This window comes from Podarcis filfolensis (assembly GCF_964270895.1).
Source record: "Podarcis filfolensis genome assembly, chromosome: 3".
In the NCBI taxonomy this organism is placed as follows: domain Eukaryota; kingdom Metazoa; phylum Chordata; class Lepidosauria; order Squamata; family Lacertidae; genus Podarcis; species Podarcis filfolensis.
In genome coordinates, this window is record NC_139606.1 from 47038759 (window position 1) to 47110847 (window position 72089).

Consider the following 72089-nt stretch of genomic DNA (forward strand, 5'->3'; position numbering starts at 1 on the left):
GGATGAAAAATTAACCTGGATTTTCCAGGAAAGAAACAACAGCTGTGTGCGAGAGCCAGTGATATTCTAGAATCCCTCTTACAGATCTTCCCAACACAGTCCAAGAATGAAAATTTCATTATCTGTTAACTCCCCACCCCAGTTGAAGTGATTGGTGTGGAAAGAAAACATTTAAGGTGAAATCCTACGTAAACTTACTTAGGATTAAGAGCTGTTGACCTTTATTATACTTTCAATAGTTTATGATTGTGTTATTATAATTTTTAAGTATTGTTTTCATCCTGGATCACTAGTTTATAGTGGAAAGGTGGACGTAAATGGATTAATGTTATGGAAGCTACTTCCAAGTAAACATGCACATGATTTGCTGCATGGGTTATTATTCAGCCAGTGTAAAGCACGGTTGTATTGTGTGTCAAACATATGAAATTAATGGGACATAAGCACGATAAATAAAAAAAAATTAAACATATCACTTGGAAATAAGTCTTACTGAGTTCAAGGAGAGCTGCTGCCAGATGGGGTTTCCAGATGGGGGCTTAGTACTGTAAATGGTCCATTCAAATATCACAAAATGGTCATTGGCAACAGTTTTTAATTTTTTTTTAAAAAAAATAACAACTATTGAACTTTTTCAGAAAGGGTGAATCTGGATTGTTAATTTGGGGAGCCAATCAATGCTAGTGCACACCCAGTCAAATCATGGTCATGCACCAGCGCCGAGTCCTTTAATCAAGGTTTAATCAAGGTTCAAATTTCCTCATTAGCAGCCCAGTGAGACAGGAACTAAAGTATGACCAGTGATATAACAACAGACTCAAGACTGTAACAAAAATAAATCTGTCTCTCTTTCTCTCTCTTTTTTGGTGCACAATGCTTCATTTTAGGCATATAGAAGAAAATGATATTATGTAATCTGCAGAAAATAAAGCAACTTAAAGTGATGTAGTAAATAACAAGGACATAAGCTGATCATTGCAATTGCAATGGTTTAATAATGGAATAAACGAATAATTGCATCAGCAAAGACAATAACAGTAAGCAGCTTTGTTAACGTTATTCCCAAATACTAAGATGCTAGAAAACGTAGAGCTAGGAGGCACATTCAAACAGCAGTGATGCAAACTTTTTGTTTCATAAATATATAATTAATGATGCACACATAGATAATACGTATGTTTCAGATGACTTTTTCTTCTCATACAAAATGATTGGTGTTTTATACCTTATTAGCTTATTTGAGACATTAACAGAAAGGCGATAAAGAGAGAACAGAACAAAAAGGGGGTGGGGGAAGCTGCTCAGTACATGGGGCAAATCCTCAAAGATATATATAATAATCTAGCAAAAACTAAGTGCATTTAAGTCGAGTGGTTGATTTCAGTGGGAAAGTTAATAGTAGTAGTAGTAATAATATAATATTTATTTATACCCTGCCCTCCCCAGCCAGGACTGGGCTCAGGGCAGCTAACATCAAAGTATGATACATTAAAAACACAAATCAAATAATCGATTAAAATACAACTTAAAATCAAATTTGCATAAATCCCTTGCATTGAAATTGATGCTTATATGTGCTTAGGTTTTATGCTTTACTGGAAATATGCATGTGTGTATGCATTTTGTTTCCCTTGTAGGGATTCAAGGGATGGAAATGAATTTTCCCATAGAAAAACAGCGCAAGAAGAAATTGTAAAAATGCTTTCCATCCTGCCTTCCCTCCATCCCTGCACCCACCACTAACACACTGTGGTCTTCTTCCAACTGCATTACAATAAAAGGAATCCCCCTCCCAAATAACCACAGAAATGCATATAATGTATAAAGGTATACTCTCAAATAATGCCACATTGTATTCAAACATTTTCGTAATTACCGTTTTAAAAAGTAAATTATTGAGAAGCATTCAAAGCTATGTCTTAGTTCTGAGAATCTTCCCTACACTTTTTACACTTGGCTCCCAGATGGTGTCAGAAATGAATGTATAGTTTGCAGCTTCATAAATTAGTTACACTGAACAATTTCCACCCCTGCAACTTGTGCTGTGAGGAATGCAGTGACAGATAGATTCTGTGCTCTGTTTGCCTATGAGATGATTTCCTTGAAGTCTCATAATGAGTTGTTTTTGGCAGGATTAATGAGTATTATAATGGTAAATGGATGTTTGCAGCTCAGTTGTGTTCCATCACATAGTAACATGAGGTTTCTGGTCCCTTGGAGGCCATAATTGGTGGCATTAATGCAGTTTTTAATTACACTTCTTGAAAAAATGAATTGGAACCAAAACAAAAGCTAAGTGATCATCTCTCTCTGTAGTGCCATGTGGTGTAAACAGAGTTACCATCACTGTCCCTGATATCTGTCTTTTGAATTAGGCTAACTAGAGAAGAAATTAAACCTTTTAAAGGTAACCTGATTTTTGTTTTTTTTAAAGCATTTTAGGATAATTTTCAACAATGTTTATTTTCCTTTTTAGTCACTAAGGAATTTTCTTATATTGAGAAGGCACAATTAAACAGACAACTATGCTTCAAAATGCTTCATGAATAGGTTTCTGCAGAATATTGTTCAGTCTGCATTTATAAGTGAACTGATCTAATATTTACCTGCACTTACCTGACTCATATTTGGATCAGAGCACAATTATCTTTTAAACTCTGTATTTCTCTGAATTTTGCAGTGCAGGTGTTAGCTCAACAATGTGTAGAAAAAAATGGGTATTTTAATGAAAAATGTGAGCAAAAAATCACATTTAAGGGGGAAATGTCTACAGTTTAAATGCCAATTATTATAAAGCTTTTTTAAAAAATAAAAGAAACAGGATGGTAAGGACACAGATGAAACTGACGTAGACAGGCAATAGTATTTGTAGGGTTGCGGGTGGTGCTGTGGTCTAAACCACTGAGCCTCTTGGGCTTGTTGATCAGAAGGTCAGCAGTTCGAACCCCTGTGAGCCAGCTCCTGCCAACCTAGCAGTTGAAAGCAAGCCAGTGCAAGTAGATAAATAGGTACCACTGCGGCGAGAAGGTAAATGACGTTTCTGTGCGCTCTGGCTTCCATCACGGTGTTCCGTTGTTCCAGAAACTGTTTAGTCATGCTGGCCACATGACCCAGATACCTGTCTATGGACAAACGCCAGCTCCCTCAGCCTGAAAGTGAGATGAGCAACCCCATAGGCACCTTTGACTGGACTTAACTGTCCAGGGGTCCTTTACCTTTATTTGTAGAACTTTGATTTTCTACGCATAAAGATAAGGCATTCCTTAGCAAACAACTTAGTTTAAGGGTGGGCTGCACATCCCCCTGAATGTTTCTTTTAATTGCAGAAAGAGCCAGAAAAAATAATCTTTTGCCCTTGACCACCCAAACACACAGGTATACAAATGCAAAATCATATGTAAAAACATAGCCAATCCTATATAAAACATTCAAAGGGTCATTCTTGCCAACTAGCCTTTCAATCAGCAGCACAGCCAAGCCACAGAGTGCCAATGCACCCACATTGAACAGAGCCACAATCAGGATCCCTTGCCCACATCCGCAACTCAGCAGTCACAAGACTTAACAGAGCAAATGTGCTAGCAAGAAGATGCACTGCTCTTGGTGGAAACCTTGCAAGAAAACCTTGCAGTTCAGGTCTCAGCCTTAGATACATCTTATCATTGCAAAGATGCTACTGTTATCACTAATTCCTGCCGTTCTGAATGGTCACTGTGCTTATTTTGCATACATCTGAGCTTTATTTTCTTAAATACAGACTTTCCTTTTTAGTAATTCATTGCCATTTAACCTCATTGTTTACATTCCCTGACCCTGTACTCCTGTGTATTTATAGCTGCCAAGTGAGCATGACATTTTATGCATCAGATGAAACAGACCAGTACTTCCCAAACTTGGGTCTCCAGTTCCCACCATCCCTGACTAGTGGTCCACCTAGCAAATGATGATGGGAGTTGTAGTCCAAAAACAGCTGGAGCCCCAAGTTTGGGAAACACTGAAGTAGACTATGGTCCGATAATGCTTATGCCACGATAAATTTGTTAGTCTTTATGAAGTTTTCTTTTCTAGACAGCATCTTAAAAAGTAGAGACATCACCTTGCCAACAAAGGTCCGTATAGTAAAAGCTATGGTTTTCCCAGTAGTGATGTATGGAAGTGAGAGCTGGACCATAAAGAAGGCTGATCGCCGAAGAATTGATGCTTTTGAATTATGGTGCTGGAGGAGACTCTTGAGAGTCCCATGGACTACAAGAAGACCAAACCTATCCATCCTTAAGGAAATCAGCCCTGAGTGCTCAGTGGAAGGACAGATCCTGAAGCTGAGGCTTCAATACTTTGGCCACCTCATGAGAAGAGAAGACTCCCTGGAAAAGATCCTGATGTTGGGAAAGATTGAGGGCACAACAAGAAGGGGATGACAGAGGACGAGATGGTTGGATAGTGTTCTCGAAGCTACCAGCATGAGTTTGACCAAACTGCGGGAGGCAGTGGAAGACAGGAGTGTCTGGTGTGCTCTGGTCCATGGGGTCACGAAGAGTCGGACACGACTAAACGACTGAACAACAACAACATGAAGTTTTCTTATTTTTGACATGCTGAATGTTCCAGTGCCTGTTGTTATACATTAGCTGTGAGCTTATATTCTATGGGCTTGTCCCTTCATTAAATTGCAAAATACTTAAAAAGATTGCTATAAGTTCTTACCATCTTCCTAATGTAATTTGAATCTGTTGGTTTGGGTCTTGCCTTGTGGAGCAGCAGAAATGGATACAGTACTCCAGGCGGGTTCTGACCAAAGCAAACTAGAGCAGTGCTATGGTGGGCCCGGACAAAGTGAGGCTGTGCGTGGATGAGAGTTGCAATAATCACACAACAATCATTTTGGGATAAAACGGGCCACAACGTATCACAGGTGTAAGTTGGTCATGGTGTAGGCACTTTTCCTTTCCTTGATCTGGACACTATACTTCTGTTGATACAGCTTAGAGTTGCATAAGCTTTTTTTCTTTTCTTTTCTGCTGCATCACACTGTTGACTCATGTTAAGATTGTGGTCTACGATGACCCCTAGATCCTTTACATCCGATATTTGTGCATCTGGTTATTCCTACCTAAATATAGACCTTACATTTTTCGCTATTGAAATGCTTTTTTAGTTTTAGCTTTAGCCCTGTTCTCCAATCTGTCAATGTCATCTTGAATCCTAATTGTACCTTCTGAAGTAACCCTCCCAGTTTGGTGTCATCTGCACATTTGATGAGCATCCCCTCTATTCCTTCATCCTAGCCATTTATAAAGATGTTGAATAAAACCAGACCCAGGACAGAAACCCACAGTACTCCACTTGTCACTTTTTTCTAGGATGGGTTCAGTCAGTCAATAGAACCATGGATTCGGTCAATCAACCAGTTACAAATTCACCTAACAATAACATCTAATCACATTTTACCAGCTTATTCTCAAGAATGTCATGGCAGACTGTTCAAACCCTTAACAAATCAAAAAATGCTACATCCACAGCATTCCCTTGATCTACCAAACTTGTAACTCTATCAAAAAATATTGGTTTCCTCTACCAACTGTGATACTTCAAACTCCAAGTCATCTGTTCATCCACCTTGTCCTTTTCAGCCAAACCTGAAGATGATACCCTTGGTCAGTCTTTACTTATTGTAACTGCTTTCCAATTCTATGTCAAGGTTTATGTTCACCTTCCATCTTCTGATTGCAATTAGGAATGTTGCTATAGCCATCTTCATCCCTTGCTAGCTTACAGAATATTACAAAATAATATCACATACTGAACACTGGTCTCCTCTCTTTTCCAAGTGGTTCAAAATCCAGGTTTAGTCTCCTTCACATGAAAGACCATCATATGATTGTCTTTAGTGATGAACTGCACCTCTTTACCTTTGGTTTGGTTGTTGCTCATCCTGGAATGGTTTTGAACTGTACCAATCAAACATAGGAAGTCTCACTATAAGTCATGTCTCCCACATGTCAGGACTAGTATTCAGAACCACTGTTCTAGAGTGAGTTCTGACAACCCACTTTACAGATTAAACATCCATTTCAGGAGGGAAAATATATAAATCTACTGCTGCATAAAAGTGAAATATTATGGAATGTGAGACCTTAAAATAGTTAAAATAGTTCAGCTATTTAATTTCTAATCAAAGTTCTTCTGGAAAATAAAGTGTAAGGAAGGATCGGGCAGAGGAGGGGGGAGCACAGTAAAGCACATCTCTTTAAAGTATGCTATTAAATAATCATTTCCTTAGCACCTATCACTGCTATCATCTGTATGCATTGTTTAAAAGCAGTGTAATTCTGCTCTAACTGCAGATAACAGTCAGTGTTATGCATTTGAAGGCTGGTTAATTAAGAAGTTACTGAGCACTTACCAAACAGTTTATCTGGTTTCTGATAGGGCTACTTTACATTTGCCCCTAGTCCTGCCATAAAAGAGATAAAATGCTATTTCCAATGATATATTAGACTAGGATTAATTTCTTATCTCTATATTTTGGTTTAAAGCCATTTGTAGTATTATATCTATTGTGTATATATCTACAGAAATCCTGGTTTAGCATGTTAGCGTTCAAATTGCAACCTAAGAATTGGTTCATCTGTATACAAAAACTGTGAAAGAAGAAGCCCAAGGGATATTTTTCTGTTTTAGTAAATATATGAATTGGTCTTCATGAATATACCCATCCTGCCAATCAACAATAAGGTGGAGCGATACATAAGTTTAGTAGTGAAGATGTCCTTTCAAGCGCAGTGCCCTAAAATAGAGCCTCATGGTGAATCCGTTAAGTTTGCTTTTGATTATTTTATCAAATGATCCAAAATTTGCTTTATCCAGACATATGAGTTGAACACTGATGGTAGAGAGAAAATACCAGACTTCGTACAATTGAAATACAGTACCACAAGAGTTTTCAACTGCAATAAATATTATTTTATGTATTTATTAGGGCTGCAAGCTTTAATCGGCTTATTAATTGGTGGGGCCAATTTTAGTTGAGCCTTCAGTTGTTTACTTGATGAAGCCATTTTGGCTCTAATGTGTTCTCATAATAGAGAATGAAAAAGAAAGGCTTTCATTCTGGCAATGAGCAGTAGCTTTGATTTATTAAATTGCAAGTTATCTTGCTCATCCTTCAGTATCTCAAAAGAGCCCCTATAGTGATAATTTTCATAATATGCAGATGCACTCACATGTATTAAATTAATTTAGTCAATTAAAAGGCAGACAGCTACTCAGATAAAAATTATGTGATTTGTTGATGGTCTTGATATTTTTGGATAAATATATAGCTTTCAATCCAGCAGACTGGATGGAAGTGTATGTACTTCCACTGGCCATGACACAGCACCGATATATTTCACAAAATGAATGCAATTAATGTCTATACTTTCTTGTTGTGTAAAGAGCAACCATGAGAAATCCTAAGAAGACTGTGAGGGGGAAAGTTTAACCATTTCTCTCCTTGCATCTCTGAAGCTGCTATTTGCAGTTCAAGGAAGCCACTGTTGGTGCTAAAGGGACTTTCCTTGAAATGTAACTAAAGAGACTATTTTCATCAAGACTGTAGCAGGGAGAGAAAGAACCAATGTGTGGACCATAGTTCTTGCTTTCCATGCAGAAGGTCACAGGTGAAATTGCTGAACTAACAAAAGTATGTAACTTGTCCCTAAGATAAGGTTCCATACGTGAGTACTGGAAAGTGGCCAATGTACAGTGGTGGACTTTGGACTCTCAAATTTCAGCCATATCCTGTGTGACGCTAAAATTCTGAGGCCCCCCCTTGCCTCTCGCACTCAGTTCTACAGCATTGTTGTGGCGCCTCCTGTGCCACACAGTGTCAAGTGCAGATGCAGAGGTTGTGCTACCCTAAAACCGCCTCTGCAATGTAACACCATGTTGTTTAAAACATGTGTTCAGGGGTATCTGAGAAATTTGCAATCCTGTTAGCTTACCATCTGTTCCAGGTAAACTTCTAGAAAACATCATTAAATATTGAATTAGCAAGCATCTAGATAACAAGTCTTGCTGAAGCTGAACCAGCATGGCCTCTGCAGTGTTATGTCCTGTGACACTAGCCTTTTAGAGAACATTAAGAATGCCAGCAGATACCTACAGTATAAAGATGCTCTGGTTGATGCTATTGTTTTGGAACCTCTACACACATGGAGCTTTCTGCAGGTGTACCAGGGACTTACACCTATGGAGTTAAGTGCCATCTGGGTAGCATCTCTCATTCTTTGCTAGTAGAGCAGCACTTATAGCACATCCAATTGTCCTTCAGCCAGTATATTGGACCCTCAAATATACTGGGTATAATCTCAAATCTCAAGCATGATATAAGCATATTGGGAAATTGGTATATACTGTTTTGTATTACGCTTTGTTTAGCGAAAGAATGCTACTACTCCCTGGACCTAGATATTATCTGTCCCCAAGGCTTCCAATTGCTGACATGGACGGGGTAGGCAGAGCATGGTATCAAAATGCTGTAGCAATGGTCGAGGGATCCTTGCTGAACATGTCCCTGGTGCAATGTAGGTAAAGATACAGATTCCCCCTTTTGGGTCAGATTTATCAGCACTGTACTAGGACAAATATAAACCCAGTCTGACAGCACCTGGTGTTTCGTATCACAAGAGGAACCTCAAAATTACATCCCTCTTACAGTCAGCTTCCTCCCCCATTCCCCACACTCATTGCACATTGAGGTGGAAGTCAAAAGAAAGAAAATGGTTCACTTTCCGGAATATTCTGCCCAAAGCAACAACTTCATCTCAGTACATGGCAAGGGTGGTTCTGTAGGCCGATATTATCTATTTTCACATCTGTTTCTTATTTGTTGAGGAGAGTCACAGGTACTTCCATGTGACCTTGGGGAAAGGTTGTAACATTTAACTCTCTAATTTTTCCCTGCGATTATATGATCCACAGTACAGTACTTGGGTTTCTGATGATGCAATCCCGTGGATTTAATAAAAAATAAACAATGGTAGTTCGGAAATGCCTGATTTGCAGCTCAGTGTGTGTTAACCTAGGTATTCAAAAAACAAAGCAAATATTTACCATACCGAAGTAATGCAAAATATATGCTGTGGTAAGTGGCCACAGTCTGAAGAGGTTTGTAAGAAACACAAGGTTTGGATAAAAGCACCACCAAAATCCCAATTCATCCAGAAACAGGTTTAATTTTGATTGTCTTAAAAATGTTGTTTTTCTCTTCTAGTCGTAGATGATAGTTTGCAAGCCCTCATAAATCAGATAGGGAACGGACTACTGAGTGAGGAGAGGCTCACACACATAAATATACCTCATGGGGCCTTTGCTTGCTTACTATAAAATAAAAATAAAAATGAACATCCTAAAGTTAAACAAGTCAGTGAAGTGCAAGAACAAAATATATGCTCCTCTGAATTGTGGATAGACATAATCTGCAGGGGGAAATGTACATTTACTAGGGGGAAATACATGAATGAATGCATTTTTGAAAAGAGGGCAAGGAAAGAGTATTGAAATGGGAATATACAAGGGCATTATTTTCTTTAAGCATAATGTAGCATCAGGATTTTCACAAAAAGCCTTCACTTTAATTACCAATACTCTAGTGTGTCTCTTCAGACACAGCTTTGCTCTCTGCATAATGGAATCAAACATTCTACACATTTTTTTTTCCAGTGGTCTGATTCTATTGTGTATATTCAAGTAAAAAACAACAGTGCATTTTTTAAATAAGCGAGTCTGTGTGGTCTTTCCTCTGTCTCCAGGAAATAAATCTCCCTATAACTTCAGTAGAGCAGAGGGTGGTTGACTACTGCTGCCCATTAGCATCAGGGCTTGCTTATTTTACACAGTGCCATTTTATGCATTTTACTCTTATTTAAAGTGTATGCTACCAGTGGTATTATGTTCAGCCATATACAAGTATCCCAGATATAACATATTTCATTCTATCACTCCGGATTTAGCTGCATGCACCCCTTGAAAATGTCTGCTTAAGTGACAGTAATGATGGCACCAGGTAATATGGAAGGGACATTTTGCTGTGACGATCTCCTTTTATAGTTTTTATGAATATATTGAAATAAAAATAAGACCACCACCATCCCTTCTGTAAATTTTGTTTCTGCTATGTTGTCCTTTTCACTGAACAAACATATTTAGGATGCCACTCAGTGGCTCTGATTGAATATTTGTTTTAAACAAATACCACTATTACCCAACTAGCTGGAAAATCCACGAGTTAGGTTTTGATAGCAGAAGCGTTTCCCCACAATTTATGTGTGCATGCAAATCTATGGTGCTTTGGATATAGGCTAAAGTATTTGCTTTATATGTATTATTTTGTCTGAATACACGAAAGCTGGTTTGATTTGTATGTTTCCCCCTTATAGAATTGTTCCAAGGCTCTGTCAGAGATCACGTAGAGTAATTTTTCCCATCAATCTTTGCTGTGCAGCCATGCACGAATGCAGTAGGAAAAAGGGGGCAGAAATCAAATCACTTAATTGCAGCATTTTTCATCTACATCTTTTGTTTTATGGTGGTAAAGGCCCCGAAGTAGCCTACCATGATTCATGGCTGTCACCGCTGCCGTTAGCAGTTCAATCTTTCATTCCAGGCATTTTGGTAGTGAAAGTACCTACACAATTACTTTGATGAATATGACTTGTTTGTTTTTTCTCCATTTTTAGCAGAGAGGGGGATCTGCTTAATACAGACATTTAAATAAAATACTATTCATGGCTACCCTATCTGTACAGAATCCTGAAAGTTGTGCACCCAGAGATGCTGTTATATGTTATGAATTTAAGTTCGTTGAGCCTAATGTGTCTGAGCTCTTATTCTTGCACTTATACAATAGCAAGATCTGGAAATAACCCTCTTAGAAAGAAAAACAACAACAACAACTCACCTTTCAAATCTCTGAGGCTGTGACGATTTTCTTCTTTCCTTCAATATATTTTTCATTGCTTCTCCCTCCACCCCCTGGAATATTCCCAAACATGATATGAGGAAAACATCAGAGAAGTCTGCATATGTATGTCTGATCAGGAAGTTAGCATGAATGTGTGTGTGTGTGTGTGTGTGTGCAACATTTTCAGAAATTGCTAAAGATAGTTTTATTTTAGGAGAAATGCTAGTAAGTTCAGCCAGAGTTCTGAGACCAAAATGAGTAAGGTTTTTGAAAACCTCTTATTCTGTCTACTGTGTTAGCATGAAATACGTCCTCTTTAAGGAAGGCATGTGATTTCATTTCTTCATTAGTATACTTTGTGGTCAATTGGTAGTATGATATACAGTTTAGCAGTGCATAAAGTGATACGAAGGGGAAAAGTCATGTGCAAAGCAATTTTAAGTATTTTTACTTAGAAGTAAGCCCTGTGAGTTCAATGGGCTTTACTCACCAGTAAGGTTAAAAAAAAGGTAAAGGACCCCTGGATGGTCAAGTCCAGTCAAAGGTGACTATGGGGTGTGGCGCTCATCTTGCTTTCAGGCCAAGGGAGCCGGCTTTTGCTCACTGATAGTGTATTTAGCACTACAGACTAATTTTGCAATCCTGCATACAATTACTATTGAACTCAGTGGGACATACCTCTGAGTAAACATTCATAGGAGTATGCTGTAGGACTGCAGCCCTATCCTCACTTACCTCAGAGTAAATGGGACATTTCTGCATGAACATGCATTTGATTGCTCCGCATGGCAGTAACCCACTCTGTTACATCTGTATTCCAACGGGAATATTTTACCATGGCCTGATGGAAAAGTGAATGCTTTATCTCAGGGGTGGGAACTGGTGGTCCTCCAAATGTTGTTTGATTCCCAATTCCCAGCCAGCCTGGTCAATGGTCATGTGAGATGGTAGCTGTAGTCACACACCATCTGGAAGGCCACAGGTCTTCCACCCCTGCCTTTAAGTGTTCAGCAAAATTCTGTAATCTAAAAATTAGAGATGTGATTCAGCTCACTCTGAGCAAAGGAACAGGAAAAGTATTCATTGAGCCCTATGCTGAGGTACATGCATTAGGGGCTCAATTTCTACCACAAAAGGTATAATGTGTTAGTTGTTTGTGGTAGTCCCTGGCAATTGTTGACATAGCTCAGTCTCAGGTGCAATAAATCTATATACAGCTGAGTCCAGAATACCCATGGGCAGAATGTTGCCTATGAAATTTCCCTACTGGAATAATGGATGGAGGTGACTGAACCAGGTTCCCATTCACCCCCACTTCCAGCTACTCTGGAAGTTCAGGAATGGTTTGGAAGTGGCCCCCTTCTTCTAGCAGTTCCTTATGTGAATTGAATGAGCCTTGCTGTCTATAGAAGGGCAAGTCTGGGCCCAACTCTAGGTCTACATCTGGAGCAAATACAGGTCTTTGGCAGGGGCTCCTAGCTGTTCAATGGAAGGAACCAATCCATGCACAAGTAGTCAAATTACTCTAAAGTAAGGATTGGCAAATCTGTTGATTTTGGTTTCTTTCAGTTTCTCATTTTCCTAATCTTAAACCCAGTTCCTCATGTTACCACATCAGTTTGTGAATTTTTTTGGGGGGGGGGTCCTTGTGAAAATTCATATTTCCTGTGAAATTTTCCTAATATACATGTGGTGTATGGAATTTTGTCTAATATTTACATTTTTGCAAAGTGGCTTACCCCAATGCAATGCATTTTTGTATGCCATTTTTATGAGTATGCATTTTTATGCAGGTTATTTGTCTGAAGAACTACACTGAAAAATTCAGAGAAGTGCACTTTTCAAAAGATGGTCGTGTTTTGGTTTGCATGTTGTTTGAGAAAGGTAGGTTCACTTTAATTGAATCTCTCCTCCATTTCTAGTATCACCTTAGCTTTCCTTAGTTTTCTTTGCTTCTTCCAGCACTACTAAGCCATTAAAATGGAGGGATCCACATGATGCAGGAGTCATCGAGCAACTTGGGCCAGTCTCTCTTATTCAAACTAACCTACATTACAGGATTTTACTGAGGACAAATTGGGGGTGGGGGCTGTATGCCACCTAGAGCGCCTTAGAAGGAAGGTGGGATTTAAATATGATAAAAGAAAAAATGAAGCATTCTCCATAGTGCATGCAAGGAGTTGTGAGTGGGTGACCAATGGCTGACTCAAGTTCCCTTAAGTTAGGTCTGGAAAGTTCACAGCACATAGCCTGGGTGCTCTTCCTCTCCACAATTATATTGTGTATTTTTATGTAAATAAGAGCAATGATATGACATTCCATTTACATAGTAGGTGGTATGTTACTTTAACATTTGAGAAGGGAGATTTGATAATTTTATAGCAAGTTTCTTTCCCACAACTTTACTGCCTGCTTAATGCTAGAGAGTCTGCTTGCTACTGTTTTGCCTTATCATCAGTATGTGATATGGAATAATGATGGAGGTTTTTCCGGTGCTGATGAAAAGCTTTAGCAACAAGGATGGGCGGGGGGAGGGATTGGGAGAGGGAACGGGAAATGGCAGCAAATCTGATTGAATGTGAACATTTCAGGTTTGAAAATATGTGCTACCTACGAAAACGAGCTATCGACTAACTCTGAAAGAAGTGTTATATGGGCTTAATGTTCATCTTCATTCCCACTATAATGAGAAGAATTAGACTGGCCTCCATATGTGGAATATTTATTTTAGCAATACAAGAAAACGTATTTCCCTAATTTTTTTTCTGTATGCACAGGGCCTTAAATTTTACAGATGTGATTAATGCTTTAATTTGCTGTTCTAGCTGGCTACAAGTTTACCATACAATATAAATTACTTACAGAGAAATTTGCTTATATGGAAGCCTAATTCATATGCTCTTTAACCACCATGTGTGGTAACAGTGGAACAACTGAGCACTTGGGCAATTGGTTTGAAAAATAAGAAAACATTTGAGGCATTTTTTCAGCAGTCGAAACTGCAGCATTTCTGCAGCCAACATATGCTGTGTAATTAGTGTTTGTTTTAACAGGGATCAGTGAATGGGATATCAGTCCTAAGCTGTGGAGCAAATCAGAGATAAATGATTTCAATTGGTGGGTGTTTTCTTTATTAATTTATATTGCCAGTATACAGTGCTTGGTTATAGATCTCATTTACATAATGAATTAAGGTCAGTTAAAGGATTTCAGACACAATGGTTACAGGAATTTATACATAACAGCTATCAAATGTAATGGATTACTGTTGGTTTTTTTACAAAGGGTGACTGGGTGTGTCAAACATTACCCCATTTATAAAATCAATGTGTATTCTGTCATTGTTTAAACTGGAGACAGAATTCTGTGTAAGCATGCAAAGATCTGAAATGCTAATATTCTATTTTTAACTCTGTTTTTTCAGTTCTTCTCTGCAATGAGCAATCCAATAGATTGCAGCTGTCCTATTGAAGAATATAGGTGATGGTGGCCCTGATGCAGTTTCCCTAATCTTGAAACACACACAGGAGAACAAACAGGTTTTGCTTGAAACAGAGGTAAGAGAACTGCCATTAAATAATTTCTTTCTTTGTTATCTTCCACTTAAATATATACAAGTGAGATGGGCACCTAGAATGTTCAGAAATAGTGATAACTTCCAGAGGTGTGACTGCAGCCAAAACAATGGTCTTGTGGTGCCTTAAACACGCTTTCATGAAGGAAAGCCCACTTCCTCAGAGAGTAGGGAAGACTCAGTCTATTGTAGGTTCCATTTCTGTGACACTTGTGTGTGGCATTACTTACCCTTGTGAAACCAGTGCTATTCAGGTGAGTAACTGTCATGGGGCTTCCAGAGAATGCCGGGGAGAAGGAGGAACCTTCAGAGGGAGGTGGACAGGAAGTGACGGATGGGGAAGGGGGAGAGAGCCAGGAGGCGGAAATGCTCTTTGATGCAGACCCTCAGCACCGCACAGGAAGTTCTGGCACCGATGGTGAGGCAGTGCCTATTCTGTCTGCCCAGGAGAGGGAGAGTTAAAGAGGAGGGGGGAGAGGCGTCACAGGAAACGTCCCCGCCTTTTCTGTTGGAGGAGAAGCCGGCGAAAGCCACTCCCAGAATCTGAACCGGAGGATTCAGATGCTTGATTGTAATGCGCTGTGTCTACATATGTAAAATAAAGAACTGTAAATATCTCTGAGTGAGCAGAGGTGCTTATTGCAAAGAGCATGCACAAGCCATCACAGTAATGAGGTGTATAAGTGTCTCGCCTTGATGTTTTTTAAGGTGACATTTCATTTTTAAGGAGTGTCTTCTCTCATACAAGTCGTAGGTCTGCTATATTCTGCATCCCATTCTTTGTGGAGGGATACAGAAATGTGCCCATACTTAGAAAGCCTTCCCTTTGAAATGTTTTCTTTGTGCAAGCCCCCAGCCCCAGATAATTTTTCATCACCAGACCATAATCTAGACTTTTCAGAAACTTTTCCTGTGGGCTTATCTATGTGACTTTTAATGGCTCCTTTATTTTTAAGTATGGGCTTTGATCCTTAGGACTAAACAACATGATATGTTAGCTCTGTACTTGTGTCCATAAGGGCAGTCCCCCTACCCACCTTTTACTCAATTTGCCATTTAAATTCAGACAAGTCAATGCAAGCAGCGTTTTTTGTCTTCTCTTCTCCTCTGAAACATCCCCCTCCCAAAGAAAATTATATCTGGAGCATCAGTGATCCTCCTGATTAATGGGGCATGAGGGCAGTTGGGGGAAAGGATAAATAACCAAAAATCAGCACTGGATCCTAAAATAAGTTCATTTATGAAGGTTCATGGAATGAAAGTTTTCCCCTACAGCTGCTCATCCCATATTGTTTGAGGGGCCCACCAGAACCCTAGACAGATTTGCAGGGGATTCCAGATAGTGTTGGGAAATAGGAAACATTCCTTCACATGCTTCCTTAAATTAACGAACCATAAGATCCAAAAGCTGGAATTTTTAGATGCCTTTTTAAATGAGGAACTGTAATAATTTTATTGCAAGTTGTGACTGCATGAGAACTGTGGAAAGTGCAGCAAATAAATGCATAAACAAATAAATGTGGCCCCATCATTATTCTGGTGTGATATTGTGATGTGATACTCATATTATTCATATTTTCTTGTGACTACTAGCTGGTTTCAATTAAAAGAAACATTGTTAACTATTGAAACAGGGGGTGCATGGCATCATATTGCAATCAGTTTCATTTGTGAAAATAGCACCCCCTGTTTTAAATAGGACCACAAGTGCCAACACAAAATAAATATTTCAGCTAGTTAAGTGGCATAGGATGACAGGTCCCTTTCTGAACCCTTCAGCCATGTAACCCTAATGATGTCAGGAGGAATAACTCCTAATGACCAAGCATTGCAGTGGTGTTTGCAATAAAATTCCCTACTCTAATAGGAAAGGATTCTGGCTGACTCAGTTTATTGGCAATATGCTGTGGGCAGGATTATTCCAGAGCTCTTGGTGCCAAGGAAGTCATATAACAGAGAAAGTGAATTTGTTAAATTACTTTCCAAATTTATAAAATTCCCGGGCACTTGTAAACTTAATAGCAGTATACTTTTACAGTATCAGTTTTCTGTGACACAATTTCTTTAAAAAAGGAAAGAAAGAAGCCATGCTGTTGATCTGTGTTTTCTGTCAGCTTAACTTGCAACAACGTTTCTTTCCCTTTTCTCCAAATCACTGTTGTCAATACTGTGGCTTAGATTGGATGTAACAAGAAACCATAGTTCACGCTAAACATCTCCCCACAGTGGAAACCCTTGTGTGCATAGCCTCATCCCTTCCCCAGTTGGAACGTTTGCTAAAACATCTAAATAGGAGTAGAGTCTGGCTTTCATTTGATCAGCATTGTCTTCCTCTTGATTCTATGGAAGTGTTTTGTTTAACACAACAGTAAATAAATTTGTTCAGTTTATTGAAACTGAGTAATAATATTCCTCTTAAAATCTTAAGATGGTATGGCTAATAAAGCATGTTGATAGAAAACCAATTATATGGCATTCCATGTGTGAAGTAGATTAATAGAATGTTTCTTCAACTTTAAAAGTGCAAGAAAGCTATTAAATTTGTGGTGTATGTTATCCATAAAATAATTATTTCCACATGAGAATCTACATTGTCTAATGGTATCTGCTTATAGAGAACAGTATGATAGAGTCTTTAATGAGGTATCACTTTTGTCTTGATTAGTCACATTAACACCATATATTACTTCTGAATAACACACAATTTTTTTTCCTTATAACTTGCAGTCACATTTATTACTTACCACCCCTTTTGTCTTTTTTCCTTCTCTGTCATATTTATTTTCAGGAAGTTCTCTTGTACAGTTTACACCAAAGTATATAGGGACACATCCTAATGGACTGTGGCCCAAAAACTTGCTAAGCATGTACAATAATAAAATACACACCAATTTTCAAAACACAATCCCTTTTCACAAATGGAAAATAGGTGCCCAGGAATCTTCCTTGGATTAAAATGGTTTCCTTTCTTTGTAGTCTTCTCCACATCTTGTCCACTGGGAGCAACATAAGCTCAATTTGTCAGCAGAATTATATCCTATTTCCAGAGGGGGCAATCCTCATCTCCCTCAAGTCAGCAGTAAAATTCTTAATCATTTTCACGAATCTGGAGTTCACCTAGCATGTTTCAGGTTATTTTCAGCTTCCAGATATTACATAATCAGAAACTTCCTTGATTTTTTTAATGGCTCTGTTCAAAGAGTTGCCCAAAATAAGAAAGTCATTGTTCTGAAATAATGTGCAGGGAGAAACTGTAAGTAGTTGCCTCCAATGGTTTATGACAGGCATGGCCAAACTTGGCCCTCCAGCTGTTTTGGGATTACAACTTCCATCATCCCTAGTTAACAGGACCAGTGGTCAGGGATAATGGGAACTGTAGTCCCAAAATATCTGGAGGGCCAAGTTTGGCCATTCGTGGTTTATGAAGAGTGTGGTATCTGTATCCATATCAAGAGATAGATTGATGGGAATATACACCCGTACCCATGCCTAGCTCTTGGATGGTTTGCATGCCTAGCTCTTGGAAATCAGTATCCACATTTGTGCACTTTGGTGAACCAATCTAGGCACAGATGCTATTAGTACATATACATGTGAACATGTCCTCCCTTGTTCTTTGTCATGTACATTTATCATGTCGTTTGCACATATGTGCATCTACATAAGCTTATCTCATTTATTCAAAGAGATCTACTAGCAAAAGTCTGTTTGTATATGCACATGATTTAAGTATCTGCATTTGGTAATGACTGAATTGTCATGATGTAAGACAGTATAGAAACCCTATCCAACGACATTCTTACCCTCCTGCACTCAACCACACAATGTGAATAAAGAGTGAAGCATCTTCTTTGAGAATGTTGAACATGATCTTTGTTTATATATAATGTCATGCAGTTATCAGCACAATCAAAAACGCATTTAATCCTTTTTTCTAATGTGATTAGCAAGGACTGAGAAATCACCTTATCTCACTAAAACACAGGTACCAACTCAGAGTAAATATTTTGGTAAACAATTATTCTGCCCTTGCATATTCAGCAGTGTGCTAAATTATGCATAATCTTGCATAAGTAATAAGTGAAGGTAGCTTAAATTCAGGGTGTTTTTTTTTTACCTGACCTATTTCTTTCAGTGCTGTTAGCTTCTTAAATCATGTATGAGCTTTCCGTAAGGCTTCAATGAGTAGTTCTAGTGGAGAGACTTCAGTAATAAATTTCAGGAGAAGACAAGTTTTTTGACAGGCATAATGCAACACATACAGAGTTTGGAACTCACACTCTGGGAATTTAGAGCAATCCTTGCAAAGCAGCTTTTCCCTGTTATATTAATAGAGAAAATGAAGTATGAAAGTCCTCAGGAATTACTGCTAGGTGTAATTTAAATAATTTACCAGAAGACAGTTCAGCACACGCATTGAACAGGGGCATACAGAGTTTGCCATAAGCAGTTTATAAATAAACTATATTCTGCTGAAGTAAGCCAGGCATAAATTATAACTATTCCTTTTGTGGCTATACCCTCTTCTTCATTGTAATAGTTATTTAAAATATAAAGTCTGGGTTATGACCTTCTACTGAGAATCACAGGCGTGTGCCATGCTTATGAGCTGGCTTATATTTAATAGTGCAGCCCCTATAAGATCAAAGCAGAATTACTAGCGGCAATGGGGGGGGGGGGGAGAGAGAAAGATATTACCTTTCTACAAACAAGACCAAGGAAGTGTTTGGGTTTGTGTGTGCTCATTGTAGTCAGTTGGACAATGCTCAGTGCCAAAGATTGCCACCCAATGCTTGACTTTAAAAAAATAAATAAATAAAAATCATGTATTTTTCGCATGCATGATTTCCTATCATGCCTCCAAGTGGTTCAGTGTTAAAATGACAGGATAGTTTGGAAGTACCAATTTGATGGGGGTGGGGGAACGAAATGCAGATCCCAGGAAATATGCAGAAGTTGCAGGATTTGTTAAAGATGCAGGTGGAAATTGGGCTGTTTCTATCGCACAGAGCGTTGAGTTTATTAAAGGCTGGACAGAAATTCTTGGCAGGAAATATTTTCATAAATGTGCTCTCAGATGTTAGAAATTGGATTCAAAAGTAAAAGGCCAGGTGGTCTAGAGTCCTTAATATTGTCTTGAAAAGCACAATAGAAAATGGGATAAGTATATTTTATTTTGCTGGATTCATTGTAATTATTTAATTTCCCAACTGCTGCTTCTCTGCATTCTCCCTTTATTGCTGTATGTATGATCCATATGTGGAACTCGCCATTATTATTAGTTCCTGGCCTTTTATTCTCCACGCAGAAATCTTCATTCTTAGGTCTGTCGGCAACAAGCATACTCATTACTGCAGAACATTACCTCCCAGCCATCCTATCTGATGCAGTACATCCTACACACAAGAGATATAGCTTATGGGTCTGTAAAAGCCCAGGTGAAGGAAATGATTTTGCTTTCATTCCTCTTTTGCTGAGATGTTCCCCCACCCCACAACTCACCTTTTGTTATATCAAGGCTCTTTAGCATTGGTTTATTTTTCCCATATTTCCCCAATCAAGAAACAACTTGACATATATAGATAAGCCAGAGCAGTAATCCCAATCAGTGTTCCTTTGATAGAACAACCACACATAGGATGTGACAAAGTAATTTAGTTTGGAATTTACAGAACCTTGGATCAGTGGCACAAGGTCTGAAGAGTGTAAGGGAGGACAGATCCTCCTCATTAGCCAAAAATGGAAGATGGCAACAACTCTTACTTGCTTCTCAAAAAGCACAGTCTGTTCCAGGAATATCCCCAGGCTGTTTACCTGATCAGAATAGGGTCACAGGGACCTCATCAACCACAGACAGGTTTCTCTCCTTCAGATGACAGCCATCCCCTAACAGCATCCCTCATTCTTTTCGAGATTAAATTTTTACCTAATTTTGACCACAGTCTCCAGACATGGGCTGAGGAAAGAGACAGCTGCCCCTGGATGCTTTTTAACAGTTATATAAAGCTGAGTGTCATCATGAAACACCTGTCAGATGTTCAAGATGGTCCAAAATAATATTGTGGTCCACAGTATCAAAAGCTGCCAACAGCCCCTGCATAATTAACAAAGAAGTAACGCTCATGTCAGTCTCCAGGCACAGATAATACACCAGGACCTCTACACCTCTCTCTGTGTTGCAACAAGGTGAAAACCAGATTGGAAAGGATGAAGGAAAGATCATTATTCAATTTCTGTTCCACAGTGTATTCCAGCACCTTAGCCTGGAATATACAAAGGCTCAAATTTGGCCAGGTTGTCCTTATTCAGTGTAGTTTTCTCCCGCTCCATAGTGAATAAAATACCATTTCCTTCAAAACATGTAGAAACTTCCCTTTTCACAGTGAGGAACTGATAATTTTGACCAAAAGCCAATCTAGCCAGCCATATTCAGCAGACATGCCACAGAGCATGTTGTGGCTTTTATGATTCCATATCTCCTGACAACGTTTTAAGGGAAAGGAGGTCAAAACAAGTGGTTGATCCCAATGGTGTTGGTCAGGGGGGCCAACCCTAAGATTAGGCAGAGTGGGGCATTGGGGTGTGGTGTGGTAGCGAGGAGCCAGAAGACAAAACTGTGTGTACAACATGGTCTGTCCTGCATCTCCTAAGCTAGCTTGTTGCCCTGAGGCAGTGCAGAACATTATCTCATTGTTGAGGGGGAGGGTGTGTGTGTGCCATCTTGTCCACTCACAGATGGTAAAATAACTTGGGCTTAACGAGATGCTGGTGTAGATTTTTCATGTGTGATTACATTAAAGTTGGACTGAATAGGAGTGACTTATCAGGAAAGGATTTGCCCTTGCTACCTTGAAAAGGTCTCCTAGATGCGTTTCTGCCTATGCAGATGGTAGCAGAGATGAAAGAATGGTTTGCTATCATTACCTACAACTCATAGGCCTGTAAATTTATTTTTATTATTTTTAGAGAAAGTCATACAGGAAAGGTCAGTCCTTAAAAGTGTTCAGGTGACAAGTAGTTTAATAACATATGATGAAAAATAATATAAATAACCTCAATCAAAGCAGTATTGTAGATCCTTAATAATGGCATCACCTGTTGACTTCTTGCCTGTCCCATACCTGCTAATGGTTGAGGAACATGTCAAGAAAAAAAAGGCAAATATCTAATTTGTAGGAGAACATAATGTCATGTTTTTGTTTAAACTAACTTTAAAAACAAAACCCAAAACCAAAGGCAACATAATAATACTATTAAGAAGTATGGTCATGTTTTCTAGCATAGTTGAGGAAGGAAAATGAAGCGTTAGAAGATTAAGTAACGTTAACAAGGAATTTCTCCTTCATATGCCATAAGTACAGGCTGTGGGATGATAAAAAAACAGTTTAGTTCAAACAATTTCATTAACAGCTTACAGTGATAACAGAAAAATAATGTGTGAAATAAAATAAAATCATTGTCATGCTCCTGACCTTCTGTTAGGAATTGAGTACAGTGCCCTGTCAGACATCTTAGCGGCTCAACTTGGTCTCACTTAACAGAACTATGACAAAAGCAAATGTTTTGTCACTTTCAGGCGGTTGCCATGAAAATTTGTAGTGCATAATTAATGATAATCCACTCTTTAATGTGTGCATATAAAAGCACATGAAGTTTCTACTTGGTGTCACAGGAACATTATCATTTTCAACACACACACACACACACACACACACACACACACTGCTAAAATCATTTCAGCTAAAATAATGAGTCAGGGGAAGGGTAATGGAAGGTGTCAGAGGCACAATAAATAAGATTAGAGTGGACAAGGAGAAGTGAAAAGTGTTAACAGCATTGATATGTTCAATTAGAAAAATCAAGGCAAATTATTTATGCACCATACATTTCTTTAGTGTTTTCTATTCAACCTTACCAAACAGGTAAGGACATAAGAGCGGCCTACTGAATCAGGCCAAAGGTCCATCTAGTCCAACGCCCTCTTCTCAGAGTGGCTAACCAGGTGCCTATGGGAAATTTGCAAGCAGGACCTCAGGGCAACAGCATTCTTCCCACCTGCAGATTCCAGCAACTGGTATTCCAAAGAATGCCAGCAGAGGTATTCAAGTAGCAGATTCCCACCTGCTGTTTTCAAGTGAAATGTGGTTATAATGCCCCCCTCAAGATTCAACTAATGCAGCATGATAGTGGAAGACAGTGCAACGGCTCCTGCTAGTGCAACGAGGCTTTCCTCCTTCCTTCCCATACATGCCCTTACGTCTTCTCTAGATCCACTCTGGAGGGTCAAGGGAACCCTCAGAACAGTGTGTGGCAGTGGGGAGGAGATGGGATTGTACTGTCTTGCAGGCAGAAATGCTCACACTTGTGGAATGATCACAATAGCATAATGTTGTATTCCTCCCCTGTTAAAAAAAAGTTCATTAATTAATAGCATTTAAGATTCTGTTTTGAGGGACACAGGTGGCGCTGTGGGTTAAACCACAGAGCCTAGGACTTGCCGATCAGAAGGTCGGCGATTCGAATCCCTGTGACGGGGTGAGCTCCCGTTGCTCGGTCCCAGCTCCTGCCAACCTAGCAGTTCGAAAGCACGTCAAAGTGCAAGTAGATAAATAGGAACCGCTCCGGCGGGAAGATAAATGGCGTTTCTGTGCGCTGCTCTGGTTCGCCAGAAGCGGCTTAGTCATGCTGGCCACATGACCCAGAAGCTGTCTGCGGACAAACGCCGGCTCCCTTGGCCCATAGAGCGAGATGAGCGCCGCAACCCCAGAGTCGGTCACGACTGGACCTAATGGTCAGGGGTCCCTTTACCTTTTACCTTAAGATTCTGTTTGGTGCCTCCCATGTTCCAGGAGCTGTAACAGAACCCAAGTGGGCTGTTTAGCAGGAGGGCTAACACAGGAAGATATGTTATGCCAGGTACAACTGAAGGGTGACATCCAATGTTAGTCATGCCCAGAGTAGGCCTACTGCTCAATATGTCTGATTCAGATATATGGCATCCAGCAATGTACTGAGCAGTTGCTGTACTGCCACCTAGCCAGCCAGCCTTGACATTGCTAATCACCTGTTTGAAAGAGTGAAGAGCTTGCATGATTGATCTTGTTTAGGGCATCTGGATTCAGTTCCCCAACCCCGAAAGAGGTGATTAGTAAACACTACAGGCTTGTTCACGCCGCACACGAAACACACCCAGCTTCTACACATGTACAAGTGGTTGTATAAATAAGTATAGACATTGATGCAACTCAACAATCAACAAGATTGACTGTAACGTGTGAACACTCCTATTGTCAGAGCCTAGTAGTAGGAGAGTGACTATGACATATTGATCTTTTCCGTTAGAGTGTCTCCCAGCAAGGAACATTCTCCAAAGGGGCAGTTTACAAACTTGGAACACAAATCCCAAAATCCAAAGGATCAAACCCCCAAATACTTTCTCCATTAGGCATATATTCAGTCGGGCTCAGCATTATTTTTACAGGGGCGGGGCGGGGCAAAAGGCTTGTGAGTGCTGTATAACAACATTTGGTTGATTAGTGCCCTTAAAGGGCCAAATGCTTTCAGGTTGAAATGTGCCTCTCATGTACACCCACCCACCCCAAATGAATCAGGTTGTTAATCTAACTGAACCCTAAACCAGCTTCTGGACAGTTGTCCACATTCTGAAGTCATTCCAGCTCTTGGATCTTGCACAAGTAATCCTTTCTCTCAACTTTTTTCTGGCATAAGCTTGAATAACTATAAATTGTTTGTTGTAGGTAAGAATTCTTAAAATAGTCACCAGGCTCTATGAATGGAGTAGGAGTCACCAAATGGAAAAATGCCAGGTAGTTTTTTATTGCTTAGGGGTGACCTTTAATGCATTTGATCATGTGTATGAGTCACTGTTTCTGAGAACTGCAAAGAGTTTTTCCCCTTTCCTTCCTTCCTTTTAAATTTTTTTTAACAAATTGCTTGCTTTGCTGGAAAGCATGCAGTGGAAGACATCACTTTTCTCATCTGCTACAGCTTCTTTTTACTGGCCTCAGTGAATTTTTGTCATACAATCTGATGTCATACAGTTTTTCATAAACAGAAATTAAAACAGAAACAGTCTTTGTTGAACAGTCAGAATGGCGTGAAGTATTTCATCCATTGTGACAAAGGTGTGTTGCCTTGTGGTAAGGAAAAACAAAAAACACTTTTCACATCATCGTTTTATTTTGAAGGCCAATTTCTCTGACTTTCTCAGCCAAGCTTCATAAACACCTGTCCACAGCAAGATTGGCACTGCAGCAGAATTCTCTTATGTACTATACTAAAGCTACAGACCCGTTTTCTTGTGTGTTGGTACAATTGTGCATTAGATGTCCCAGGCTATGTGGATTCTGTCATTCAAGCTATTTACATGCCACCATTGCTTTTTAAAATGTCTGGTGATGACACTTCTTATGGTTTTGCATCTAAGATTGTCAGGGAAAAGGAAACCAGAGAGAATTCTTAAGTGGGATGATGATGAGCAGACACGCTGCTGGGCATCTGGTGCAATGGTTTCCCTCTCTATCTGTGTAGGCTGATGGAGAGGCACCAACACACCATCATAACTTCATTCAGTTAACCTAGGGGTTCAGATTGTGTTAAGATTCCTGCTCCATGATTGCAGTCATGGGATTATTGTCTATCACATGACGGCGTATGTTTTCATTCCACAGAGTGGGAGGTGACGGAGACAGGATGTTTGTGTTACTGTGTTCCGTGAAGTGGGACTATTGTCCTAGGTTCTTTCTCTTTGCTGTCTGATGAGAAAGAGGAAGGAGCTAAGGCAAAATGCTCCGAGTGTATTATATGTAAATAAACATAGATTAGCCAAATGCTGAGCTACTGAGTTCTGTTATGCAAGCTACGAAGACTCTGCAGATCCCTAAGTGTGCTGATGTCTGTTGGCATCAGTTGCTGTGATGTTCGGGCAGAAGAAAGCTTTTTGAAGCTTCTGAACGATCGACCAGGGGGGAGAGAACATGCTAGTTGGGCATGTGTCTCTGCCAGGGTCCTACTCGAGAGTAGGGCGGCCCCTGACAGATTGCACACTAAGGGTCAGTCTAGATATACAGCAGAATGAAGTGAAAAAGTTTTCTCAGGGCTGTTCTACTTTAGCCTGTGAGGCAATCCATGACCTGGTCCAAGGGCACTGAAACTTATGTAGGTTCAGTAAGTTGGGTAATAAACGGAAACATCACCTTAGAAATTATGTGTGTTGTGGTTTTACCTCCCTTATATATAACAGCAGACACTTTATTGGTGGATACATTATTAATAAACACAGTAAGTAGGGCCTACAGCACAATGTTCAGGATTCCAGCTACTCCATCCCATTCCCACCCTCCTTGGTTTTCCATCAGGCACACATCCTCCCCAAATAATGATTTATTAAACAACAACAAATATAATAAATAATACTATTATTTATACCCCGCCTATCTGGCTGGGTTTCCCCAGCCACTCTGTGTGCCTTCCAGCAAAATGTAAAAATATAATAATACGTCAAACATTTAAAACTTTCCAATACAGGTGTCTTGTAGTTCTTAATCTCCTTAACATCTGATGGTTGGACGTTCCACAGGGAAGGTGTCACTGCTGAGAAGATCCTCTGCCTGGTTCCCTGTAATCTCACTTCTCACAGTGAGGGAACTGCCAGAAGATGGTGGGAACTCAGTGTTTGGATAAATGATGGGGGTGGAGACACTCCTTCCTAATGCCACTCTCTGCGCTTGGTTCCTTAAGTAGGACCAGAATCATTGGAACCATACTGGACCCTGCTTAGCTTTGCAAAAGTGCTTGGAAGTTTTATTGCTGCACCACTAGATGGGTTGTAACACATAGTGCCCCAAGTTTCCATTCCCAAAAGCCAGACCAGGAAGATGCCATGGCATTTGATACCATAGGTATCAAAATATCTAAAGATATTCTTTGTTATTCAGCACTCATTGCTTGAATATCAGAAATAGAGTGAATGAAAAATATTAAGGGTATATAGTAGCAGTACAATCTTTCAGCAATGGTATGGTGGAAAGATTAAGGAAACCAAGATGAAAGTTTCTGAAATGTTGCAACTCCTTGGATCAAAAGGGGAGAGTTGTATACCACATGGATAAAAAAATAATGGAGTCTATCCAACAGAAAAAGAGGATGAAAGTGGGAATTGGTTAGACGGATTATCATTAGGAGTTTTCCCTTTGACACATGCAACAAGTATGAGAGTGGATGAGCTCACTACTTTAAAGCTTTTGGAGGTTCTCATTTTAAAAGAATGATGAGAAGATGGCTTGCGATCAAACATCCAGAAGATGATATACATACATTAATAGTGAAAACAGATTCCTCTATATGTATGTTGATAGTGAAAATAGATTCACAGAAGAACAAAGACAATTTTGTCTGCCTAGTTCATGTTGAGCTTTATCAGGCAAATTGTGTATCTAATTTGTGAATTTGAGGAACTTTGTCATTACCTGCTTTGGTAATATAAAAATAATAACACAGAAAAGCCACTAAAAGCAATACAGTTTATAAAATAAAGCAGAGCAGGTCCAAAATGCCAGAATTAAAACAAGATTGATATAAAACAGAATATCTAGGCCATCAGATCTACCAGTCTCTGAAAAAAGGCTTCAGACTTTTTGCACCAGGCAAGCCACCTTTGGAAGAGCATTTCAAATCCAGGGCACTCCAACAAAGAAAGACCTACTTTTCATTCTTATTTGCTTCACCTCTGAAGGAGGGCTCCCCCAGAGAAGTTCTTCTGAGGATGATCTTAGTACTTCGGCAGGTTAATATGGGACAAGGTGATTTTTAAGGTATATGATCCCAAGCTATTTTAGGTTTGAAGAGTTAATACCAGCACTAGTATCATGCCCAGGAGCAGACCTGGAGCAGTGCATTTGTTTGAAGACACAGAAGACATGTTCCATTTTCCCAATTCCAGAAAATATATGAGTGGCTGTATTTCAAAATAACTGGAGCACTCTTCAAAGGCACCCTCATGTGGAGAGCATAGCAGTAGTTTTACAAGAACATAGCTAACTATGAATAGACTTTGTCTGTCTAGGACAGTTTGTAGTTGGCCCACCAGCCTCAGTTGGTTAAAGGTGCTTCCTGTTACAGATGTCACTTGGATTTCTATTATCCTGGTGATTGGTGCTGCCACAGCTGATAGCACTGACCATTCATTCAGCAGCTGCTTCCTAGTTTCAGTTCTGAAAAGCGTGTGCACTTGAACTCCTCAGTATAGGTCCTCCCCCATTGCATGCAAGTTCCTTTTATACACACTGACTATACCCAGGAAGGTTATCACTGCACTCCAGCCTGCTTCCATGTGTGGATCTGTACAAATGGCTTTAGTCCAGCACGCATGAATTCATTCTTGAGGTCCACTGAAGTCAGTAGAACTGGTGTACAGATTGGATACTATAGTACTATACATAGTACTATGTGGTAGGGACGTGGGTAGTGCTGTGGTTTAAACCACTGAGCATCTTGGGCTTGCTGATCAGAAGGTTGGTGGTTCAAATCCCTGAGACAGGGTGAGCTCCCGTTGTTCTGTCCCAGCTCTTGCCTAGCAGTTTGAAAGCATGCCAGTGGCGGGAAGGTAAATGGCATTTCTGTGTGCTCTGGCTTCCGTCACAGTGTCCTGTTGCGCCAGAAGCGGTTTAGTCATGCTGGCCACATGACCCAGAAAGCTGTCGGTGGACAAACGCCAGCTCCCTTGGCCTGAAAGTGAGCTGAGCACTGCAACCCAAGAGTCATCTTTGACTGGACTTAACCGTCCAGGGGTCCTTTACCTTTTACCTTTACTATATGGTACTATAGACTGGATAACAATCAATGGGTATAACTCAGCGAGAGTCAATCAGGGTGCTTCCAGGCTATTGCTATTTTCTGGATGGGATTCAATAGTGTATCAGAAAAATTGGGTTGCCTGATTACAGTGGATTTGGAACTCATGTACAGCACTGGAAAGTGTGGGATAACGCTTGACATGGCATCGTATAACCTCCCCACAAGCAAATCAGAGTCAGTGTGTGTTAAACAGATTGTCTGAGAGAAATCTCAGTTTTAAGTCCCAATTATTTCCATGGGATAACTAAACTTCAATCCACTAGCTTGTGCCCAACATCTGTCTATCATCTATCTATCATCTATCTATCTATCTATCTATCTATCTATCTATCTATCATCTATCATCTATCTATCTATCTATCTATCTATCTATCTATCTATCTATCTATCATCATCATCATCATCTATCATCTATCTATCTACCTATCATCTATCTATCTATCATCATCTATATCTATCCATCTGTCTGTCTGTCTGTCTGTCTGTCTATCCAGATCTTACCTTCCATTATCCAGGGGAGATAGCCCATTGTCGTAGGGTGGATTTTGTTTGGTTTTTCCTGATTACCTTCTCTCTTTAAAGCTCCCAGCACTACATCCTACAGTGTTCCAGACGGTCCTCTAAACAGCATGGGGAGTAATGCAAGGGGGTGGAAGGGAATTACCAAAAGTCCTCTCCCCCTTCCCTCTGCCGGTAGGAGCCAAGTCTGAATCTAATGCAACCTGTTTAAATGGAAAGCAATTTGCAAAGTATCTGTGCAGAAAATGAGGCTTTACTTAAAAATTAAATTGTAGAAACAGAACTACTATAAAATCATTCTTAAAGTAGCCATTGCAATTGAGTCACTAATGCAATTTCCTTGAAATTGATGCTATTTTAGTTGCACTTATCACTAAGCGAAAGATGATTCTAATAGCTACATCAAGGATTAAGCTAGAGTCATTTATTATCGTTTAACTAGAATTTTTATTTTGAAACCTATCATGGTTTTTTACAACTTCAGTCATGCTACTTCTACTTCAGCAAATATTGGCCTTATTAAAATAAATTTCTTGGTGGGTATGTATGATCTAAAAACAATGCAATTTTGAAAGCTGTATTATGTTTCTTCAAATATTCAATATGATTATTTACTTTGACTGACAGAATATTTTGTATATGTAAAAGATGAGCATCTTGTATCTACTTATCACATTTTCATTCATTCAAATGATCTCTTCTTTCATTCTTTCCCTCCTTTGTTCTTCGGTGTGGGTTTTTTTTTTGGAAATGATTAATTAGTAGAAAAGATGCATTCCATCTGAATAGTAGAAAAATAGATTCCTAAGCCCTCTTAAGGCATTTGGTGTGGGCTTAAATGGGGCAAGCCTCATCCCCAACATGTGTACTGGATCCACTTCAGATCTTACCTGGCTAGGGATGGTTTCTCTCAGTTGCCCATTTTTCCAATCTAACCTTCAGTTCTCCACATTTCAAAATCCTTTTAAATAAACCCTCAAGAAAATTGCCATTATTTCAGTGTGAATTTCTCCCGATTCATGAAACCTTGCTTTCGGGACCTGGGCTCCAAGTCGTTTAAGTTCCTAGCAAGACTCTTGTCCATGAGTATTATGGACAGGGCTTTTTTTCAGCCATATTTCATGGGAACTCAGTTCTGGCGCCTCTCAGGTGGGTGCCATTGCCATTATAAGAGAACAAGGGAGGCATTTATGCTGAGTTCCAGCACCTCTTTTTCTAGCAAATAGCACTGATTATGGGCTCAGTTTTATTCAGTTGTCTGTGATATCATGGATGACAAGCAATGCACACGCACACACTGCAATGGCTTCATTATTTACACCTCTGTGTTCCTGACAAGTACAGAGCTTTGGCTGTTCTGGCTTTAATGATTTCCTATTACATACACATTCAGGTTCTCCTTTTGACTTTAAGGTTCCACCCTCCAATAATCTATTGTAGTCTTCACCAAACTAGGGTCTTTCAGCTGATGCAAGTTGTAATCCAAAATATCTGGAGGGCAGCAAGTTGCTTAAGGCTGGCCTATTGAGGAGTGCTGTATAATGCAGTGCAGTGTTGATTAGTACCAGATACTTTAAATACAGTTTGTTGTGTGGTTAAGGTAATTTATGTTACAGGCTAATGTTCATAAGTACCAGAACTCCCATATTTTTATTATTGAGTTCTCTTCCCCCCATGCACGGCCCGCCCCGAGTTCTTATGACAGTTTTGGCAAAAGCCCTTTTTCATTGCAAATCAGCTTATGCTTTCATTGGCTTCATCAAGCAGGCCTCTCTGTTCACAGTTAAGTGCCTTGAACTGCCATTGCAGAGAAACTAGGAGTTCATTATAATATATAGATATATAAATCCATTATCCACTTTGTGAAGAAGTGTATTTGCATCAATTACTTTATAGAAATTAATAAAAAGAAATCTTGGGCTTGCATTCTCCAACCTTGTTAGCATGGTATTTTTAACCATGCCATTCATTTGGGAAGAACAATGAAACACTGAAATGGAGATATTGAAATGTATACTACACTGCATAAAAGATGTTGCTTTTAGCTGCTGCTCATTAATTTTATCTGGAACTCAAGAAATACGCTAAGTAACAGAATGAGTGCTCTTTAAAATTGTGTTTTTATTTCCACCACACATGACTTTATTGTTTTCACCTGCCTTCTCATAAACTTACCCATACGTGACATGATGAAAATTCTTATAGAAAATAGAGAGCAAACCAAGGGGTTGCTTTATCTGCTGAACAGCCAGAGGCTTTCATTTATTTATTTATTTAAAATACATCTTTACCATCCTTCATCAGAAGATTCCAGGGCGGTATACAAAAGTGTTAATATAACCGGTTCACACAACACATAGGTGTAGTTTTACAACCAGCAAATAAACGTAACAAAATGCAAGATGCTACCACCCCTGCTGTCAACCTCTCCCTTGGGCCCCCAAACCCTAGAATAGGGCACTTCCAAAAAGTAATCTAAAATAAAAACATGTCAGAGAAAATAGGAAGGTGACGTTGCCTGGTGTTGAGGAGCTTGACAAGTCAATTCCCCTCATTAGGGAGGGTATTCCAAAGTTGAGGCACCAAAGTTGCTCTGTCTATAATTTTTCAGGGTTTAAGAAATTATTACTATTCAATTCCAGCTGTTCAGAATGAGAAGAGAAAAAATACGCTATACATGTGTACCCAGTTTACAAGGGTAAACGGTAAAGGAAAAACTCAGATACAAAGGATTGCTGGAACATCTCAAAATACTTTGGGTAGACAAAGCTTGACATGATTTTCAAGAACTTACGAGGCCTTTATGTCTGTACCACACTGCCACACTAATCGTGTTCTTTTAACTTCATTGGTCCTTTGTCTGCAGTGCATCTCAGGATGGGGCTGCTGTTTACCAAACGTACCAGCCATTACTACTCCTTTAAAGATAGCATCTTCTTTCTTTTGTACCAATGCGTAACAGTCACCAAATGTTCGCCCTTTCCAAGTCTCAAAATTAATGCAACTGCAATGGGTAGCTAAAGCTGAAATGCGTAAATGAGGTTTCCAAATTAATCAAAGGCATTCTCAACCAGTGACCATGAAGATTTTAACAATCCTGACATCATCGTTAGCAAAGAGACACCTGACTGTCAGTTGGAAAAGAAGTCTGGAGTACAATGGCAATATTTCAGCAATATGGTTATCATTCTTCTGAACAAGTGCAGTTGAGTGGACACACCAGTGAGCAGGGACCTATGCTCAAATACATGCTCAGACATGAACTTGATTAGAATAATAATGCCATCTCTTTTGAGAAGGCTGCTATGAGGACATGTGAGAGACAAAATAGTATAACTGACAGTGTACTTTACCTCATACAGCAACAAACCTCACTGTGTAACCTCGGGCCAGTTGTCTCCTAGCCTAGGATTCTTGGAAGGTTAAAAATGGAGGGATATCCATATGTGCTAGGGGATTTCTCTCTCTCTCTGTGTGTGTGTGGTAAAGTGCTTTGTCTATATCCGCAAATGCCATGTGAATAACTTTTTTGGAGCCACGTTCCACATTTGGCATAGAAACTATACTTATAAGTGCTTTTGAGAGCATTTCTTGTGCATAACTTTAAATGCGGAACATTTCAGAATATTAAAGGGAAATGAAAAACCCACTAAAATGCCTTTAAAGGTGTTGGTGGTGGGAAACATGCAGTAGCAGAAGTAAAATCCAGATATTTAAAATGTTTTTGCCATTTTTTATAATTACGGGCAGGAGTAATTTTGCATGTAACCATTTCACTTTTGGGGGGAGGGTGGGTAGATGTAGCTATAAATTAGTTTTGTGAGTGGGGAAAAGTCTCGTAAAATGCTTCAGAGTGCCATGTACGCATACAGCAGTAGGCACAGTAAAGCACAAACCCAGAAAAATATATCTGGGACTCTGAATCTTGATAACCAAATTGTTTTCATTTATCTGAAGTGCTGAAGTACTAGCCATTTTATAGTGGGTGAATATTTCTTTTAGTCTGCTAATGCACAGGAAGAGTGGGACTCGGCAGCATTATATATGCAACATTGCTGTAGAGGGTGAAGGACAGAAGAAAAAATAAATGGGTTCATTAGAACTTGAATTATTTACACCAACAGCCTTACTGCATATTCTCCTGACAGTGTTGATGCAAAGAGTTAAACAATGAGATAATTAAGACCAAGCAAGTGGCATTAACCTCTTAAATGCACAACCCTCGAGCATGCAGAATATATTCACAAGATGTAGAAGTGTATTTGCATGTTTTCATTTAAAAGAGGTGTTTGTGTCCAGAACTAGCTGTCAAACCTTTCTCCCTAAAAAATCTTTAATTTTAGTGGTTGGCCTGTGCCCACAAGACATGGTGGGGCTGCCAGGATGTGATGCAGTGCAGCCCAGTTCTGGTTTTCTCCCCATAGTCTTCCCTTGCAAAGATACTGTAGGCACTTAAAAAGGTAAAGGGGCCCCTGACTATTAGGTCCAGTCGTGGACGACTCTGGGGTTGCGGCGCTCATCTCGCTTTACTAGCCGAGGGAGCCGGCATACAGCTTCCGGGTCATGTGGCCAGCATGACTAAGCCACTTCTGGAGAACCAGAGCAGCGCACGGAAACGCCGTTTAATTTCCTGCCTGAGTGGTACCAATTTATCTACTTGCACTGCATGCTTTCGAACTGCTAGGTTGGCAGGAGCTGGGACTGAACAATGGGAGCTCACCCCGTCGCAGGGATTCGAACTGCTGACCTTCCGATCGGGAAGCCCTAGGCTCTATGGTTTAGACCACAGCACCACCAGCATCCCACTGTAGACATTTAAACTTTTTCATATAGTAGGTGCTATTTGTAAAAACTGTAGACACTTAAGTTTTTACAAATAGCACCCACTAAATGGAAAAGTGCCTCATTTTGGTTCCGAAGCGGTCCCTGCTGCCAAAGTTGCTTCTCTGATGCAACATCCCTATCCTCCTGTTTTGCAAAGAAACAGTGGGCAGTTTAACATTGCAGTTTTATTAATGCTAACAGAGTGTTAGTCCTATGCTTGTTCTCTTGGTTTAAACACACACACACACACACACACACACACACACACACACACACACACGGTGTGCCCCTTTGTTAACGCTCCACTAGGAACCTTCTCCCCGCAGCTCAGTTTGTTGACTCTTGCTGACAGTAACATTAACATCAGCTATCCAGATACATGGACTCAAAGGAGGTGGCATCAAGGGTGCCTGATGTGTGGGTTCCTGATGCAGTGGTGGTTTCTGTTAGTGGAAAGGGGGGCAATTTTTGCTGATTCCTGCTTCTCTGCACAGCCTCTTCTCCCCTCCCCTCCAGCCTGCTCCAGAAGATTGGGAGACCTTTTGCAATCACCCCCTTTCTTGGTTTTGTTTTGTTTTTGGCTCATAGAATCCTGCTTTGGATGAAAGTCCCTTCCATCAATTGGATACAACCCAAAGTTAAAATTAGTGGAATAGTTCAATTACCAGAGTGATATTTCCATGCATTAAAAATGTCACTCTGCTGCATGGTTTGTTTGTTTTTAAACCTGTTGGATGTATGTCATTGTTCTAATCTTTTAATTACTATTGTGTGCTTAGAGTAAAGGCATGAATGAATGCTGCTGGCTGCTGTTGCCATACTGCCCAGGAGGGAGCTCCTTCTTTTGCCAAAATATTCTGCCACTAATGTGAGGCCTGTCGGCAGACTGTTGTTTATACGTGTCAACATGATGCCAAGTCGATTGTTTCTCTACGTGAATCCTGGCTGGTCCCCAGGCAGAGCCTGACTGCAGACACAAAGATATATTTATGGCAAGATGTAAAAGGGAAACACTCTTTCGACTTTTATCTTCCACCTAATTCAACTGCTTCCTGTGCAGGGAGACAAAGGGAATTAGTAAAAGGAACTTCCCTGTCCTCTCCAACCCTGTGCGTACACCGCAAATCTGCTAAAACAAAACACACACAAAAACTTTCTAACCAAAGGGGCAACTCTGGAGTTGTACAGTCATTCAATATCACGTCTAGGACTGATAAACTACTCAAGAGAAAATCTTTTTACAATGCAACACTTTTAACTAAGTAGCACTTAATTTTATTGTACATGAAAAGCATCCTATTTCGTTTCCATGCTTTCTTCTCTGAATCACTGACTTTCAGTAGGAAAGTCAGCTTTCAGTAGTACTGCTCTAGGCTTGAGGTCAAGAAGATTTTTGCCTGAAAATCATAGTACTTGACCAAACTTCAGTTGCTAAGTTTAATTATGAGAAGGCTCAGGAGAACAGGTTGATAACTCTGTCTGTCTATAAGTCTATCTAATTATCTATCCCTGCATCTATCCAGCACTATGCTAAAAACAATTTAAAACCAACCATAAAATGCAACATAATTGTGAAAAGAAAATAAAGATGCATAGGGTCATGCTATAAAATAATTAAGTTGAATAGGAAATAGCATACTTTTATCTAAATATTATAAAGCTAATTCAGAATATCCAGTTTGCAAAGATACCCAGTTTTGCTTTGAGAATATTATACTGCAATGTAGTTTGCCTCTGTCATTAATACCTTCCAATCAATAGCCCAATATAATAAAATATGTTTCCTCTGTGAAGTGGCAACAACTTAATAGTTATTGGCAAGATGGGAAATTAATTATTTTGTTAAACATGGGGCATTGCATATGGCTGGGGCCAGACTCAATGGGACAAGTTAGTCACTTGACTTAAATCCCACTGATTATAGTGAGAACTTCAATTCGTAGTGGTTGTTCCAGTTGTCATTTCTGGAAATGCTGCCATTGCTGTCTAATCACTGAAAATTATATGAGTTGTGATTTGATCTTCTCATTGATTCTGTGGAGGTGATGGAGGGAATACTGCTCAGCGGCAAGAACAATTCTCCAGGAAATTTCATAGGGGGCAACAACCTGTTTCTGAGTTAAAGACTCCTTTCCTTTGCATGCAGCAGAAAAATATGAAATTCTGGCCTCTTGTGCGTTTCACACATATCTAGCCAGTGTCTTGATTTTCTATTCTCCATTTTCTTTTATCTCACAGATTGTATTATTAAAGAGTGATCAGAATGGAAATTGCTTCTACACAATGTTACATCTCTTTTCAGGCTTTGTGGCTTTTTATGTTGTTTAAATATATTTTAAACAGGCACAATTGGAATGTAGGGGAAAGTAGAAAGTGTTATTCTTTTATCTGCAGTATTGTAAGCCTGATGTGTACGTTTCAGCGGCGTACTACTATTGCTATTAATAATGATAATCATAATTAAACATTTTCATTTCTGACCATGACATGTGCCATGTCAGAAAGATTTGTCTTACCGATCTGGTAGGTAAGATTACAAAATTTAAATAGTTTTGTGGAACATCATGAGCACTGAAAGTGCAGCTCCAATCTGGACATTGGGCTGGATCCAAACTTCCTGTGAGCACGATTCCATAGCAAAAGCTAACAGAAGGGTGGAGAGAAGACTTATTTGCTTTTATTGTCCCATCCCTCTGCCCTTCCACAGAGCTAGTTAAATTTGAGCTCTCCTCCTATGGATTATGCTTTAATTTGCTTAATAATAATAATAATTTTATTATTTGTACCGCACTGATCTGGCTAGGTTTCCCCAGTCACTCTGGGCGGTTTCCAACAGAACGCTAAAAACAGAATAAAACTTCAAACATTAAAAACTTCCCTAAACAGGGCTGCCTTCAGATGTCTTCTAAAAGTCAGATAGTAGTTTATTTCCTTGACATCTGATGGGAGGGTGTTCCACAGGGTGGGCACCACTACCGAGAAGGCCCTCTGTCTGGTACCTGTAACCTCACTTCTTGCAGTGAGGGAACTGCCAGAAGGCCCTCGGAGCTGGACCTCAGCGTCCGGGCAGAACGATAGGGGTGGAGCTGCTCCTTCAGGCATACTGGGCCGAGGCTGTTTTAAAATGGTTTCCATTTTTATTATTGATTGCCTTTGTGTTTTACATTTACCAGCAGTCTTGGTGGCCCCATTTCAGGTTTTAGGGGTTGAGAGATAAATGTTTGTACACATAAATTTTCCCTCATGTAGCAAATAGTAGTTCTGGAGGACAGTGAAATTTTCATTGGGAAAACAACATTGATGATAGGTTTAAACTCCCTTTCCTCACTTTTACCCATCTCTCTGAATGATGGAGGGCTGGAGTGGGCCTGAAATGCTAGCCGCTTCCCCAACATCATTTCTTAGATAGGGTTGCCATATCTCAAAGAACAAAAAAGAGGACAGCCCGAGCTGCTGCCAGCCCGAGCTGGGGAAAGAGACATGCAGGGCTGCTGCCACCACACCCATGCACCTCTTTCTCCAGCTGAGGCTGGCAGTGGCCACAGTGTGCAGAGCAGCCCAAGCTGCTAACCCCCCCCCCCGACATTTCCTTTAAAATGTAAAAAATCTGCCCGGATGGGCATGTTGGCCCGCAAAAAGAGGACATGTCTGGGTTTTCCCAGACATATGGCAACCCTAATTTCTACCATTTTTCTTTGCAGTGTCAGACATCCTTACTACAAACTGAAGTTCTGAAAGGAGGATCCTTAGTTCATTCATGCTTAGTATGCTCCTCATTCTCAGGAATCTTGCATGACTGGGGTTTCCATTCCTGTGGAGGATTCTAAATGTGTTCAAGGAAATCCCTCCTAAGATATTCTCACTCAATAGGTGAAGGTTTTGGGGTGTGGGTGGAACAGGTTTGAACATTGCAGGGAGGGGCGTATCTGTGGCATCAATGAAGGGGCCACTTATGGCCACTTGCCCCTCCACATATTAACCTGAAGAGGGCTCTAATGTTTCCCAGAATTTGAAATTATGAACTAAAACCACTGATCTCCATTGTCTCTTCTAGTTTGAGATATGGCCAGAGCCCCATTACAGTATGAAAATAACACCATACTGGTTTGGCCTGCAAGATTGTTGTAAGGTTTGCCAAAATAATGTACGGTATATCAGGCACTTTGAAATAAAGCCCTACATAAATGCTGATAAATCTTATGCAATGTTAAAGCTAAATAGGCTTTAACGTGACATGTAATGTTAAATATAATGTTAACACTAAATAGCCACAACAGTGTGCTAAGTAAACGTAAAATGGTGCAGCTTTCCAATTAGCATAGACAATTAAGATGTTAATAAGGGGCATGTCCCCTCCTCTAAAATTGTTTTCATATATATTAAGTAGTTTTCAAATGTTACCAATGCACCAAATGTAAAAGATACAGAAGTTGCCTTTGTTTCATGTTGATGATTAATGGTTCACTATTTAAAGTTCTTAAAATGTATTCATTCAGCTGCTGGAAAAGGATTTACTGCTTAAACCCTATCATTTGTTTCTTAAGAAAGCAGCACCTTCAGGAGCTAATGCAAAAGCCCACTACTGCTTGTTATGTTTTCTCTTTTCTATCAGAAATCATTTGCTCAGTGGTTACACATGACTTTTTCTCATTTACTCCAAATCAAGCATGTATTTCATTCATTTTGCCCATAGATAAGTGTGTACTTTCAGTTTATTTAATCAACAATATCTGTATCAGCATTTAAAAGTTTGCCAGCATTTAAATGCCGCATTATAGCACACTATAAAACATGACAAAGTTTTAAAAATGATAGAATGTTGCCTTGGGAGTGGGTTGCATTTTTTTTTAATTGCCATCTCCATAGGAAACTGTAGGATTCATCTTTCTATATCTGTGACAGACTGAGGGAGAGAGAGGTATGATACCAAATAAAAATCAGGTTAAAAGAAATGTTTTATTGTACAACTTACAGTGCAAAGCCTTTATTGTTCTTTTCATCAGGTAGTGTGGCGCAGTGACTAGGATATCCGGTAATCGTTAGATGGAGAGGGTCGCTGAGTCATACCCTTTCCAACATTGTGTGAGCCAGGACTTATTTTCAGCTGGAACGCTTGGGAACTCACTTCCGGCACCTCTCAGGTAGGCGCTATTGCCGTTATAAGAGAACAAAGGAGGCATTCATGGTTGGTTCCAGCACCTCTTTTTCTAGGAAAATATGGTAGCCCTGGTGTGAGTAGAAGGCAGCTCACAGAGCTGGTGTTTCCTGCCTCTCGCAGTCCCCCGTACACCCTGAAAAGCCTTCCCAGAGTATTAGGGGGTCTCTACAGAACACTGTGAGTTGTGTCTTATGTAGAGATGGGTAAATAAATCGATTTCATCTTCTCATTTTTCCAGTCCTAAATTTAATTCTTCACATTTCCACATCAGTTTTCATTTTAAAAAAAGTTTTCCTGAAAATTCGTCAGCTTCTCAGTGACAGTTTCTCCTAATGGGTATGTGCCTAGACTTATAGGACTGCTTTGAAAAGGGGGAATTTCTAGATCTTGCTTTCCTCTTGCAGGGCTGGATATTTTCGCTGCTCCCCCCACCCCAGACTCATATTCCATATCAGTTTCTGGACTTTTTTCAGGGGTAGAACAACACAGAGCACATTACAGTACACTGTCCAAGAGCCAAAGCACTTGGCTGCCATCACCATACAAAAGCAGCATAATTAAGCTCTTGGAAAGCTTGCAGCATACAGATTGTACAGATTTGACAGAAAGCACTACTGGCCACCCACAGCCACCATGTACAACCTTCTAGGAGAAGCCCTGGTTCCAAGGTAGAATTGCCATGGCCTGAATACTAATGGTGTGTTGCTGGGAGGAGTCAGGGGATAGTTCCCAGTGGGGAAAAGGCAGAGTAGTCCCAATTCTGCTCTCTTGAAATATACAGCCATTGCATGTGCTTACAAGCCCCCTGCCAGCAAGGAAGGAAGACAACACCACACGATCTCAGACCAAACACAGATTAACCTAGTCTGCAGCTGGTTCCCACAAACAAAAAGCAAGAGCTAAAACTTGCAGATGGATCATGTAAGATTTCATGTCAAGGCACATGGATGACACACAGCAGCATATGATGATGTGTGAAGGGCCCAGCAGCAGCTCTCTAGACAGCCTTTCTTGCTTGTTCAATAATGGCTGGGGGCCTGTTCCTTCTTGCAGGGCATCACCAGGAACTCAGCTCCCGCCCACCTGCCTAAGCTGCCAGTTGTTCTTGTTTACACTGTGATTCCTTTGAGCAGCAGGAGAGATTGTTTCAAGCTTTCTGCAACTCTCACCTGTGTTACCTTTGTGTTTGCTTCCATCTCCTACCTTTCCTCCATTTGCTTGGCCTCATGGAAACTTATAGAGGGCCGGGCTGCATTCGGCGGCGTCTTCTTCTTCTTCTTTGGCGATCACTCCTAGCTGAGTAAGATTGTCTTCCATAAACACAGTTTTAACAATGAGTCCATAAGTGACTGTGGAGGCCAATTCTGGACCCACACATCCTTCCACAGTGGGGACATTGGTTCCCAGGTGGGAGTTGATCACGGTGTGGATTTGCCAAGCGTGCCTTTCTCTTAGCATGTTTCTCTCCATGTGCTCTGAGTTTGAGTGTCTTCAAAGCCCATGACACCTTTGGTAAAGGCTGTTCTCCAACTGGATCGCTCGCAGGCCAGTGTTTGCCAGTTGTCGGTATTTATACTACAATTTTAAAGATTTGCCTTGAGACTATCTTTAAACCTCTTTTGTTGAGCATATCAACATACAGGTGGTACAGCACTGCACAACGTCCACCCCCACACCCAATAGTGTTAACTTTTGGTTAGTCACACCATGGCCATGAGGAGCACAGGACCTGACATTTAGAAGGAATTGAGGCTTCTAGAGGTTTTTTTTGTTTTGCAGGTGGGAGAAACCAAAGCTGACAACCTAGATTCCCATGGAATCTAGCACTCTCTGAAGAGCCCTCTCACCAACTCTGCATTCCACGTATCTATGTAACAATGTAGAAAGTATCTAAGGCAGGGACAGCCAACATGGTGTCCTCCAGGTGTTGTTGGATTGCAGCTCCCATCAGCCCAAGCCAACATAATCCAGGATGGTGGGAGATGTAGTCCAACAACATCTGCAGAGCACCTTGCTGGCTAGTGCAATCTGAAGCATCCTTTCTCCTTTTGGGTGCCAAGAGGAATCTTAAAACCTCCATAAAAATCTACACACCTGTTTTATTTACTTTTTAAGTTAAGGAAACTGCTGGACAGAGAAGCATACATTATCTTTCCATCTTTGAGTTGTAATGCAGTGGAATAAGAGGGACTTGCTTTTGAATAAGTATGAATAGGAAGTGGCTGCATGTCAGTATTTTCATTAAGATAGGTGGTGGGGTAGGAAGCCATGGAAATGTTTTTATCAGTCCCCATCCTCCTTCATTCAAAGGTGTTGGGAGTCATCTAAGATCCCGTCGTTCCTTGCAACCCACGTGTGAACTGCAATGTCAGCTTCTGCTTATATCGTCAGTACATACCCTGAATAAAGCAGCAGCGTCAAGAAATGCTGAGTAAGCCCCAGGTACTTAACACTCCCTCCTCCATTTAATGAACTGTTTCTTTATTATTTTGTAAAGCTTGTATAATACACATTTATAGTTTGCAAAGTACTCAGCATCCAGCCTCATAGGAAGGGAGACCTCATTTAGATTAACCTGTGACTTCGGCAGCAGGTGGTAGAATGAACCAACTGCTTCAATTACTGCTTTTTTTGCGCATGTCTTTCAAGTGTTGCTAAGATTATCGGAGGAAACTGATTACATCCCCTTAGACACTATTGTTGGCACAATGATTAAGCTGTTACTTCCCCCCCCCAAAAAAAAAGAAGAAGAGGGGAAAAAAATTAAAGCCTGGAAACCTAAAGAGCTATTTGGCATGAATCAAAAGCACTCTGTTTAGAGATCAGGAAGATAGTGGGTATCATTGCCCTGTAGCTTATCTCCACACATACAGCTCCCTGGTGGATCCCTATGATAAACATTATTTGGAACAATTAGCTGCTGCTGACATAGAATCCAGACACAATGGCTGTGGCCAGCAGCACTGAGCCAAAAATGACAGAGCCAAGAACCATAAAAAAACCAAGACCAAGCTACTCTCTCCTCCCCACCCCCACCCCACCCCATTCAGCGGTTGTCATAAAACCCTCCCAGTGCTGTGTTTGCATAGCTGGCTTCACTGATATGGCACTGAAATACAAAAGGAGAAGCTACAGCACTTGTCTTTGTTTAGCTGAAATTACAAGTCATTGAATTAGTATGTCATCTTTATTGTGCTGTCATGCAGCAGAGGTGAGAAGGGAGGCTCTCTGTAATGGATGGAAGGGTTTGATGGCCTGAAAGACAGCCTCACAGATGGTTGTCGATATAAAACAGCTTGCCCTTAAAAAAAGAAGAAGAAAAAGAAGGGGAGAGGTTGCATGGGAAAGGTCTCCACTGATTTGAATGGTGGCGAGTGACAATATTTATACGAGTCTGATCACAGCAGAGTCCAGGGCTGAAAGGTGAGCCCTGAGTTTGGCTGGGAATGAGAAGGTGGAAGTGCATGCTAAGCTGTTTTTTAAAAATTAAAATGTTAGTGAGCCAGCATAACCCAGGAGGTGAAGCAGTAAAGGTCTCACTCCGAAAGGTGTTGCCACTATCTTTGAATTGGGGCAGGGAGGAGGGGTGTTACCACTGTGTTGTTCTGCAGTGGCAGCAGAATTTTCATAAGAAGAATCCATGCAGATGGGAAACAAAATAAGCCAAATGCAAAGGAAACATGTTAAACCTTTTAAAAAGAAATTTGAGAATCATTCACTTTATGCCTAAAAGCAAAAAATAAAATAACAAAGACAGTACAAAGGAAAGAAAAATAAAACCTCAACGTTCTTCACCAGAATCCTGCATTAACTATATATCTGTAGCTAGCATTGTTTCATAAAACGGTAATGCAACATCATTTGCAGCTTTTTTCACTATTATATTTTGCGTATGCTTGAATAGCAGGGCTCAATTAGCTTCCAAATAAACTGAATTGCGAAGTGATGTAGTTGACATTGAAGAGGTGCTGTATCAAAGAAGACTTTTCAGAACACTTCAACACACGAATTACTCTGTTCAGCAGCCAGAATGTTCACGATCATTCCACAGCAGCTTAGAATGGACAATGGGTGCCAGTCAGTACAACCAAATCCCTTAACCCATTACAAGATGTGAATAACTACAATATAGCTTTCTATGTTCTCGGTTTTACTTGCGTATTTTGACTTAAGTGGCTGGAAAAGAGAAGTGACATATTTAAGATTAGAATAATTTTCAGTTTATTGGGGCTGATTCATATATGATGACAGAAGCCATGTGCAAGCCACAAGAAAAGCACTTCCCCACATACCTAGTCCATGCAGTAGGTATAAAATGGAGTGCATACACTACCCAGAGGCAGCCCGGTGAACCAAGCACTGGACCTTTTGCACTGTTCCGGGACCTCCTGCCCACTTCCCCCATGTTTAAACCTTTTAAAAGAAGATAAAAAACAGGAAGACTTGACAAGCTGCAAAGTACATTACTGCAGTACTAGCAAGACCACAGACACTCACCCATGACCTTAATTATCTTGATTTGTCCATATGCAATTTTGTGTCCTGGTCCTGTTTCCCCCACTTCATTTAAATACTTAGTAGTAATGCTCTCAATACACCTCCTGAGCTATACAGTCGTACCTTGGTTCTCAAATGGAATCCATTCTGGAAGCCCGTTTGACTTCCGAAAACATTAGAAAACCAAGGCGCGGCTTCTGATTGGCTGCAGGAGCTTCCTGCACTCAAATGGAAGCTGCAGAAGCTGCGGTGGACATTTGGACGTTCCAAAGAATGTTTGCAAACCGGAACACTCACTTCCGGGTTTGTGGCATTCGGGAGCCAAAATGTTAAACTCACAAGGTGTTCTGGATCCAAGGTATGAGTGTATTGTGCAAACCCTTTATCTGCATAAGCCTATGGACTCCTTCGCTCCAGCCCAATATAATGAAGTCATGAAACATAATCCTATCATTTCTCATTACTACGGTCAGCCTCACTTGTCTGGGGAAATGTTGTTTGGAGGAGGAAAATTTAAGTTAATTTTATCCTTAACGGCAAAGCAATATTGTGGCCTTCGAGGTAAACGGGAAAGTAAGTTGTCTTTGAGTTGAGGTATGCAGCAAACTGTTGCCCCCCCCCCCCCAGATTGGGAGGGAAGGAACTGTTATGTCTTTATGGCAGGTTTAGGGGAGGACCGCTCAAGAGTGCTGAGATCCAGTTTTTGCTCGAGATGTCAAGTCCACTGATTAATTGGAGGAATGGGAGCTAAAACTATGATTAAATATTCAGCAGATTAATCACACTGATTAATCAAATAAAGTTTGCAGCCCTTCTTGGCAGGTATGGTCCTATTGCGAAAAGCCAAGGCTAGTAGGTCAGTGTCAGGAATAATGATTTTTTTCTTTTTTCTTTTAGTATACCTCACCAAGCAGCAGTAGCTGCAGTCCTTTACAAATGGCCCTCCAATGCTACAGTAAGTGAATGCTGCATCTGTCCTTGACATCAGGACTTCTGCTTTGCTTGGTGCTAGGCTGAGAGCTTCTTTGTAATTGAGACATATCTCAGCAGCTCTACTAAAACAATGCATTTTCCGGAGTCTACGATATACTGAGTTAATGTATGGAGAATAGCCAGCTATTTCCTGCCAAACAATGTGTCACAGTTTGGCATGCACAACTCTATTAGTCTAGTGATTTTATGTTGCAAATTATTTTAAAGTTGATGCCTTTGGTTTTCAATTCATTTCAACACACTAGCTAAAATGATTTTCACTCAAGGAGATTTAGTTTAGGCCTGAACCTCATGTTCACTGCTACAATTAGTATAAGGCTGAGGACCCATCCAATAAAATCTGACTTGAGGAGGACCTGAATGAATCGGTTATCGATTCTGGGGGGGAAATGGTGTTGTCAAGGTTGGAGCAGAGGCAAGCAATTTTTATCTGCATAAAACTTTGCAGAAGTGTCACAGTGAGAGGCTAAAAGTCAGGCCTATCGTCAGTAGTTGGCAACCTGGGTCAACCACTAGGTCCCACCAGCGCTGCCTGACTGTGGACCCCCAGATGAAATTTTCCAGAATGTTTTGGAGTAAAATTATTGGGTGTTCCAGGGCACTGTGAAGACACTAAAATTTTAGATCCTATTAAACTTCATAGGAGAATTTTATATAGATGTAGAGCAATTTGCTCCAACATATTTTCAAGCTGCTTCTTGAGTTCAGGTTTTAAGAGCAAAAAGTCATGAAGGAGGACTGTTGCACTCTAAAATGTGAAGAGCTTCAATAGAAGAGGTTTGTACCAGTGAGCTTCTGGAACCTGTTCTCTTTGTTTTGAAAAAAAATTGAAAATGTCAGCTCCCAGCCATGCTTGGAGCACTGCTGCTACCTGTTCCACTGCCTGGGATACCCAAAGGAAGTCATTGGCATGAGAAGTGGCCCACTTAACCCAGGGTTCCGTGAACCTCAAGCCAGAACTCTACTTAAGATGCATAGCCCTGCTGGCGAAGGGGGGCAGAACATAAAAGCCCTTAGAACAAGTGAAAAATCAGAGGTAGCTGAGATTTTGCAAATACAATGGCAACAAAGAAGTGACTCTTGCCATGCATGCAATATACTAGACACTCACAGGCCTGTTTTGAATACAATACTAAACCATGGCTTTTGCATGAACCCTTCCTGGCAGCCTAACTCTAGTTTGTTTACTACCAGCAAATTGTGATCGGAAGTCATGACTTGTTGTTGGCTTGAGAATTTTGGTTTGTTTTAACTGTGGATTGGAGTTATTTGTAATTGCAGCATCCTTCCTTAGGTGGGATATTATCTGAATATCCCACCTAAGACACTTACCAGACTGCAAAGGCTTAAGGAAAAGACAGATGGAAAACAAACAAAATTTGAGAGAAATTACCCATGGTTTGTTTGATCCTCTGTGAGACAACTTGTGACTAACTTGCAATTTATTAAACAAATCGTGGTTTAGTGTTAGGTGCAAACCAGAATACTCTATCTCACAGATAAGTCTTGAAGCACCCAAATCAGTTCATAGCTATCAATACTCCTATCACCACAGTAGCATTTAGATGGGGATAGTGTTTCATATTTCAGTAGTATATATGATGAAGGTGTAGGGATTTCATTGAGGAAGGAAATGAAATCACTCCTGGATATATTAAAAAAATTAAGCTGCTGTGCATTTTCTGAGGTGTTTCTTGTTAGTTTTTAATACTTCATTACAGCTATTGCAGTGATATTATTGCAGTAAAAAGGTCACCTTTTAAAAATTGAATTGCACTTTTGGCTTGTATATCTAGGATGTATACTCATTTATTTGTTTGTTGTAAACCACCCTGTGATCTTCAGATGATGGGCGATATATAAATTTAATTTTAAAAAATTGTTTCTTGAGGAATAATCATGATTCCATTGAATTGTGAATGGGAAGGGAGATTCCACTCTGCCCTTCCTAAATGGTGCTCCTTAAGCAGCATCCAAACTTTCTACCTACCTTTACAAGTTCCCGTTTCACTGCAAACTTGGACTGCACCCAGAATGTTAAGCAGTTTGGCCTCCATTTGTTGACCGATATGATTCTAGGCAGTGTGGCTCAAATATCATCCCAAGTGAGAATCACGTTTCTCTGCACTTACGATTCTTTTGGAGCCATGCTAACTGGATCTGTGAATTTGCAGTGCTAAAAGATGTCCATAGTCTAATGCCTGAACATCTGCAGCAATTGCCCTGAAAGAAGCCCTTTCTGATTATGTGGTATTAACTACTGTGGGCTTCACTTATGCTGTAAATCATAAACCCAACCAGCTGGTTACCCAATAAAAGTCTGGTAACCATTTGCCATGGATGGCAATGACTCAGGTTCCTGCTCGCATTGTTGTTCTCTTGAAATGAATAAAATGAATTTTCACCACCACAACACACAGAGAAGCAAGGATTCATTGTTGTAGATTAGTGTAATTTCAGCATTCTTTTTTAGATGCAGTCTCGTGTGTGTGTGTGTGTGTGCGTGTGTGAGACAAAGGTAAGGAAAAAAGAGCTACACATCATTTAGTAGAAATGCCCCTATTTTGTCTTCTACAAAATGTGCATAAACCACTGCTTATTGATCATTTAGACAGCGCTTTTAGTGCAGCAAATGCTTTAAAATTCTTATCTCATCTTTGTTTCACAACAAGGTTGGCGAGTTTCTTCAATGTGCATTTTTTACCACTGAGGGAACGAGATGGACTCCTGCTATCGACGGCGCCCGTAGTTGTGCTGGGATTTGAAACCAGGTGGCCCAGGTGCAGGTCCAGTGCTCTCTTCACACTGACTCCCAAAAGGTATCAAAGTTCAAGGATATGGTGGCGATTAGTGCAGATGCTTGGATACAGAGCATCTGTATAAAAAGAAAAACAAACCTTGGGTTTTTCTTCATGGATATTATTGCCGTTTTTAGACAGGTGGTAACAGATGTTGGGCTCTCAGTAGGAAGCTAGGAGTAGGCTCCTGTGCCACTAAAGACAATTTAACAAGCTGCTTTGAAGAAAATGCAGCCCAAATAAAACATGCTTACAATGTTTCTTGAAACCACCTTTCATCTTGTGCTGAGCCGGATTTGCTGTACGGCTAGTACAGGAAGAGCATTGATGGATAGCGTTGACTTTGAACCTTATGATATTGTGGATCATAACTTAACTGGTGTCTATTATTAAGCCATTGTTTCATTAAAGTGAAAATCATGCCCAGTTGTGCAAGTGTTGAAATGTATCTTCCTTTATATACAGGTTGGTTTTTTTTTTTGTTTATAGGGGGCTGGACTAATGCAGTGCTAATGCAGACAATAATGTGGTCACACACTCAAGCTGAGTTACTGAAAGACTTATTTGAAAGCATCTCCTATATGGGCCAGACAGCCTCAGTTTTAGGAAGGGATCAGAAAATACAGAAAGTAATTTATGCTAGGGGCTGAGGAAACCTACAAAAAAATGAACTTAATGCTCTCTGAGGTGTGCGGAAAGGATAATTGCCAACAGCAGCTGCACAGAATTCAAAATAAAATGTAGGCAATGTAATACTGAATTAAATTAAGCATGGAGCATACAGGGGGCCCAGCGAAAGGAAGAGTGCATGTGATAAGAATAAACCTTATTATCAAAATGTTAATACAAAGGATGCTTTCATGCCTGGTATGGTAATGAGCTAGGTCACACCTGGCCACATCAAAGTATTCTGAAGAGTATAATTGACAGATATCCATCCAACTTCAAGAGGCAGAGCTCACTGACACCTGGGAACTTTGAGACATTGTAATGCTGAGGGTCAGACAAGGACTGTGACAGCCCGAGAGAGATGTAGAACTCTTGAAATCCAAGTGTCACATATATATATATATTTGAGATGTTTGTTCTTCTTTCACTTCATACATCTGGACCTATTCTGTGTCACCAGGGAATCCTAGATGAATCTCAGTTTTGGAGCTATTCCCTTTGATTTCATTGTGATATTGTCTTGTTTTTCAAGTAAACATTGATTTATTGAGGGCATGTTTGGATCATACATGGTTTTAAAGAAATAATCACGGCAGCCTATGCTTGTGGACAAAGGAAATAAAACCCTTACCTGAAGGCAAGAGTCAGAAATGGATCCACCCTAAGGGCTCTTTCTGAATGTTCTTAGAAGTGCTGCCAAGAAGATGACTGATGTGAATTATAAGTTTTGGTGGATCCCAGAAGGAGTGACAAATTCCAGATTTTAATGGCAACCATGTTCCCTTTTATCCTTAGTGAACTCCACACAGTATGGTTATACTGGTTTCTTGCTCAAGAAACCCATAGTGTGTATGAACCATACACATGAATGTGCATGGATCTTTACACCTCAATAAATGTACAGCTGAGAAACCAGTTTTCTTACATGTCTGTACCTTAAAGTTGATGCATGTGCCTTTCTTTCTCCCACCAGCCTCAGCCATCATGGGGAAGGATGCAGTTGGTCAACACTGTATTAGGGCATTAAAATATAATAAATAAATAGCCATCCATAAGAAGGTCTGCAACTTTCTTCTTGAATTCCTTTCCAAGGGAGACATTCCACGCTGCTTCTTTGCTTGGGTGTTACTGCCAATTCAAAACTTTTAACAATTTTTTTTTTAAGCTTTCCAGTAAAAAAAAGTTCTATTGTGTTTACATGCTTTCTGCTAGTATGGTTTTTTATCATAAGCCTGATCTGTTTCTTTAAAGAACTATATCATAAGGTTTTTCAGGTTTAAAAATATTATTTCTGTGCCACTGAGAGTATTCTCCCCCCCCCCCCATAAATAGAAATGCAACAAATCTATTTCCAAATAAAAAAAAACAAAAACAAAACTATGAGCAAGGTTTGGGAATATATTCATGTGAGATTTGTGATGAAGTCGTCGTCCCCGCTCCATCTCTGATTAACTCTCTCTGGATATATAGTCTTAATGTGGAACTAACTAAGTTTGCAGGACTCCAGGTAGCCAGTATTGCCTTAAGAAAAGCAGGCTTTTCCTTCTAACTAGAAAATCTTGTGGACTTCTGCATTTTGCAAAAATGTTTGCACCTATGGATATATAGCTGAAGTACAGATCTCAATAGAGCTACAATTATGTCACCTTTCCATTTCATCTTGTTTTTCAATAATTCAGTATGGTATCTTGGCTTTATCTTCACAGTATCAGGCTTTAGACTGTCATCCTATACTCATATACCTGAGAGTAAGCCCCCTTGCATTCAATAGGATTTAGTTCTGAATAGGTATGTAGAGGAGTCCTTTGTTAGTTGATTTTACATGAAGGTACACCATTCAGTATCTTGCTGAAGGTATCTAGATCTGGGTGAGCATACCTACATACACTTACCTGGGAGTAAATCCCATTGAATTCCTTGGATGTAAGTAAGCATGCAAGTGGTGTCCTCATCTTTATTCAGGTTGAATTCTTTTTATTCTTAGTTTATCTTTCAATCCCATTGCTTTTTTAATTACATCCATATGGAATAATGGGCAATGAGTACAATGATACATTTTTGAGTGTGCCATGTCTTAGTGGCATTTGAACATGTTCTGTATCCCCCCCCCCCAAGTGTTCTTCTTTCTTTGGAGGTTCAGCAATCTAGGTGATAATTCACAAACTTTAATGCTTGTTTGTTTTCATCCAGGATCTCAAAAGCTTTAAAACATTAATTAATGGACTCATCACCATAGTAACTAGTGATATATACTATAAACTATGTCTGGCAACATTCATTTGTGACATTCATCTTATAGAAATTGACAATCAGAAAGGCAGGTTAAGGTTTTGTGTGCGCGCAGGATTACACAGTGAAAGAATAGCTAAGCCAACAATGAAATCTAAGACATCTGACCTTGTTAAATGTCTTTTTCATTAGATCGTACTGGTGATTGGGAAGGTTGTTAGCATTTTGAATGAGAACTATTTAATGTTTGCATTGGAAAAAGGTAGAAAGTGACCCTTTTTACAAACCAAGGTCCAAACAGCTCACAATATTTTCCAGTCACAGGACCACAGGATAAATTGTTGACAATATTTTAATACTAAAATGTGAAAATGTAACTTGTGAATGAACAGGACAAGCACCACCTTCACTCGAACTGGTCCACTGAACCATACATTACATGGTTCAGAAGAGTGATGTGTTCTCATATACAGTGGTACCTTGGTTTACAAACTTAATCCATTCTGGAAGTCCATTCTTAAACCGAAACCATTCTTAAACCGAGGTGCGCTTTCCCTAATGAGGTCTCCCACTGGCGGTGCCCTTCCACTGTTTGGATTCCATTCTTAGACCGAGGTGAAGTTTGCAAACTGGGATAACACTTCCGGTTTTACGGAGTTCGTCAACCGAATCGTTCGTAACAGGACTGTTCTTAAACCGAGGTACCATAGCTGTATTATAGCTATACTTGTCACTATCCTGATCCAGACTGCCACATAGATATGAAGAAGAATAAATACTTTATTGTCACTGTACCACTTGTTTACAGTGAGAAACGAGCCCCCCCCCAACAATCTCTCAGTCCTTGTTACACTCTGTGTGCTGTCGTACGACCACCAACCCCGAACGTCAGCTGCAATGTTGCTGTCTTCCATTCAGCAGCCTCACGGTCCATAGGTAGAAACTGTTCTCTAACCTATTGGTGCAGCTTATCATGCTTCTATATCTCCTGCCCGAGGGATCACCAGTTGCTGTCTAACATTGTTATTTCGCAAGACCCTAAGGAAATGAAGTCTCTGTTAGGCCTTCCTAACCACCTGGGCTGTATTGACCTTCCAAGTAAGGTCTTGACTAAGATGGACTCCCAGGAATTTAAAGGAAGAGACTCTCTCCACACAGGCCCCCCCCCCGATATACAACGGGGCTAGCTCTCTTCTCTTCCTCCAAAAGTCCAACACCATCTCCTTTGTCTTGCCAATGTTTAGGTGCAGATTGTTCTCTGAGCACCATGTGGATATACCTATAGAGTTCTTCATTAGCAAAGTATTCCCATTCATTTAAATACTGGGCACTACTTGATGCAAACAGCTTAATATTGTCTCAGCCCCAGATCCTAAGTCATTGGACTCAGAGACCTTGAAGCTCTGAGGAGGAGATGAACCCGCATCCTAGCCCATCCTGAGGAGACCTTCTGGTACACATTCTGCATCCACTCACTCCGCCCCAGACCTCAAATATACCTTTGCCTATGGATGCTGAACAATGGACTATTGACTGCTTTGACAATCAGTAATGTCCTACAGTGTTTCCATCAACTAAGTCCTTGAAGTCCAAAATCCTGCATCTAGAAGGAGCCAGTGGCTGCAGCAAAGGCTGCAGCAAAGGACAATTGTCCCTTTAACTGGCATGCCAAAAGTATTGTTCTGACTTCCTTTGGATCACATCAGCAAGGTCAAGAAAGGGTGGGTCTTGTCATCTGGGCAGCCCAGGACCTCCATACATACTGCCCAGGCTTGCACCCTGGAGAGGTCACTTTGGTGCTAATGCAGAAGTTATGAGTTACTGGTCTCTGCAACCCCTGGAGGCACACTCCATTGTCTCTTGAGACTGACAGATGCCCTCAACAACTACAGAATTTAGAAGTGTATCTGAAGAAGTGTGCATGCACACGAAAGCTCATATCAATAACAAACTTAGTTGGTCTCTAATGTGCTACTGGAAGGATTTTTTTTATTTTGTTTCAACTATGGCAGACCAACACGGCTACCTACCTGTAACTAGCATTCAGAAGGTGGGGCTTTAGACTTGAACTTCTGGACCAGTCTAGCCATCTCTGAAAATTACAGCAAGTCAGTGCTAAAGTAACTTCTTCATCCTGCTACCAGAAACAGAATTGTTGCCTGGAGTTCAAAGCCACCTGCTCCTGCATTCTAATGAAGTATCCTTGTTACTGTCCAAGGTCCTGAACCAACTCACTTGGGAAGTCCTGCTACTGCCTCCTACCATCTTGTTTGCCTCTTCCTGGTGGTGGAGATTGCTATGGACTGGTATGATCTCTCACAGTGAGCAAATATATACCACCTAGTAGTCATGGGTTAAAAAATGGAATAATTGTAAGGTCTGTTTAAAAGACTGGAAGAAGAAAACCTATATTGTGTAATACTTCTCTCTCTAACCCCCCTCCCCTGACTTCAGGATTGTGGCATATTTAAAACTATAACAGAGAGAACTAGGATATCCTTACTATCAGGCTTTGCACACAGTACGGGTATGGCTGGATGAGGTGGTTTACAATACGGTGGTACCTCGGTTTAAGAACAGTCCTGTTGATGAATGATTCGGTTTACGAACTCCGCAAAACCGGAAGTAGTGTCCCAGTTTGCAAACTTTACCTCAGTCTAAGAACGGAATCTGAATGGTGGAAGAGCACTGGCAGTGGGAGGCTTCATTAGGGAAAGCGCGCCTTGGTTTAAGAATGGTTTCGGTTTAAGAATGGACTACTGTAACGGATTAGGTTTGTAAACCAGGGTACTACTGTACTAATCATACTTTTCACCCTATATCCATTACTTGTCTGATATGCAAGATGTAATCAGCAACTGGAATCAATGGGAGATTCCCTCCTCCAATTGATTTCAATGCACTGGGTATTCTATTTTTTAAATGTTTAAAGAACTAATATCTTCATAAAAGTAAATGATGATACAAAATGATTCAGGAGTAATACAGCTGGCCTTTGAATAAAAGGTTGCTTTTTTGTATCTTTGTCACAGGAAGCAATCACTAATGAGATGCCATTTATATTCTAACACCTGTTTAATAGCACTTTCCTCTTTCCTCAAGAGCAAGCTGTTTCTGGATGTTTGCACATTTCTATGTGTACCTATAAGGATTATTTTTCCATAAACAATGGTGTGCAGTTCTCAGCAAAATGTTTTAGTTAGAAAGGAACAATGCAGTGGGAATGGCTTTTGTTAGTTTTATTAGCTAAGTTCACACAAGGTCTCTAAATTCTACATAGAGCATTCTAAACATTAATTTACAAGGAACAATGAATTAATGAAAGCCATCTGTTTAACATAGCTTCATATTTAGCAACAAATTAATGAAGTATTGCATTGTAACTATTACACTGCCATCTAAACCCAAATTTAAACAATTATTAATCATTCATGTAACATTTTAATAATACACAATAGTTTGTAGTTATTGTGCCACTGTAATCCTAGGATATAGTTACTATTACTGTTGTTAGTCCTGCTGTACATGAAGAGAGCTGATATTGCAGTGGCCCTCTAGTTATCACTGTCATAGTTGCACCCAGCCTATGCTTACATAGATATAGTTTTATGTTAATTGTACTTGCACATGGATGCTATATAAGCAGGGGTGTATGAAGTGGGGGGCGGGCCACCCCGGGTGCCACTTGGGGGGTGACAAGATGGTCCCTGCCTCCCCCCAGCTGTAGAGAGGCCGAGGGTGTGCAGTCACTATGGGTCCGTACGGGCTGCCTCTCACACGGCGACCACATGGGCTGCCATGTGTGCGCAGTCCATACGGGATGCTGCACATGCGCAGTCCGTACGGACGCCATGCATGCGACACCGGGCATTTCACCCCGCCCCTCAACGTCCCTCCCCAGGTGCTGGAGAGGGTAGGGTTCCTCTGCCACTGTATATAAGTAGCCACTGAAATTTCTGCAGAGTGAAATTGCCAGCATGGAAGTCATGTGTACAGTATTCAAGAGATTCGCACCTTCACATGAGTGTGGCTCACTGGGTTGAAGAATCAATCCTACGCCTGTGGAAGAATCCCTACTTTATAGCCACAAAAGCTGCCACCACATGTGAAAAATTTCCTCTGTCCTGGCACCAAATGAGGGGGTCCTTCTGCTGTGACATCATATGTGAGAGATCCTGCTTCTACCATCAGCCCTATGTTTTTGCTCAACCACTATGCCACCCTGTGTGCTGAAGGCACCTGCTTATTTTATTCCTTCTCTTCTGATGCCGCCAACCATTTCTGAAAATATCCCATGATTCTCCTTGTAGGTGGTAGCATATTTAGGCATACAAGAGGCAGAGCAGGATTTTTTTTTTAAAGTTGAACCAAATATGACAGTATTAAACTTATTCACAGTAAATATAAATTACCACTTCACAGGTTGAATATTAAAGGTTTTGTACAGTGCTTGCTTAATTGTTAAGACAGTACCATAACCTTAAAATGGTGCGTACCACTCTCTCACTTCCATATCTTAATTAAATGCTTATCCAGTTTCTTTTCCCTTAACTTCTCCTCAGTAAACAATCACAGGTTAATTTAAACCTGAAGTCTTTCTTCTAGTCAGGCTCAAGATTCAGCACAGAAATGCAAGCCCGGGAAGAGATCACAGCTTCTTGAGTCCAACTGCTTCCAGGAGACTCCCCTCCCCCCCTTGAAGGGTTATTTAAGACATTCCTTTCCTCTTCAAGTGTCTGCCTTCCTGAATTTAGTTTTCCCTTGTCTTCTTTCTGTATCCTCTGGAGCCCCTCTGCTTCACTGTCCTGTTTCTGACCTGTTTCAGGTCTTTCACACATAAAAACATATGAATATACTTGCTGGTCCATCTAGTTCAGCATCCTATTCTCACAGTGGTTAGCTGCATGTTCATGGGAGACCACTGTGAAAACAGGACTCTTCTCATTTGCGATGTCCAGCAACTGGTAATCATAGGCATTTTGTCTCTGATGAGGGCAGTATAACATAGCCATCATGGCTAGTAGTCATAGATAGCTTTATCCTCCATGATTTTGTCTAATCCAATTTTTAAACCATCAAAGTTGGTGGCCATCCCTACATCTTGTGGGAGCAAATTCTAGCTATGCCTGTCCTGAATCTTCATTGGATGACCCTGGATTCTAGTATTATTAGTGGGGAGTCTCTCTGCTTACTTTCTACACAACATGCACAAATTTATATACCTCTGTCTTGTTGTCATCCCTTCCGCTTACTCACCTTTCCTCATAAGGTAGTTGCTCCAGCCCCCTTCATCACTTCGGCTGCCCTTTTCAGAAGCTTTTCCAGTTCTTCAACACCCTTTTGGGCATGAGGTGACCAGAATGGTGAGCAGCATTTCAAGTTTCATCTCACTGTAGATGTGTATAATGGCTTTATGATATCAGCAGATTTATTTTCATTCCCTTTTCAAATGACCCCCAAACAGAGATTTCACCTTCTTTGCAGCTGCTGCACATTTGGCTCCAGCTTTTCCTGCTCCCGGACCCTCTTCAAGAATCCATCTGACAACTGCTACCCTTTAACAGGGCTGTGCCTGGCCTTTTATTCCCTCTAGCCAGAACCCTTCAACCAATCTAATGTTATGCTCTGGTGGACTGACCTATAGCGAATGGCCAAGAATGGAGCTAGAATGTTCAATCCTGTGCCTGACTTTTGTCTCACTTTTTGATGCACCTGTCCTGTGTAAAATCAGAAGACTTCTAATCTCCAGGACACTTCACTGTAAACCTCTCAGGTGACAGCTACTTCCTTCTCCATAGCAACTGCATCAAAGCTCTGCTGCTTCCTGGCAAGCTGCCAACTGCAGGCCACAACATACATTGTACCTCATAACCTAGACTAGAGGAAAAATTACCAACATTTTAACCTCCAATCCTTAAATTATGTGTATGTAAAATAATTCTGTTTCATAGGAAAGTATTCTTTTTGATACAGTTTTTATACCATGAGTCTCCATAAACCATCAAACCCTCATACTCCTGAGATTATCACGTTCGGGCTGCCATTATGTGTTGACCTGGTCTAATCAAATAATGGCTTGTCCAAAGCTACAAGGGATTCTGCATGGATTAAACCCATTCTGTTCTCTGCACACCCAGAAGCCCGAAGCCATGCAATCAGCATTTTATTTTGGGTTTAAGAAGAATTTCAGAGGAGGACTAAGGGTGTTTGTGGGGGTGGGGTAGGATTTCAATTCTGGGAGTCCCTGAGCTGAGTCCAAGCCACCTGAGCCATACGAGCTAAAGCCAATCCAAATTTCGACTTAGTTAATAGCTTGGGGGCATTCAGCTCAGCTGCTAGTTTCCTTCCTCTTTCCATTTCCAGTGTGGTGTAGTGGTTAAGAGCGGTGGACTCGTAATCTGGTGAACCGGGTTTGCGTCTCCGCTCCTCCACATGCAGCTGCTGGGTGACCTTGGGCTTGTCACACTTCTCTGAAGTCTCTCAGCCTCACTCACCTCACAGAGTGTTTGTTGTGGAGGAGGAAGGGAAAGGAGAATGTTAGCCACTTTGAGACTCCTTAGGGTAGTGATAAAACAGGATATCAAATCCAAACTCTTCTTCTTCTTACTATTTTTACTGCTTATTACATTGCAGGTAGCAATGAAAAGAGTAAATGCCCATCAGCAATGGAAGGTTCAAGCATGCACAGAAGCCTTTGTTGAAGAGAGTTGGAAACTGGAGCCCCTAGATTTCCAATGCTCCTCTGCAACTTCTGAATTTGGGCACATGAGGCAAAGGAGGAATAGGGGGCAATTGGAGATGAGAGGGCTATTGATGGTGGATGGAAGTATTGGAGAATTCTAAGAGAGATTCTTTCTTTCTTTCTTTCTTTCTTTCTTTCTTTCTTTCTTTCTTTCTTTCTTGGCAAGGCAGGTTCCCTGATGACATGGAGAGATGCATACATGCTTAAGCTGCTTTCAGATGGTGAAAGGCTGGCTTGTAGGTTAGGGGCAGAGCCCTGCAGGTAGGTCTTGCTTTCATGCCACCACCTGCCTACGTGCATTGTTTCTCAACTGATACAATGTCTGAAAAGGGCTCTCTTCTCAGCCTAACCTACCTTACTGAGATGTTCCAAGGATAATAGATGTGTGCTGCTCAGAGTTCCTTGGATAAAAGGTGGAATAGAAATGTGATAGATGAGATAGATTTTGTTTTTTTTTATGTAGGACCATCAAAAACTCCCTATACTGAGTCAGGCCCAACTTTAGCTTAGTACTGTCATCACTGACTGAAAGTGGGTCTACAGGATTTCAGGGAGTCCTTCCTAGCCCTAGCTGGAGCTGTCAGGGATTGAACCGGGAACTTTTGAATGCACAGCATATGTTCTACCACTGAGCCAGAGCCCTTCCCCTATGTGGTTGTCTTTTCTTTTTCCTAGTCTTTTAAACAAAACAAAAACACAATCAACATTATCCTCTTTTTTCCTTTTTTTTAAAGACTTACCTATTTTTGCTGTTCTTCTTTCCTAGCCCTTCCACTTCTCTTTTCCATCCCCTTACATGAAGCACTTTAAGGACTTGGGAAAATTGCTATATAAATACTGAGGATTATTATTTTATTACTGAATTCATGGCATTCCTCTTATTTCCTGCTTAAGATGTTCAACACAAAGTACACAGAGGTGATTTTGTTTTGAATTTACAGCACATTGTGTTTCTGTTCCTCTAATTTATATTGTAGTGAGTGGTGCTGTCTTGCAGTCCTATTCTCTGGAGCCTTTATTTATAGGAGGCTGTAGCCTAAAGAACACAGGCTTAATCAGAATGTTCTGTAATTACCCATGGCTTTATTCAGATAGGATGATACATGCCTTCCACCGTGTGAAAGGAAATAAGTATATTCATTTCCTATCCCATTCCCACCTTGTATTATAAAAGCTAAATATCCATTCTGTAAATAGAGATGAATCAGCAATCCGTATAATATCCATTCATCATACATATTTCACAAGGAGAATATTATAGTGACTGAAAAGTTCTTACAAAAATAATATGGAAATCCAGAACTTGATGTGGAGTGTCAGAGAGCTTCTTACTATTATTTACCTTATCAGCTTTTGCTTTCTGAAATCAATGGAAGGGCATCTAGTTCAGCTAATCCATATTTCTGAGTATGAAATTGAATTTATAGTCTGTAGTATGTTGACTACCGCTCACATTTAAGGCATAATTGATTTTTATTGAAAAGCCAGCAGGCACATCAAAAATTTCCACAAACCACAAGGATGTTATATTTTACCCTGTTTAGATAATAGTGTTGCTTTATTTATCCTTCAAATTTGAAGCTTTTATATTTATATCGGCAAATGTTGGGAAAGTGTGACTGATGCCTTGTGAAACCATCAAGCCATACCTCTGATAACTCTACAGTACAGAAATAAGCAACTTTATATTCTGAAGGTAAATGCCTATGGTTGGTTTGTTTTAAGAGTAAATGGAATAATAAATCTAGTGTGTGTGCGCGCGCACACACACACACACACACACACAAAGAAACCATTTTATGTCATGTAGGAAAGTTATTTTTCTTCATTCCGACAAATAGCTTGCACCATTACTTTTCTCATCATCTCTTCAGCCTCCTCATTCCTGGCTCTATATCTTCCTTAGCCCCCTTTTCCCTTTAACTTACCAAGCATATGTTTGTAACTGATTTAAATTGCTTATATAGGGAGAGTAAGAGAGAACAAACTAATCCATATTAACAGTTAAAGTTTCCAGGGAGTTGCTTTCAGGTTCTAAGATAATCATAGACTAAATTTCAATAATGACAAGTGCTTCCAAGTGAGTTTCTTCTCCACCAATTTAAGTGTCGACTTCCCATCATTCATTTAGACTCCTTTAATTTCTCATCCTCTGTCTGCTCTTTGCGTTGGTGTTGTATTCCATGTGTTGCTGCACTAGTAAAATGTGGCAGGTCCAATAACATATGTTTGGAGACATAATACAATGTCACGAATATATATTTAAAAATTGAATAGGAAAATTCTTTCCTAGTCATTATGTAGACCAAATGTACATTATGTGCTTGTGTACTTTTGGAGGAAGCGAATCGGAGGCTATGAGAGATAGATAGAGTTGCGATGGTGGATGGAAGAAAGAAAGAAAGACTGAAGAGCGCTCAGAACAATTTGTCAAATTCCCAGGAAACATGAAGAGATTATATATCAGATTAAAACCATCTTAAAAGAAGCAATATGCTTTTCACAAAATCAGGTTGTTTTTTTCAAAGCAAAATGTGACAAGTACAGGCAAATCTTGTTAATAAGGGACAGGATTTGTACCTGTACTTGTCACCCAATCCTCTGAAAAATTTTCACCTCAAACCTGTCTGCAGGTGTTCATCTTTCTATCTTGCTCTTCTGGTTTCAACAATGTTTCTGCCTTCAGGATTACAAATTCCTACGTTACATTTCATTATTGAGCATCTTTATGCACACCCAGTTCCTATATCCCTGCAGACCTAGATTATAATTAAACAGTAGCCTTTTAAAAAAGAAGAAAAAGTCTTGGCACTGTGGGTTAAACCACAGAGCCCAGGGCTTGCTGATCAGAAGGTCTGCGGTTCGAATCCCCATGACGGGGTGAGCTCCCGTTGCTCGGTCCCTGCTCCTGCCAGCCTAGCAGTTCGAAAGCACGAAGTGCAAGTAGATAAATACGTACCGCTCCAGCGGTAAGGTAAACGGTGTTTCCGTGCACTGCTCTGGTTCACCAGAAGTGGCTTAGTCATGCTGGCCACATGACTGTACGCCGGCTCCCTCAGCCAGTAAAGTGATATGAGTGCCGCAACCTCAGAGTCGTCTGCAACTGGACCTAGCGGTCAGGGGTCCCTTTACCTTTACCTTTATGCACACCCAGTTCCTATAGATTATAATTAAACAGTAGCCTTTTAAAAAAGAAGAAAAAGTCTTGACTCCCTGATGTGGGGTGCTGCAGGGTTCTGTGCTGGGCCCATTGTTGTTCAGCATCTTTATAAATGATGAAGGTACTGAGGGAGCGCTCATCACATTTGCAGATGAAATCAAACTGGGACCATCACTTAACTCAGCCTAATCCACCTCACCAGGTTGTTTTGTGGATAAAAGCAGGCAACCCATACACACCACTCTGAGTGCATGTAGAAAAGTTGGGTAACCACCCTCAGAACTAACTGAGCTAGGACTAAACTACTAGAGAACAGCTCTTTCCCTTGCTTGTTTACCAATATTCATAGCTTTCTACTATGTAGATATAATCCCCACCCTGCAGATGGAGAGTAGGAATAGAGAAGTATCATTCATGCAATATTCAAAACTATGAAACACACTTTATGACTGAAAGATGTATACACAAACCATTTGTTATATAAACCGATACATCCTGGTAATACCCCTGAGGCTGTAATACATGATTCCTACCTTTAAAAAAAATTACAATAATGTCAAGATGTGAGTTCCCTAGCATTCCACAGCAATGATATACTAAAACTTGCTTTGGGCTTAACTGTGAACAAAAATGGATGACACCAATATTGAACAAAGATATAATGAAAAGGGAAGATGTGAGATATTTCTTGCCATAATTTGGGTAGTTGGGTTTCTCCTATAAATGGTTTGTCATGTGTCCTCTAACTTTGGCCTCATCTTTGACAAAACAAAGTTTTTATTTATTTATTTTTAAAAAGTTACACTTTGTCTATTTTCAAAGAAACTCAAGGTGCTTTACAAATCAGAAGACAAAAACAAAATGTAAAATATATAACAATTCCCAATAAAATCACAAATATTGGCATCAAAGCCTAGCTCACATAACAAAATCCAAAACAGCTATCAAAAGTAAGACATCAAAGATAAACCAGCAGAAAGAGAATGACGAGGTAAAAGCTTTTTTAAAACAGACACATTTTTGACAGTACCTAAAGCAATATGGAGACTTAGCTTGATGCACCTCATTTGGCAAGGCATACTACAGATGGAAAATATAATGCACAACTTAATTTTGTTGTGTTCATCAGTACCACAAAAGAAAAGGCCCTAATTCTGTTCATTGTCACATATACTTCCAGGGGTCAAGGAATCCAGAGTAGAGCTTCAGTTTAGCATTGGAGTGTGCAGGGAAGAACGTATGGAAGAAACAGTCTAGGCTGGGTATTGGGTTGGATCCAGGCTGGGTATCATTAGCATACTGATTATTCTGCAACCCAGTCTTCAATATGACCCCTAAATCTCTGGATGACCTCACCTAGCCATTTTATGCAGATGTTAAATAGCATAGAGGACAAGATGGAGCCTTGTAGAACCACATTGGTCAGTGGCCAAGGTAAAGAGAAACAGGTTCCCAGAATCACCTTTGGACTTTTCTATCAGGAATTAGTGGAGTCACTACCACTAATTCCCAACCCTTTGAAATGACCCAGAATGATACTATGGTTGATGGTGTTCAAAGCCATGAGAGACCCAACATGGTTGCACTTTCCCATCCATCTCCTGGTGCAGATAATCCACAAGGGTAACCAAGGCAGTTTCCATGATGAAACCAGGCCAAAAGCCAAACTAGATGTAAATAAGTAGTGTCATACAAAAATAATTGGAGCTGTGCCACCACAGAGATAGAGAGAGAGAGAGAAACTCCCATAGATAGTTGTTAAAGACTGAACTGTAGTTGTTTAGATTAGAGGTGTCTAATGATGACTTCAGTAGAGGAAGTGGAGGCCATATTACAGCCATAGAAGCTCTGTGGCTACTGGAGGGCACATAAAGATGGAACTTAACATATTATTTATTTATTTTATCTCACTACTACCACCACCATGATACTCCATGGAGCTCCAAATGGTGTTACATCCAGACACTGACCAGTTCCAGAACTGCTTAGCTTCAGCAAGGAGGCTGCATTTTGTGTACTCAGGAAGCAGACTGATGACTCACAATGGACATGGGAGGAGCATATGGAAGGAATCTAAATATATTTGGTTTTCAAGCTGGTTTTCATATGAAATGAGCCAGTCTCAATGGTCCAAGGCTTCTGTCTGTACAGGCTCAGTGGTACACAGTGAGAAGAGAAGAAACAGTAAGAAACCCTGGATCCACTTGGAGGCTTCCTTAGGTATTGCAGCAATCATGCTCAAGCAGTTGTACTAAGGTGGCAGGTGTCCCTCTATTTCCTTTAAAGAACCTATTCTCACTTCCTCAAATATTCTCTGTTCTCAGTAAAACATTTTCTCCCCAAATAACCCAGTGTGAATAAAAACCAATATGTGCCATCTCAAAATGTGTCATCAGTGTCTAACATCTTAAAGTTTTTTTTGGGTTTTTTTGCTTATTGGTAACATGCATATTTAGATTTGGGTAACAAGTATTTTAGCAAAACTCAGTTAAAATATGTATTTGGATAATAGCTGATCAATCCTATACAAGGTACATATTTCAGCAAAGATGGATACATATTACTTGTTAAGAACATATAATGTTGGAACTTTTATTCCCATTATTCTTAAAAGGTTAAAAAAAGAAGATTGTTGAAGGATAACTACCAAACAGATAAAGACATCAGATGAACTGGCTGTTGTGTGTTGACTACAAGCATTCGACTGCATCCCAGGGTTTCTTTAGATGCTTGTATATTGAACAATTTAAAAGACTGTATTGGTTCCAGTAATCTCAAATTAAGAAGCAACATTTATGTGCTGTGCATATTTCAGTGTTCTCTTGGTGTGCATTAAAGAGGAAGTATGACACAGCTAGTCTGCTTGTCAACAGGAAGATTTTGAGTCTAAAATGTGCCACTACAGGAAAAAAAAGGTGCAACATAGTTATTGTGGCCTTGCACCAATTCAAGGAACTCATTTACGATTCCTAGACCTGCTGTAATGAGGCTCTCTTGGGAGCATACAATATTTGGTGGTAAAGGAAGTCATGGTGATAAGCAGCTAGGATGACTCAGTATGAGTGCCAAAGAACTCAAATAATTGTATACAGGAACTGGCTTTGTCCTTGTGATTGTCAACCATGTTGTTGTTTTGGGTTTCTCCCGTTCACTGCATTAATGAGGAAACAAGGGGCCAATAGATATCTCTTCACACGATCACTAGAATATATTTTCCCTTTAGAGACACTCAGAACATTGCAGAATTATGTCATTATTTAGCATTTTAAGAATCATATCTTAACTATTACAATAATTATAATTTGTGTAGTGACATAAATGCACATGGAATTTAACTGGCAGCACAATCCTGTTCATGTTTACTTGGAAGCAAATCCCATTCAGTTCATTGCTACTTCCTCACCGTAATGTAAACAACCAAGAGAGGTCTCTGTCCCCAAAGAGCTTATACTATCTAATAGCGGGGATGATAAAGGCAAGGCTAGAGAAACATCAGGGAGATGTGTATATGCGAGAGAACTGGAGAATGAAAGCTGAATGTGTGCAAATACACTTGTATCTGCTTAGGCTTTGTTGTCATTGGAGTCGAAACTAAAGGTTTAGACAGAGAGGCATGAAACCACATAGGCATTCTAGGTAGGGAAATCCATGCAAAAAAGGAAAAGGTAGACAAATTGGTGATTGAAGGAAGCCTGATGGTGACAGAGTTGAAGATGTTCACCAGTAACTTCTAGAAAGAACTACTTCTTCTTTGGCGATCACTCGTAGCCAAGTAAGATTGTCTTCCATAAACATGGTTTTAACAGTGAGTCTGTAAGTGACTGTGGAGGTCAATTCCAGATCCGCACGTCCTTCCACAGTGGGGACATTGGTTTCCGGGTGGGAGTTGATCACGGTGTGGATTTGCCAAGCGTGTCTTCCTCTTAGCACGTTTCTCCCTTGCGTCCTGAGTTCGAGTGTCTTCAGAGCCCATGACACCTTTGTTAAAGGCTGTTCTCCAACTGGAACGCTTGTAAGCCAGTGTTTCCCAGTTGTCAGTGTTTATACTACTTTTTTAAGATTTGCCTTGAGACAGTCTTTAAACCTCTTTTGTTGACCACCAGCATTACGCTTTCCATTTTTAAGTTCGGAATAGAGTAGTTGCTTTGGAAGACGATCATCAGGCATCCTCACAGCATGACCAGTCCAACGAAGTTGATGTTGAAGAATCATTGCTTCAACATGGGTGATCTTTGCTTCTTCCAGTACACTGATATTAGTTCGCCTGTCTTCCCAAGTGATGTGTAAAACTTTTCGAAGACACTGTTGATGGAATCTTTCGAGGAGTTGGAGATGGTGTTTATAAGTGGTCCATGTTTCACAAGCATATAGTAAGGCTGGCAGTACAATAGCTGTGTAACCAAGCATTTTGGTTTCCCTGCGAATGTCCCAGTCCTCAAACACTCTGCACTTCAATCGGGAGAAAGCCGCACTTGCAGAGCTCAGGCGATGCTGGATTTCAGCATCAATGTTGGCCCTTGTGGAAAGATAACTGCCTAGGTAGGAGAAGTGATCAACATTTTCCAATGTTACACCATTGAGTTGGATTTGTGGCACTGCAGAGGGGTTATTTTGTACTTGTTGGTGCAGCACTTTGGTTTTTTGGATGTTGAGTGATAGGCCAAGCTTTTCGTAAGCTTCTGCAAAGATATTTAGGATGATTTGGAGGTCATCCTCTGAGTGTGCGCACACTACATTGTCATCAGCATACTGAAGCTCTATGATGGAAGTTACGGTAATCTTCCTCTTTGCTTTCAGTCTGTTCAGATTGAAGAGCTTTCCATCTGTTTAATATATGATTTCTACTCTGGTGGGGAGTTTCCCTTTGACATAGTGTAGGATCATGGCAAAGAAAATAATGAATAGAGTTGGGGCAATAGCACAACCCTGTTTAACACCTGATCCCACTGTGAATGGTTCACTTTGAGAGCCATTGTTATCTGCTGTTGTTGCTGTCATATTATCATGGAGGAGCCAAATGATGTTTACAAATTTATCTGGGCAGCCAATTTTCAGAAGGACAGTCCACAGGGCATTACGATTTACAGTGTCGAAAGCCTTAGTCAGGTCAATAAACGCCATATACAGGGGTTGGTTTTGCTCTCTTCTCTTGAAGCTGTCGAGCGGTGAAAATCATGTCCACTGTCCCCCTAGAAGGCCAAAAATCATTTTGGGATTCAGGAAGGGTCACCTCAGATATTGTTACGAGACGGTTTGCTAAGATCCTTTCAAGAATTTTGCCGGCTGCAGCTAATAGAGAGATGCCTCGATAGTTTCCACAATCAGTTCTGTCACCCTTTTAAAAGAGATTGATAATTTTGGCATCTCTAAAGTCTGCTCAGATTTCTTCTCTTTCCCAGATTTTTTCGATGAGCTTGTAAAGTCACAGAAAGAACCTGGTGGCCCTGTCTCTGAGGAACTTGCCAAAGGAGGCCTCTCCCTTTAAAGTCTACCACTCTCTCAGATTTCTCTCCTGTTCTGTTACTATTAATAGGAGAAATTATTTATACAGTGCTATTTACACATAGAGCCTCTCAAGAGGTAATAGCAATGCCATGTGTTCTGTTTATCCCTATTTGGCCACCCATATGCTTGCTAAGAGTTTGTGCATGGTTTGTGAGGTTATGGTATCACACAGCCAGCTCTTCACATCTGGCAATAGAGATCTGTACAGAAAACAACAGCAGCAAAATGAAATGACTAAAACAGCATGTTTGGGGTGGAAGAGAATGGGGAAAGGCTTTGATATGTCACCCACTGAAATAAGCCTCTTGTTCCATAAGCAAAACATCAGAGCAATGAGAGTATGTTGTGACGCAAAGTTAATGAAAAGGAATTGTTAATTTAAGTCTTTGTCCTTGATTGCTGCAATGAAATGTTTTTATTGCTTCTTAGCATCCCCCAACCTCACATTCGAAGTCCTTTGCTTAAGACATAAGTGATATTATGAAAGTGGAATAATAAATAGGTGTTTCAGCAAAGTGAAACAAATTAGCTTTTACTTACCAAAGAAATACTGAAATTCAGACCTTCCTCTGAAGCTAACCCACTGATAGAGAAGTCATTGAAGCTTCTCCCGCACCCCCCTTCCCAACCTCCTTTCTACAAATGCACACAGATGGGTTGCAAGAGAAAGATGACAAATGAGTTGTGTTTGCCTAGATTAATGGGTATTATCATGTTAATGGATGTTTATGGTGTAGTTTGAGGGGATCATGTGATTGTGTAGAAATGCTAGTCTTAACTGCAGTCCAAGTAGAGAGAGAAAGAAAATCCCCCAGAGAGAATATGCATGCATTACGTTTAGTATGTTTTTGGCCTCTGTAATGAGCCACAGCTAATCTGAGGGACAGGGAAAGGAAGGAGCAGGACACACTTGATTCATACTTAGACCATGCCTTCCTTTCTCTAGCCTGCATGCTGGAAATGGTTCTAATGTTCCTTTCTATTGCTTTGTTAATGCAGCCACTCACAATCCTCTGTCTATGCCATGGCTATCCCTTCTGAAACCTGACATATTGATCAAGAGTTTAGCCTTCCTAACTACCTCACATATATCAATTGTGGTTGATAATGTCAGGTTACATTTGATGGAAAGACAATTCTGCATCCCACCAGGATAGTTTCTGTGACTTAAAAGACTAGGCACAATTATTCATCTATTCCAGTGATTCCTTTTTTAAAAAAGAGCTGCAGATTTATGACACTAGGTTTTAGTATGAAGTATTAATTGGTGTCAGGACTCCTGTACCACTGAAATATGAACATCACTGTAAGGAAGAAGAGAGATCTTAAAGCAAATCCTCTGGTATCTGAATTAGAGCTGAACCAAAATTTTCTGAGATATTTCTTTCCATTTATTTATTTACTTTTTGACATTTGAATGCTGCCGCATCAACAATGTTCTCCTTGTGCCAGGGCTGGAAAGCTGGATATTATGCCTCTGCACAGTGGAATATAAAATCAGACTTTCAGTGCTAAAAGACTTTAAAACATTTTTGTTGACATAGCACATTTTATCCACAGAACATTAAGATGTGCAAAAATGTGTGTTGGTGAGCAGGAAACGTATATTGTGAAATTACCCTTTCAAAAATATTTTGATGATGCAGCCCACCAGCCTCAAATGCTAGCAATTCATTTGTTTGGCATGCTCAGTGCAGTGCTGTTTAAAAACAGGGTATATATTTCCTTTGTCATATGATAACGGGTATTACAATTTACAAGTTTCAAATGATTCATGGAGGGTTTGGAAACCCCCTTGATACGATCTTTTTCTAAAATTGGAAAAATTGTGGCTTAAAAAAAAGAAGAAGCTTTAGTGTGAAAACAATGAAGAAATATTTTTAGGGAGACTCCCCTAGAGGAGGAAGCCCTTTACAATGACATTGAAAATACAATAGCTCCCAAAGTACCTTATGACAGGAACACCCAGGTCAATAAGCCATTTACTGGTTTTGGTACATAGGACGCAAAATAGCCATATATATATATATATATATATATATATATATATATATATATAAGCTAGGCCAAAATTTCTCCGAAAAGACTTTTCTGTTAATTTTTTTCAGAGTTGAGTCCATGGACAAATCTTCCTGCTACACATCCCTATTGCTGATTCCGTGGCCCTCCTGTACACTGAGAGCTGAAGGCCTGCAGCATGCAGGCTTCTCTGCTTGAGTTGGTGAAATATACTCGGAGTCGAGTCTGGATTTCATGCTCTTTATTCAGCTCATAGTAGTGAGGAATGGAAGTTCCCCCAAAATATCTGCATTATATACATTATTTACACAATGGGCCGCACGTGATTGGCTAATTCTGGGATTCTCCTGTAGGCCAATCAGGTTGCGGATTCACTTCCACCTGGAGCTGGATTGGGTGGCTCCTGCGGACCAATCATACTGCTGCATTGTTCTAGGACCATCCAGACTGCTGCATTCTGGGTCCTATTGTTCTAGGACCAATCAGACGGCTGCCTTTTGGATCCTATTCAACTCAGTACATAACAGTTGGCTTTCAGTGTATGATGCAGAACCCTGGAAGATCAGGTTTTTAATCATACATGGAGTCTACTCAAGCACAGCAGTCTTTTTTCTTCAGATGTTGGTCTCTTACCAAAATAGTGCCTTTTGGACTGTGCAATAAAAGGTCTCAAAGGATCTTTAATCATTTTTGGAGGGCTTTTCAATGTACTGAAGTCGACCTCTCTGTTTTTTTGCTTACCAGGAACTGCTTCAGGTCATACCAGGTGGATTGTGCAAATGCATTGCCCTGGGCTGGATTGATCTTATGTTTGGCGCACTACGGTTAGGCATAGTGGCATGTCAGCAGCCAAATGTAGCCCTTAGTAGAACACATGTGGGGAAGCACATGACTAGCTTAGCTTGAGGTTGAAATAGCCCAAAGGCAGTATTGCCCTTGATTGGCCTTTACAGTTTTTTAGCTAAAGTGGTAGATTGAATTGGCTCTGAGGCAGCTTCTTGCCAATTTTTCTCTGCACCGAAAAAATAGGAGGAAAAGGTGCCAAAATCTGACCTCTAGATTCTCAAGAGTTTTCTTCCCCTGCAATAGGCTTCCATTTTTCTGCCTCATTCTCAGGTCTTTAGAATGTTGGTGGGTGCAGATTTTTGAGCTAACCTTAACTTTGTAAGATGGCAAAGGGAGTTGTATCTGCGATGGCGGGGGACAGGGAGACATGGCAGGAGTTACCACATGATATATTCTCTTGGGCTTTATGTAATTCAGTTGTATGCACCCAGGAAAACTGTTGGCATGCAGACCCCTGGCGGGATGATTTGAAGAATGAGGAAATTCCCCAGTCACCTCAAAAGTACAGTGGTTCCTTGGTTTACGACTATAATCCGTTCCGGAGGTCCGTTCGTAAACCAAAACAGGTCGTAACCCAAGGCGCGCTTTCACCAATGGGGCCTCCAAAAAAAAATGGGTCGTAATCCAAAAAAAATCACAAACCTGGACGTGCACTTCTGGGTTTGAATTGGTCGTATTCCAAAAAAAATTCACAAACTGGGACGCGCACTTCCGGGTTTGAATTGGTCATAATCCAAAATGGTTGTAAACTAGGCTGTTTGCAGACCAAGGTACCACTGTACTGTAAGGTAATGTTTGCACGTATGAGAATTTCACCAGTATGTCTCTTCCTTTTGATACTGTTTGAATGCAATTTCTTCTGTCATTAACTGATGGAGAGTGGTAGGAAAAAACAAAACTGAAAGTAAAACCAACCCAACTGCTTTGTAGAAGTAGGGAAGTAGCCCGCAGCCAGGGCATGGCTGGAAGGATCTTTCTGCTAACAGTTATGAAGTCAAGCTAGCTAGAGCCTGTTTGGGCTGGAGAACATTTTTGCAGCTGCCAGAGCTGATGTGCTGTTGTATACTTTTCTGAAACCCAGAATGCTTGCTCTAGCATAACAAGCTACATTGCTTTCTTGCCCAAGAACTCATTATTAACATAATCCCCTAGCCAATAATTTAACACATACCAGTGATTAAGTACTCAGCATTAAGTACTGCACTGTGCAATTGCAGTACTTAAACACAATAAATTGCTGCACTCTCTTTCCTTTCAGATTCAGCCAAGGACAGATCCACAGGTTCTAAGAAACAGAAAATTGCAGCTTAGGAATAACAATTCTATGCTTCTTGTTACATTTCCAGGAAGATGATAATTCGCCCAATGAAAGTACACTTCCAGGAGCTGAGTTGAAGGATGAGGTGATCTCCTGTATGCATGAGTCAGTCAGTATCTGAGGTCCCTCTCCAGGTGCTCTGTTCAGTTCAATGGAGGTTCGAACTGCAGGCATGAGAAGCAGGATGTTTTTAGGCTAAGGTTCGAAAGCACATCAAAGTGCAAGTAGATAAATAGGTACCGCTCCAATGGGAAGGTAAATGGTGTTTCCGTGCGCTGTTCTGGTTTGCCAGAAGCAGCTTAGTCATGCTGGCCACATGACCCAGAAGCTGTACGCCAGCTCTCTTGGCCAGTAAAGCAAGATGAGCACCGCAACCCCGGAGTCGTCTGTGACTGGACCTCATGATCAGGGGTCCCTTTACCTTTTACCAACACCCTGGAGTGCCATCATTTGGAAGGCCAGAATAATCTATTTACGATATGCCTTCGAGCACTAGGGGAAGTCTTGGCTGTTTCAAGATGCCTGTGGGAAGGCTCAATCACTTTCTGTTGTGTTAGTCATTCAGAGTTGACTAACAGAGGAAGAAAAACAGAAGCCCAGCTTTAAGAGAGACCTTGGCTATTTATTTCCATGGTTCAGCAGCTTCTGAACTAATCCAGAAATAGTTGTTGCTCTTTTGCCTTGTGATTTTTTTTTAAAAAAACTAATCTCTGTGTTCTGACTTGCAAAGAGGTTTGAAAGAACCTTTGCTATAGGAAGCAAGAGAGGTTGGACTCCTCAACAGGGTGTTCTAGTCTGCAGAAATCACACCACAGCAGGGGCTCCATCAGTTCCTCCCTCTTCTGTAGTTATTTTAGCATAATGGCTATTCCAGTTCAGGAAAGGCCATCATTCTCCTCTACCAGTGGCGTAGCGTGGGGGGTTCAGGGCGGCCGGCCGCACCAGGCGCAACATCGGGGGGGGGGGCGCTCGCACTCACAGCTCTCTGCTTGAGTGCTAAAATCCACGGGTTAGGGGGCGCAAATTACTTGCCTTGCCCCGGGTGCTGACAACCCACGCTACGCCACTGTCCTCTACTGCTTTATCCTTTGCAGGCATATAAGGGAAAAGTGGATGTGTTGAGGGACACAAAACCCAAACTTGGAGTCAGAGGTAATGCACCAGTAAATGGGCCGAACTAGGACCATATTTCGCAAAATTACATTATTATTTTGTGTTTTTGCCTTTCCCTTCCCATTACAGTGGTACCTTGGGTTAAGAACGTAATTCGTTCTGGAGGTCCGTTCTTAACCTGAAACTGTTCTTAACCTGAGGTACCACTTTAGCTAATGGGGCCTCCTCCTGCTGCTGTGCCGCCGGCGCACAATTTCTGTTCTCATCCTGAAGCAAAGTTCTTAACCCGAGGTACTATTTCTGGGTTAGTGGAGTCTGTAACCTGAAGCGTCTGTAGCCTGAAGCGTCTGTAACCCGAGGTACCACTGTATAACCAAATATATATAAATATATAAAATATATTTATAAAATATATAAAATAAGTCAAGAAACATAAATATAGCCACACATGGGACAGAAATGAGTGAGATGGGTATTGGGGTGGAGAAGAAATTTACTCAGTCTGAATTTTAAAGTAAACCAACTGAATCCACCATTTTCAGAATTTTAGCAGGTTGGAATGCAGCTATCAGTTGGATTGCCTACTACTCTGAATGTCGTGGTGTAGTTTTGGTGGGGGGCTTTAAGAGCACAAAAATGTGAATGTTCAGAAATGTCTATTTTAGAAGGAAATTTACTGACTGGCATTCAAAATGTGTATCTCAGGGACAGAATGCCTATAAAATGTATGCAAAATGTGGACTCCCCCCCCACTGCCTGTCCCAGCATTCACATGGTGTGCATGTATCTACATGCCAATGCTAGACATGTTCCACCCCCATCCAGCAACCTCTCCAGGGCCTGATCCTCTCAGGATGGGCAGCCAAAGAGCAATTTTAAAAGTGTTTCCTTTGCTAGGCTTATTCTACATGCTAAATAGTTCCTGCACCCATAGGGGTGAAATCCAGTTGGTGCTCTTGTGTTTTTGCGCACCTCTGCTTGTGGAAGATGATGATTTCCTCTTCCTCCTGCCACCCCTAGTGACACCTTTCATGCTGGTCTGGAGGTCCTCTAACTCTCTGGAGCTGATTTCCAGACAAGCGTTGTTCAATATTTTATTTTATTAGAAATAGAAGGTAAATAATGAGATCATATCTCTGTTTCAGCTGTTGTCAGAACGATATGCTTTGCCACAGATGTATCACAAAACTGTTAGTCTAATGTACTTGAGTACAGTTACAACAATGGGAATCGAACCAAGTTTTAATGGAACAAAGTGGGTTACTCCTGTGATAGACGGTTATTACCTGAAAGCTCTCAAAGGCA